The sequence below is a fragment of the Bufo gargarizans genome, chromosome 2 (assembly GCF_014858855.1).
Source record: "Bufo gargarizans isolate SCDJY-AF-19 chromosome 2, ASM1485885v1, whole genome shotgun sequence".
Lineage (NCBI taxonomy): Eukaryota > Metazoa > Chordata > Amphibia > Anura > Bufonidae > Bufo > Bufo gargarizans.
The window spans coordinates 701,558,067-701,622,810 of NC_058081.1; the positions used below are offsets into that span (position 1 = coordinate 701,558,067).

At 48.2% G+C, this 64,744-nt stretch overlaps 1 protein-coding gene across 3 annotated transcripts; it reads left to right on the plus strand.

Annotated features, from left to right (window-relative positions):
- Window positions 1-29,734: 29,734 nt before the first annotated feature.
- Window positions 29,735-59,844, plus strand: ECE1 (endothelin converting enzyme 1). 3 transcript variants are annotated; one of them, XM_044282460.1, is made up of 19 exons: window positions 29,735-29,863; window positions 32,830-32,916; window positions 36,686-36,827; window positions 37,744-37,953; window positions 41,772-41,896; window positions 41,976-42,122; window positions 42,619-42,684; window positions 43,576-43,764; window positions 44,188-44,330; window positions 51,994-52,108; window positions 53,071-53,181; window positions 55,875-55,973; window positions 56,191-56,268; window positions 56,433-56,536; window positions 56,736-56,846; window positions 56,995-57,062; window positions 57,155-57,345; window positions 57,818-57,913; window positions 58,167-59,844. In XM_044282460.1, the coding sequence occupies exons 2-19, from the start codon at window positions 32,830-32,832 to the stop codon at window positions 58,341-58,343; spliced, it is 2,259 nt and encodes a 752-aa protein (XP_044138395.1). In that variant the 5' UTR covers window positions 29,735-29,863; the 3' UTR covers window positions 58,344-59,844. The 3 variants fall into 3 exon arrangements, with proteins under 3 accessions (XP_044138395.1, XP_044138396.1, XP_044138394.1); XM_044282461.1 differs by lacking the exon at window positions 29,735-29,863 and adding an exon at window positions 32,481-32,546; XM_044282459.1 differs by lacking the exon at window positions 29,735-29,863 and having other exon boundaries at window positions 32,788-32,916.
- Window positions 59,845-64,744: the final 4,900 nt, after the last annotated feature.

Below are 64,744 nucleotides of genomic sequence, written 5' to 3' on the forward strand. Positions count from 1 at the left end.
ACAATGATATTCCGAGGAGCTCTATCCAGCGCCACTATTACATTTGGCCTTCGCGCCCAGCACGCTTGAAGAGGGACCTGAGATATTGTGCCCTGATTCCCAACCTCTTGGGCCTTCACAGTCTCAAGAAGATGACGGTGGTGACCGGCAGTCATTCGTTCACGAGGTGGATGATGTTGAGACACAGTTACCAATCACTGAGGTAGTGGTTAGGTCAAGTCAGGAGAATGAGCAGAGTCAGGAAGTGGAAGAGGAGGTGGTTGACAATGAGGTCACTGACCCAACATGGAAAGGTGAAAAGCTGAGCGAGGACAGCAAGACAGAGGGGGAGGGATCCGCAGCACCGCAACAGGCTGGAAGAGGCAGTGGGGTTGCAAAAGAGAGAAGTTGGCCCACACCAAACAGGTCCGCAACTGTTACACCGAGAACCCCCATGCGTAAATCTACCTTGCCAAGGGGTAGGTGTTCTGCAGTATGGCGCTTTTTTGAGGAAAGTGCAGACTACAAAAGAGTGGTAGTTTGCAACCTATGCCGTACCAAAATGAGCCGGGAGTGAGTCGTACCCTGGGATGGCACAGGTGCTACCCACGCCCAGGATTGCGGACCCTACGTCCATCAGGGTCTCCGCCAGCAGTTATATTACTGGCTCCAACCCCCACTTCTCCTCCTCCTCCTCCTCCACTTCCACCTCCAGCAGCAGTCAGCTATCAGTCGCTAGCTGGAAGCAGTGTAGCACTGCTATTGGTAAGCGTCAACAGGCCGTGCTGAAGTTGATCTGCTTAGGGGACAAACGGCACACCACCGCAGAGCTGTGACAGGCTATAAGGGACCAAACCGACCTGTGGCTCTCGGCACTCAACCTACAACCAGGCATGGTTGTGTCTGACAACGGCCGTAACTTGGTGGCGGCTTTGGAACTCGGCAACCTGACACACATCCCATGCCTAGCCCACATGTTAAACTTTGTGGTTTAGCGGTTTATCAAAACCTACCCCAATTTGCCTGAGCTACTGGTGAAGGTGCACCGTGTGTGTGCCCATTTCCGCAAGTCGTCCACAGCTTCAGCCGGTCTGTCAACGCTGCAGCAGCGCTTGCAGCTTCCAGCTCACCGACTGTTGTGCGACGTGATCACGCGCTGGAACTCTACGTTCCACATGTTGGCAGCAGAGGGCAGTTTTGGAATACCAGCTGCAACATGGTCGTTGCTTTTCGAGTCAACTGCCACTATTCACAAGCGAGGAGTGGGCATGGATGTCAGACCTCTGAGATTTAAAAAAAACTTTGAATCCACACAGATGGTTAGTGGCGATAACGCTATTATCAGTGTAACCATCCCACTTCTGTGTCTACTTAAGCGATCAATGCTCACAATTAAGGAAGATGCTCTGAATGTGGCAGACGAGGAAATGGGGGAGGACATTACACAGGGTGATAGCCAGCCCACCCTTAGTTCGTCTTCTCAGTGTGAATTGGACCATGAAGAGGAGGAGGAGCAGAATATGGTTGCCTCTGCTACAGAGGGTAGTACCCATGGAACTTTAATTCCATCTGTTCAGCGTGGATGGGCAGAAGAGGAGGAGGATGAGGAGATGGCGAGTCATCCTGATGTCGACATCGACGTCTTGCCTGTTGGTACTCTGGCACACATGGCTGCCTTTCCAGCGACCCTCGCATTATACGCATTTTAGATAACACGGATTACTGGGTGTTCACCCTTCTCGACCCCCGCTACAAAGAACTTCTCATCTCTCATTCCTCTGGTGGAGAGGACGAGCAAAATGGTGCAATACCAGAAGATCCTTGTTGGAAAATTGCTCCAAAATGTTCCATCTGACAACGCTGGCAGCAGCGTCCGTACTGCCTTAGGCAACCGAGGAAGAGAGACAAGGCGAACACACAGCAATTCCAACAAAGGCAGTGCAACACTCTCCAAGGCAGGGGACACTTTCATGACACCCCGCCAGCAATCTCACCCTGAAGCGTGGCCTAGTGGTACAAGGAGGGAAAATTTTTGGAAGATGGTGAAGGATTACATAGCAGACCGTGTCAGCGTCCTTAATGATCCCTCAGTGCCCTACAACTACTGGGTGTCCAAGCTGGACACGTGGCACGAAACTTGCACTCTACGCTTTGGAGGTGCTGCTGGTGGCATTATAACAGATGAGCGTATCTGCTTGTCCACTGGCAATGCTGACAGGTTGACTCAATGACTGTCATTGTGCCACTATGTGGCCTCCTCATGCTGTTATCTCCACACCATGTCACCTTGCCACTCATTTTTATGAACAAGGCCTGGATTGCCCCTGACTTCTCAACTCCACCAGAGGAGAGCTGAGCTGATGATGAACATAAAGGCAATTTCAATCTATCATTTATAATGTACTCAATCTACTGTAGTGTATTCCCATGCACCTTTTCCACCACAAGAAAAGAGTATGTGGTTTAATCTTGTTTTCTCGTCCTCCTCCTCCAGATTGTCTGTCTATATTTCCTCCACTCTAATTTTTTTTTTTAATGGGGTCAGATCAGCAGCAGGCCCTCGCCCCTAATGTTTTACAGGGTCAGCTCACCAGCAGGCCCGCAACTCAATGTGAATGAGGCCCTTCTTTTATATGATATACAGGTTGTATCGGAGTGCCTCTTCATTGTAATTTTTGGCAGGACTTGTACTTTATATACAAGTAAATATACAGGAAATAATGTTTTCAATAACTTTTTCCTATAAAATCGTTTTTTTTACTTTGGTTTTGTGCGTAAAACCCTAATTAGATTGTGGGCCTGGTGATCAGTTTAAGGCCTTTTCAGCAGCAGCAGCATGGTGATAAAAATGAGTGGCAGGGTGACATGGTGTGGAGATGGCAGCATGAGGAGGCCACATAGTGGCACAATGACTGAGTCTGGATAAAAGACTGAGGCCACAGATTGATTCCATCTGCATCTTTCTAAGCAATCTGTGGAGCTGTATGGCGGTCATCTGCAGATTAATGCAGACCAGGGCCGTAGCTATAGGGGAAGCTGCAGCTTTGGGGCACTGACCCAAAAGGGGCCCATCCAGGAGGAGGAGGACTAGAGGATTTGGTCAGGGCCCCCTTAACAGTATTACACAATGAAATTAGATACAGTGACAGTATAGACAGTGTATAAAACTGATGGAACAGCAGCTGGCCCTGGTCTGAGAGCGATCTTTACTAGCCACAGGAATGGGGGCGGCATGAAAGGAAGAGGTCGCTAAAAAATTACTGTGGGATGCAGCCCCATTCAAAAATTTGCTGTGGTGCCCAGTAAATTCTAACTACGCCACTGATGCAGCCCACAAAAGCAAATTGGGTTTATCGATTCCAAAACTCTGGATAAAAGACTAAGGCCACATATTGCTTAGAAAGATGCAGATGGAAAGATCTGTAGAGCTGTATCACGGTCACCTGCAGATTAATGCAGCCATCAAATTTTAAGTTGGGTTTGTCGGTTCCACCTCGGCTCACCAGCAGGCCCGCACCTAAAATCTTTTACTGGTTCAGCTCGCATGCAGGCCTGCGACTCATGCTGCCTTGCTTTGAAATAGTAGCCGTAGCCGTTTATCAGGCTCCCTCTCCGAAATTGAACTACGATTCCCCGTTATCGGTGATCACCATGGTAGGTGCATAAAAGAACATTGAAAGTTGATAGGGAAGATATCCAAATGGATCGTGGACGTCACTTGGGACAATCAGGCAGAAGTTATCTAGAGTCAACATTCCAATTACTCATTCCAATAACAGGGCATCTTAAGAGTCCTGTATTGTTATTTATCGTCATTACCTCCCCGAGTCGGGAGTGGGTAATTGCCGCGTGCCTCCTGCCTTCTTTCAATTTTTCTGCTTTAATAACTTGACCCACCATCTCCACCCAATCAGATTTAAGCCATTGACCTCCCTTGGATGTGGTATCCCTTTCTCAAGCTCCCTCTCCGGCGTCGTTACCCATGATCACCATGGTAGGCGCAGAAAAGAACATCGAAAGTTGATGGGGCAGACCTCCAAATGGATCGTCGCCGTCACGGGGACGTGCAATCGTCCAGAGGTTATCTACAGTAGAGTCACCAATGCGGCAGCAGGCCCTCGCCCCTAAGGTTTTAGATGGTCAGATCAGCAGGCCTTTGCTCCAAATGTTTTCGAGGGTCACCAGCAGGCCATCAATCATAATTTTTCAAGGGTGTGTATGATGCCGTCCTTTATGTGTAACAAAGGGTGTTTTGGAGTGCCGGTTCCTTGTAATTTTTGGCAGCCCTTCCACTGCCTCTTGCTTGTAATTTTATTGCATCACTTGCACTTTTTATACAATTGAATATACAGGATGAATGTTTCCTAACAATTTTTCCTGTAAAAAAGATTTATTTATTTTTGGGAAGGGGGGGTTTGTGCGTATTTTTGTCAGTCTGTAGAAGTGGCGTACAACTCGGACAACATGGTTCCCAGCAGCGATCTGGGAGTCCAAGATACATCCAGACATCGTCCCCATGGTGTTCCCGATCCATATCGGTGGGTGGTGTTTGTCATTTTCTGACCTTTTCCAATGGACCAGGCACCCTCCCCTCTTCAGAGCAGGGCGTGCCTGGTTGTCTCCCGTTGACTTCCATTATACTCATTATATTGCGTTGATACTAGGCTGTTGGGCCAATGCTGAACAACTTCTTTCCCAACTTTTATATTTCTGTTTGCGTCTTATACTTGGGTTGTCTGCCTGTCCTATTATCTAGTGTTGGTGATTCTATCCTTGGCTATCTTTAAACATCTGGTGTATCTATTTACGCTTAAAGGGGTTCTCCGATTTTGTTATATAGACTACCTATCCTCAGAGCCCCGACTCTGTTTACATTAGTGATTTAACGTATCCAATGTCTGTCCTTTTCAGTAGCATTATCTTATAGTTTATCTATCGATATCCGATAGCATTAGATGTGTTTATTTGTGGATTAATGGCTCTGTTCACATCATTAAGTTCATGTATTTAATATCTGTCTGATTATTTAACAGGAGTGATTCTATCCATACCAGATGATAGCATTTGGTGTGTCCCATTTGTGGATTTGGATTAAAGTGTATCTCAGCTTTGAAAAAAGGGTTTGCATAATGGCTGTGCTTCTTTGTACAATTATAACTGAAGAAATATCTCTTTTGGGCTTCCCTAATGTGTTTTTTTTTTTTTTTTTTTTTTTCAGCTGCATTAGATGCATTTCTCTCAGAAGCAGGGGGCGTATCACTTCTGTGGAATCTGCCAGCTCTACTGCTGTGACGTAATTTCCTACTATGTTTTGTTTTCAGCTCTGGAGCTCCCAGAACAGATAAGGAAGAGGAGATCACACTTAAGCCTCATGCACACAGACGTTTTTTTTTAGGTCCGCAAAAACGGTTTCCTTTGTTCCGTGATCCGTGTCCGTTTTTTCTCTGTGGGTCTTCCTTGATTTTTGGAGGATCCACGGACATGAAAAATGAAAAAAAAAATCTAAGTCAAGTTTGCCTTTGAAATGATAGGAAAAAACGGACACGGATCACGGACACGGATCACGGACGCGGATGACAATCTTGTGTGCAGCCGTGATTTTTCACGGACCCATTGACTTGACTGGGTCTGTGAACCGTTGTCCGTGAAAAAAATAGGACCGGTCATATTTTTTTCACGGACTGGAAACACGGAGGCGGATGACAAACGGTGCATTTTCAGATTTTTTTCATGGACCCATTGAAAGTCAATGGGTCCGTGGAAAAAAACGGAACAATGGCCGCGGATGCACACAACGGTCGTGTGCATGAGGACTTACAGACACACAGGAGGCTGTGTAGATGCAGTTCTTTTATCAGCCTCAGAATCTCAGCTAGCTCTGACACCCCCCCCCCCCCCCATTTTGTCTGCTGTCTGTTTCCTCAGGATGGATGTTGCCAGACAACAGGCAGTGGACAACAATTACGGTGGAATATCCTTGCGATATGACCCCAATGTCTGAGATTGGAAAACCTCTTGAGGCTACTTTCACACTAGCGTTCGGCTAGCGTTCGATCGGATCCGTTCTGAACGGATCCGATCATAATAATGCAGACGGAGGCTCCTTTCAGTACGGATCCGTCTGCATTATTTTAGCAAAAAAAAGCTAAGTGTGAAAATAGCCTGGGACGGATCCGTCCAGACTTTCAATGTAAAGTCAATGGGGGACGGATCCGCTTGAAGATTGAGCCACATTGTGGCATCTTCAAACGGATCCGTCCCCATTGACTTACATTGAAAGTCTGGACGGATCCGCACGGATCCGCACGCCTCCGAACGGCCAGGCGGTAAAGAGTCACTTTCACACAATTTCATTTAATAGAGAATGGTGTAACTAGCAAATTTCGAAATCGCCCCAAAAAAAAAAAAAATCTGCCTGCATCCACCTGATAAGCTGTATAGTCATGGCCACTATTTCCGTCGGCCCCATAGAAGTGGATGGAAGCGGTGGCCTCGCTAGCGCGGTGCGTGCCTCTCTGCTATTTTCGGCTAGTAGTTATGATTGGTGATGGTAGGACCCAGCACTGCCGGCCACCACTTTGTCGGCTTAGTTTTAGAGATAAGTGTGGGTTCTACCTCTGGGACCCGCACCTATCAGACAATGGGGGCATAGCCTATTGATATACCCTCATTGTCTGAGATGGCAATACCCCTTTAACGGCTCTGTTCACGTCACTAAGTGATAGGACGAACATTGATTGCATCCAATTATTCATTATAGGTGATCTTATAGTAGGTCTATTGATATTGGACAGCATTGGGTATACGGTATTTGTTTTGTGGATTCAGCGCATGGGCTCTTCACATTGAGATGTTTCCAATGTCTGTCCTATTATTCCATATTAGGCTACTTTCACACTTGCGTTCAGAACGGATCCGTCTGCATTATATTGTAAAAAAAATTCTAAGTGTGAAAGTAGCCGCAGACGGATCCGTCCAGACTTTAACATTGAGTCAATGGGGGACGGATCCGTTTAAAAATTGAGCCATATAGTGTCAAATTCCAACGGATCCGTCCCCATTGACTTACATTGTAAGTCTGGAGGGATCCGCACGGCCAGGCGGACACCCGAACGCTGCAAGCAGCGTTCAGGTGTCCGCCTGCTGAGCGGAGCGGAGGCTGAACGCTGCCAGACTGATGCATTCTGAGCAGATCCGCATCCACTCAGAATGCATTAGGGCTGGACGGATGCGTTCGGGGCCGCTTGTGAGAGCCTTCAAACGGAACTCAGAAGCGGACACCCGAACGCAAGTGTGAAAGTAGCCTTAGTGATGCTATAGTAGATTTGTTGGTAACTGATATCATTCAGTACGTTTACGAATGACTGCTGTAATTAAAAAAATATATATAAAAATTAAAATCTGACTCCTTACTAACAAAGCTAGAACCAGCCCCGTACCTCCCATGGATCCACAGAACTCCCCATTTATTGCTCTTAGATTTATTTCAGACTGTCAGCTCAGGGGGCGAGTCCTTTCTGTTGCAGCTCTCTCCCTATGACTGCCACAGCTACGAACAGAAGATACGGCGAGTGACAATTAAAGATTTAAACTGAGCGTGTGCGACCACCTCTGTGAGGTTGTAAGAAATAAGGAAAATGACAAACAGCAGGTGGTGCTATACAATACATTTATTGAATAACTCGGTGGATATGCTAATTTTTTTTTTTATTACATGCAATTGCAAAAGTATTCAGATCCAGGTGCTTGTTTGAAAAAACTTTAAAATGTTGAAGTTTCTTCATGTTATCAAGTAGTTTGATGTGATATATCCTGCAATCCGGTCCATGTTTTATTTGCATCTTATTTTGTTCCATGTTTTCTTATAATATTTATTATGCACTTATATAGCGCTGACGTATTCCGCAGCACTTACATTGCTGACATTGGCATCACGCTGTCCCCAACGGGGCTTACAATCTAAGGTCCCTATCAGTAGGTCTTTTTATATTCCCCGGTCCTATACATAGCTGTTAGCAAGACTAGTTTTGATGCTTTTTTGGTCATTGAAGGGGCGCTCCGAAAATGCCTCTGGCCCGACTGCTAACCACTGGTCTATGCTTGAGGATGGAGCTACTAACACCATTACCAACATGTAGGTTTATCTGGAACTCTCTTCTAATCTATACTACAGCCGGCAAACTGTCCACTATGGTCGCACTAGACATCAGTGCTAAGTGAGGATGCTGCGATTACACACGCATATAATGTACATTGCACCAATTAGCAGCTTTTGGGAATTTTTACATAATATTTACCACCACTGATGATACGGAGAACACACACTATACACACAGCAATATATAGGAATTGCCCAACAGCGCCACCTGGAGGATATTTGGTGTTTTATATACATCGGTCCATCAATAGTAGCTATCTTATTGTTTTTTACTAGTAGCTACTGTAGGCAAGGCTCCTGCCAAGTAGACTGCATATAAGGACCAGGGTTGCATGTTTTTAAGATTTAATTTTTTTTAAATCAAATTTCTCGATACATGCAGGGTTATATTTTTACCGTGATCACCAATTAGATCTGATTAGATTACATTTTATTTAAATTATACCCCATACTACCACTAATTGCCTTTCTTAAAGGGGGTTATCTGGGAATTTTATATTTATGACCTATCGTTTGGAAAGGTCATCAATGTCAGATCGGCGGGGGTCTGACACCTGGACCCCTGCCAATCAGCTGTTGGAGGCCAGAGCTCCATGAGTGCCGCTGTCTCTTCCTAGGTAATGTGACAACACTCTATCTGTCACATGGCCTAGTTGCAGTTCAGCCCCATTCAAGTCAATGGGTCTGAGCTGCAATACCAGGCACTGCCACTATACAATTTACAGCACTGTGCTTGGAAAGCCACCAGGAGCCCGCAGTCCTCCCAGAGCTCTGAGCGGCTCCCTGGACCAGATGATCGGCGGGGTGCCAGGACTCAGACCCCCGTCTATCTGATACGGATTACCTATCCTGAGGATAGGTTATCATTATCAATTCCCAGAACCCCTTTAATCATTGGTATTTAATTTTATTCTTACTGTGTTGTATAAAGTAGACCGAGCCCACCTGGTGAGACCATTGTTGTGCACTGAGCTGAGCAGCTCACTATATAGCTATACATACATTAACCCCTTCATTAGACCACCACAGAGCCTGGAATTAATCCCCCGATTATCCTAGATAGCTGTACTGCATTGATATTAAACTGGATCTCTTTTATGGCGCTGCGCTCCATCCATCACTAATATTATTGAGTAGCTATTTGATGCTGCGCTCCATCCCTCCCTGATACTACGATGTCTGTCCTCTATTTGGTGCTCCATCCCTCCCTGATAACTGATATTACAATGTCTGCCTCTATATGTCGCTGCGCTCCATCCCTCCCTGATATTACAATGTCTGCCTCTATATGGCGTTGCGCTGTCCTGCACGAATATAAGTGCCTGTCTCTATATTGCCCTGCTCTCCATCCCTCCTTGATATTACAATGTCTGTCCTTTTATATGGCGCTGCGCTCCATCCGTCCCTGATATTACAATGTCTGTCCTCCTATATGGCGTTGGGCTCCATCCCTGCCTGATATTACAATGTCTGCCTCTATATGGCGTTGCACTCCATCCCTCCCTGATATTGCAATGTCTGTCCTCCTATATGGCGCTGCGCTCCATCCCTCCCTGATATTACAATGTCTGCCTCTATATGGCGTTGCGCTCTGTCCTGCATGAATATTAAAGTGCCTGTTTCTATATTGCCCTACTCTCCATCCCTCCTTGATATGACAAGGTCTTCCTCTATATGGTGCTGCGCTCCATCCCTCCCTGATATTACAATGTCTATCCTCTATATGGCGCTGCGCTCCATCCCTCCCTGATATTACAATGTCTGTCCTCTATATGGCGCTGCGCTCCATCCCTACCTGATATTACGTCTGCCTCTATATGGCGCTGCGCTCTGTCCTGCACTGATCACCCCCTTTATTGCACAGGACTCTGGACGCAGCTCCTAACACTTTGTTAATCATTGACTGCAGTGACATCTGTTTTTATGATGTTTGTCGATCTCGTGCTTTGAGGAACTTCTAAAGCTTCATGGAAACACCCAGGACATCAGGTGCTCGGTGCAGTGTGCCTGATAAGTGGCTGCAACCAGGGGTCGAGTGGAGGGGGAACGCATGGGAACGGCGTTCCTGCACTCTTTTCATGGCAGGAACGCCGTTCCCTTTCAGCCTCAAGCCAGGAGAACACGGCTGAATCAGATTCACAGGGGCAGACGGAGCGCACTGTGCAGGGCAGGTTAAGGGAGGAGGGGCGGCTTCAGTTGAGAGGAAGCTGTCTGTGCGGTGCCGCTGCCTGCGACTCCTCTCATGGCGCCCCGCCCCCTAATGACATCATCTCCTTCACTACGAGATCATTTAGAATGTCTTTTAGAAAAGTTTGTCCTGGGATTCGAACTCACGACCTCTACACATCAGAGGAAGGCATTTACCCTCACAGCCATGAAAGCCATCTAGGTAAATGCTTAAAAAAAAAAAAATAAGACTTCTAATTATACCTAGTGTACTGATATCTAGTGTACAACCATACACATGACAGCTGCCCACTGTGTATGGATGTAGCAGAGCTGGGTGTGTTGGGGCAGCTGTCATGTGTATGGTTGTACACTAGATATCAGTACACTAGGTATAAGTAGAAGTCTTATTTTTTTTTTTTTAAACAGCTACCTTGACAGCTTTTATGGCTGTGAGGGTAAATGCCTTGCCTCTGATGTGTAGAGGTCATGAGTTCGAATCCCAGGACAAACTTTTCTAAAAGTGTTTTTTTTTTTTTATAAGACTTCTACTGATACCTAGTTTACTGATACCAAGTGTACAACCATACACATGACAGCTGCCCACTGTGTATGGATGTAGCAGAGCTGGGTGTGTTGGGGCAGCTGTCATGTGTATGGTTGTACACTAGATATCAGTACACTAGGTATAAGTAGAAGTCTTATTTTTTTTTTTTTAAACAGCTACCTTGACAGCTTTTATGGCTGTGAGGGTAAATGCCTTGCCTCTGATGTGTAGAGGTCATGAGTTCAAATCCCAGGACAAACTTTTCTAAAAGTGTTTTTTTTTATTTTATAAGACTTCTACTGATACCTAGTTTACTGATACCAAGTGTACAACCATACACATGACAGCTGCCCACTGTGTATGGATGTAGCAGAGCTGGGTGTGTTGGGGCAGCTGTCATGTGTATGGTTGTACACTAGGTATCAGTACACTAGGTATAAGTAGAAGTCTTAGTTTTTTTTTTTTAAGCAACTACCTCAACAGCTTTTATGGCTGTGAGGGTAAATGCCTTGCCTGTAATGTGTAGAGGTCATGAGTTCGAATCCCAGGACAAACTAAAAGTGTTTTTTTTTCTTTTTCTGATACTTCTACTGATACCTTGTGTACTGATACCTAGTGTACAACCATACACATGACAGCTGCCCCAACACACCCAGCTCTGCTACATCCATACACAGTGGGCAAAGTTACCTACAGTAGAAGTCTTATATATATATTTTTTTTAAGTAGCAAGCTAGACAGCTTTCATAGCTGTGAGGGCATATGCCTTGCTTCTGCTGTGTAGAGGTCATGAGATCGAATCCCAGGATAAACTTTTCTAAAAGTGCTATTTTTTAAATTTATTTTTTAGTCCGCAGCGACACAAATTACAGCATGCTAGATTTTCTGTGCTTTTTTATTTTTTGGAGGGGGGGGGGGGGGTTGCAGTGGATCTTGGGTGAGTTCCCACACTTTTTTTCCCAGGACTTGACCCCTGGCTGCAACACTGGTCTCCGATGGTGATAATTTAATAAAACTGCAAATAGCAAAAGCCCAACATTTACGGGACAGTCTGGCTTAATCTAGGGCCAGCACGACTCCTCCCGTTACAGCCTAGCTGAGGGGTGGACACAGACGTCTATGTCCATAGACATCAAGAAATAAAGGTGGTCAAATCTCATGTGGCCTGCAAGGGGGGCGGTATGGAAGTCTGTGTCATATTGGTGCCACAGAAGGTATCGCACCTGATAAGCTTAGATACAGAAGTCTGGTATCGCACGTGACCGGATGAGAGAGCTGCTCAGCAGAACGCACGATGGGATTAGATACACTGCTCAGAAGACACATGATGGTCTTGGATACAGTGGCTCAGCAGAGAGAACTGCACAGTTGGCTAAGGCTACTTTCACACCTGCGTTCGGTGCGCGGATCCGTCTTGTATCTGCACAGACGGATCCGCACCGATAATGCAAACGCTTGTATCTGTTCAGAACGGATCCATTTGCATTATTCTTTCAAAAAAAGTCAAAACGGATCCGTCTTCACTTGCATTGAAAGTCAATGGGGGACGGATCCGTTTTCAATTGCACCATATTGTCAGTGAAAACTGATCCGTCCCCATTGACTTACATTGTCAGTCAGGACAGATCTGTTTGGCTCCGCAAGCAGCGTTTTGGTGTCCGCCCCCAGAGCGGAATGTGAGCGGAACAGAGCCAAACTAATGCATTCTGAACGGGTCCTTATCCATTCAGAATGCATTGGGGCCGAACTGATCCGTTTTGGGCCGCTTGTGAGAGCCCTGAAACGGATCTCACAAGCGGACCCAGAAACGCCAGTGTGAAAGTAGCCTTAGATATAGTGGCTCAGTGGAGAGGATGAGATACGGGACTCTGCAGGAAAGTATCACACACTACAGACTTGGATACGCCAGCTCATGATGGTTTATGTTGGCAGCTGTGGCGTTCCGTGTAAACCCCTTGCAGAACATGTTGCAGCACATCCGCTTGGAGGTTATGCCAGGCTCGGCACCCTGTCTATCCTCAACATTACTTATTACCTGGCACAGGGCTGCCCTTACTGTTAATATAGACCTCACTCCTGTCCATATACTGTGTCTTCTGTACCACGTGTGGCCTCGAGCTTTGCTGGAAAAACATGGAATGTGCTACATCCAGATATTGGTTTGGTATCAGTGCTTCCATAAGTAATGCATCCAATCGGTAATGCTTCCTCCTATTGGCATCTATAGATTTAAAGTGCTGAGGGTAAAGCTTCCTCCAATTATACTTCATGTGCAGTGACTCTGTATACATTATCTATCCCGTACTGATCCGGAGTTACAGCCCGTATTTTTATTTTTTTATTATAAAATTATAAAACATAACAATAACACAATGTAACAATATAACAAGAATAACAAACGTAATCGTCATAAAATATCAAACAACCAAAAACTAACGCTGGTCCAGCCACTTACTCCAATATTAATATTCTATTATTTACATACACCAATTATACATGTATACACCCAGCCTACACCAATTATATACAACTATACATACACAATGTCCACCCCATAATATTATATATGTACTACCATCCTACACCAAATATACAGTTGAAACTTGAAAAATTAGAATATTGTGCAAAGTTCATTTATTTCAGTAATGCAACTTAAAAGGTGAAACTAACATATGAGACTCATTACAGGCAAAGCGAGATATTCCAAGCCTTTATTTGTTATAATTTGGAGGATTATGGCTTACAGCGTAAGAAACCCCAAAGTCACAATTTTGAGGTCCCCTTTGCTCAGGGGGTATGGATTAATTAGCTGACTAGAGGGTAACACTTTGAGCCTAGAATATTGAACCTTTTCACAAAATTCTAATTTTAAGCTGCATTAATGCAATTTCTTTTAATTTGCATTACTGAAATAAATGGACTTTTGCACGATAGTCTAATTTGGCCACTTGCTGTTTGCTTGAGTTTGACAAAGGCACTTGCATGTGCCGAAACGCGCGTCACCTCTACCCATGAGTGGCGAAAAAAATATTGACTACATCGTAAGGAGTGCCGGTTCTTTCTTTCATTCAAGTACTTGGGGCGACGCCCGTGGACCGTGCACCCAGAAGTCACGCAGTGCCGCCCGATATCTATAACAAGCACTCTGTGTGCTGTCCGCATCCACTGCTCTGTTCCGTGGCCCCGCAAAAAAATATAACCTGCCCCATTATTGTCCGTTTTGCGGACAAGAATAGGCATTTCTACAATGGGTCGCCTGTTCCATTCGGCAAATTGCGGAAGGCACATGGGTGGCTTCCATGTTTTGCAGATCCGCAATTTGCAGACCGCAAAAAACGGAACGGTCATGTGCATGAGGCCTTTCAAAAACCATATGGTTCTCCTTTCCTTCTGCGCCCTGCCGTGTGCTCGTACAGCAGTTTACGACCATATATGGAGTGTTTCTGTAAACTACAAAATCAGGGCCATAAATATTGAGTTTTGTTTGGCTGTTAACCTTAGTTTTGATACTGGGAATTGGGGAAAAAATTGATTTAAATGTAAAATCTGCCAAAAAAGTGAATTCTGAAATTTAATCAAAATTTTCCTTTAATTCTTGTGGAACACCTAAAGGGTTAAAAAAGTTTGTAAAATCAGTTTTGAATATCTTGTGGGGTGTAGTTTCTAAAATGGGGTCATTTATGGGTGGTTTCTATTATGTAAGCCTCACAAAGTGACTTCAGACCTGAACTGGTCCTTTAAAAATTGGGTTTGGAAATTTTCTTAACTAAAAATGTTATTCTAAACTTCTAATGTTCCAGAAAAAGAAAATATTGTTTACAAAATGATCCAAAGATTAAGTAGACATATGGGAAATGGAAAGTAATAACTATTTTTTTTTTATGGTTCAATCTCTTTTTTTAATTAAATCATTTTTATCATCCAATAAACACGGGTTGAGGTAACATTGGTTTTCTAACAATATAGATGAGGGAATAGCTTAGTTATGAAACAATGTAATGAAGAGAGGACGTCAACTAGGCATATAAGGAAGAATGCGGAGGAAACGAGTCAACCTAGATGAAATCCTACCGTGAGATAAGTATCCTATGAATTATGCAGTATGGAAACAAAGACAAACTAGGAAGGAGTTGAAAAACATGACATGGACTGACATAGAAGGAAAGAGGGAGAGGTAAGGGTATATAAGGTCAGGGGAATATATAGAGACAAATCTGCTATTGTATTGACCAATTAGAAGGCTTATGAGGATGTAACACTAGGGGTCAACCAAATCGAGAATTGTGCGGATTTACGGAATAGAAACCAGGGCTCCCACATTTGTGCAAAAGCAGATCCCATACCTCTATCTTCTGCACCCAGTTCCTCCATGCGGTCTAGGCCGTCCAGAGCCAGTACCCAGGTTATTTTCTGGAGCTTCTCAGTCGACTTCCATCTACGTGGTATAATCTGCCTCCTCTCTAATACAAAGAGCCTAAGTGGGCTTTTCTTGACCTGTTGGAGCCGGCCCGTGAATACAGAAGATAGTAGGGCTATCGTAGGTGAGGGAAGTAAATTAGTCCGGTAAAGGGAGTTGTATAAGGCGAAAACGTCCTGCTACAGGTGTATGACTTCTGGGCATTCCCACCATATGTGTAACATGGAGCTTATACTTGCTGAGGATCGCTAACATGTATCAGGCACTGAGGGGTAATATTGGTGGAGCTTTACCGGGGTCCTGTATCACCTTGTTAGTATCTTATAATTGAGTTCCTGTAATCTGCATGACGATGTTTTGTGGGTACATAAGAAGGACCTCCTCCACTGCTCCTCTGTAAAAGTAACACCTAGTTCTTCTTCCCAAGCAGACATAAACTTAGGAGCATTTGCTGGGGCATTGACTGCTTTGTCCCCGAACTCTCCAGTGATTAGCATGTTATATATGAGTGAAATAGCATGTCAAGGCGCTGAGTCTGCTACACACAATTTCTCAAAGTTTGATAAGTTGGAATGTAGCTGCGGTCCAGGTGCCAGGGATCTAAGGAAGTTGCGTAGTTGAAAGTAATGAAACCAGCGTCCATGAGGGTGTGGGAGGAGATGCAATACATCACTGAGAGGGCACAGGCCTTTATCACTATATATGTCACTATTTTTAAGTAAGTTTTCACTTGTGGACTGAAAAGTGGGAAGGGATTTAAGGCCCAGGGGTAAGGTTGGATGGTCTATTATAATTGTAAGAGGACCCGGTACAGTGACTAGGCTTGGTGGCAAACTTACTCCACATCTTGGCAAGGGTAAGTATTAGTGGCGAGGTCTGGGGCTGAGTTATCTGACTTTGTATACTAGTGGGGAGCCAAAAAATGCCCGAAGCTGGAGGTCGTGCTAAATTGTGTTCTATTTCCACCCACAATTTCATAGAGTGATTATGTACTAGATCTAGTACACAGTTTGCGATCACTGGCCTGTGATATCTGAGGAAATTAGGGAGACCTACTCCCCCGTAGCTCCTGGGGCGCATTAGTAAGCTATAACTCTGCCTCACCACTTGGCCTTTCCAAATAAACTGTGAGGTCAATCTCTTAGGTCACGTAAAAAATGTTTGTGGAATCTCGCAAGGAACCGTCTGGAATAAGTATAGAAGTCTGTCCATCTTGAGGGCGTTTATCTTACCGAACCAGGAGAGTTGGAGAGAGGACCATTTCTGAAGGTTTAACTTCAGATCTCAATAGGGGTTTATAATTCAGGTTAAAAAGATGGGACGGGTTCGAAGGTAAATGAATTCCTAGGTGTTTAATGGATTGTGATGCCCACTTGAATGTAAACAAATTTTTAAGTTGGGTGACTTCCCGGCCTGGTAAGGTGATGTTTAATATCTCAGACTTTTTACCGAAGGAAGACCTAATCTGGGGTAGGACAGGTAAATGAGGAGATAGTCTGCGAATAATGATAGTTTGTGCTCTGTTTCCTATTCGTATCCCTTTAATGGATTGGTTGTTCCGGAGCGCATTTGCTAAAGATTCCATAACCAATATATACAGGAATGGAGACAGGGGACATCCTTGACGTGTCCCATTCTGTATTGAGAAGGGGTCGGAGAGTGTTCCCTTAACTCAGACTCTTGCAGAAGGAGATGAGCGCCAGGATCCTATGTATCATCTTAGAGCCTAACCCTACATGGGCCAGCGTCTTCTCTAGGAAGCGCCAATTAACTCTATCTAATGCTTTTTCTGCATTGATGGTGAGTAAGTATAGGGGGGGTTTTCGATAATCGTACTCTTGCTATTAGTCCTATGAATTTCAAAGTATTGTCACGAGCCTCCCTACCCAGGAAAAAACCCACCTGTTCTCCGTGTATGCATCCAGGGATGTGTGGTTGTAGTCGTAAGGCTATAAGTTTGGCATATATCTTCAGGTCTACATTAAGTAGAAAAATCGGCCTATAGTCGGCGCACAAAGAGGTATTCTTGCCCGGCTTAGGGATGACTGTGATGTGGACTTGTAAGACTTGGTTCGGGAAGGGGCAATCTCTTGAAATGGAGTTAAATGCCCTCAAGATGATGGGAGCTAATTCTTCTCTAAACTGCTTTTAAAAGCGTGGGGTCAGGCCCTAGACTTTTCCAGTTTTTTAAGACTTTAAACGCGCTCAGGAGCTCAGAGGAGAAATCATCTTCTAGGTCCGATGACGAGACATGTGTGTTGGGCCAAACTAGCCTAAATATTGTTGAATGTCTTAAGGGGTGGGATTAGAGTTGGGTTCCCTGCCAGCATCAATGTCCTAGTTTGGCGTAATATGTCTGGAACTAGTTTGGCGTAATATGTAAAACATGTATTAAGGGCATTCTGGGATGCAGTGCTCTTGCTAGCCATCTACCGCACTTATCTCCATATTCAAAGAAACCATGTTTGATTTTGGCTCGGGTGCATAAATGTTTTTGGTCTAGTATCTGCAGTATTTGTTGGCGTATCGAGGAAATATCTGCTTTAAGCTGATCAGTAGGAGATATCTTATTAGAGGTTTCCTTATGGTCAAGGTCTGCAAGGAGGGATGTTAGTTTGTGTGATCGTTCTTTTTTTGAGTCTGGCTCCATGAGACATGAATAAACCCCTAATGACACATTTGAGGGCTTCCCATTATACTGGTGCTGCAGTGGTGTCAGATAGATGAAGCATATTGAAGTCTGAGATAGCTGTTCGTATTTCCGATGCACAGGCTAGGTCTTTAATAGGTTATCATTTAGTTTCCATGTGTAACCGGGGATCTGTGTGGTGTTTGCGGAGATAATAAACCGTATACGGGCGATTGATCAGACCATATAAAAGTGTCCATTGAACACCGGGGATTTGTATCTAGTAGTTTCTGGGAAATTAAAAAGATGATCGAGTCTGCCATAGCTATTATGGGCCTGTGAGTGGAAACTATAGTCCCTAACACCTAGGTGCAGCACACGCCAGAGGTCAATCGGCCTGAGCGCTGAGAGATCAGCTTTGAACCTTTTTAGGGTCACCGAAGAGATAGAGGACTTACCGGTCGAGGAGTCAATGGTTAAAGTCTCTACCTAGAATAACAGGAGAGACATATTTGCGAATCGAGCCAGTCTCTTGATTATTTTACAGCCGAAGGTTGTCCTGTCCCTGGTTGGGAAATGAAACCTTAGCAACTGTAATGGTAGTGTGTTTGACTGAGAGCTTGAGAAATAGAAACCGACCTCTAGGGTCTATGTCTGAAGACAAGACTGAAGGGCAGAAATTTTTATGGAGTGCAATGGACACACCTCCTACCTTTTTAGTCGGGTTGGGGCTACGAAACCAGGTCTGGTAGTATCTACTCCGCAACTGATGAGGCCTTAGAATGTGTTTCTTGGATCATGACTAACATAACTTTTTTTGTTTTTTGTGAAACTGGTATAGTGCCTGGCTACGTTTCTCGGGTTTGTTGAAGCCCCTAGCGTTATAAGTGCAAAATGAGAGCGGCGCCGTGATGATGGGTGATTTATATGGCCAGGTTGGCCTTTTGGTCTGATCTCCTAGCCAAGCCAAGAACAAAACAGGAGGAAAGAACATAAGGTGGGGGAGACGCAAGTGAAAGTATAAAAAAGCTCAGATGAAATATTAGGGCAAGGGGAGCCAAGTAAGTCGGCTCAGGACACAAAACTACTAGTCAAAGACTGCAGTCAAAATCAGCACTAAGTGCTGTAATCCCCATGTGGGGTAGGAGATGTCAAGGGCTGGATAGCAGCCTTTCTAATCTCTGGCAATAATACAATCTGCATAATGTTAAGTATACCAGGACAATAGTACATCGGCCGCCCGAATAGACATTATCTGGATTATAACAGGTAATGGGTTACAGTGGCTAGCCTTAAATACAACAACTTCTAACAGTTATAAGAGAACTTTAGCTCTGAGGAAGTGAAACAAATGCAAATGGAGCCAGTCTAAGTTATCTTTTAGATATGCCATTACGGCATCTTGAGGAGCTCTGGCGCTTGGCTGTGGATGGCTGCTATCTGCCACGGTGCGGGACGGCTTGGATCGTACAGGATCTTGGCCAATCAGGGAGATCTACAGGTGGCAGGTCGAATGTTTCCAGTAGCCTAGGAAGATCTGTTAATGATTTAAACACTGCTGTTTTCCCATCCTTCCTGGCAATCAGTTGGAAAGGGTATCCCCATCTATAAACAATAGTTATCTCTCTGAGATTTAAGTGAAGTGGTTTTAAGGCCTTGAGTAGCATTAAAGTACATCTGGCGAGATCAGGTAATATGAGGATGTCTTTATTTCCAAAGGTAGGCAACTCAGTTTCTTGCTGCTTTAAGGATGGCTTCCTTGTCCTTGTAAAAATGAATCAGACATATAATGTCCCGTGTTCTGGAAGGGTCACCATTCTTCGGCCCAAGTGCTCAATGGGTTTGCCTGTGTCTCTATTTAGCATTTTGGCTAAATATTCTTGTGCCCAGGGCTCCAGATCTGAGGTTGTCTCAGAGAGGCCTCTAATACGCAAGTTATTCCTCCTATTTCTGTTCTTTATATCGTCTATGTGTATGAGGATTTCTTGAATCTGTGTGGCATGATCCTGTAGGACCTGGTGATGTGAGTCCAGAACTGTCAATACCTTTTCCTGCATCTCTTCTACCATCTCCAACCTCTGGCCCACGTGTATAAGCTCTTTGTGCAAGGCTGCTATATCTTGCTAGTGAGAGGTTTCCAGCCGCATAAAAGAAGCGTCCATCTCATTTTTAGTGGGCAGCCCTTTTAAATGAAGTTTCCAATCCCAGTCTTCATTTAAGTCTGTGGGGACTGGTGTGTTGACTGACCTGGGCGTCATGGCGGGAGATTTCCCCCCCTGTGGTGAGAAGCCAGGGGATGTCACCGTGTGCCTGGAGAGCGCAGGGGAAGATGGAGTCACAGAGCTGGGCTTTCATGATTCCAGGTATTGTGGTCTGTCTGGGTGCTGGAGAGCCCAGGTTCCGTGTATGTGAAGGTGCAGGACCGTCTGTCCCGCACTCGTTCACCCTCAATATGGCCTCCGTTCTGGCTTCGGCCCGATCTACTGGCTGACTGGCGGAGCCAAAGAAGCTGGAGATCCCTCTCGTCCCACGGTCCGCTGGTGCAGGGGTTGTAGAGGGTTTCTCTCTGTGCCCCATCATTTGGTAGATGTTGCTGTAGGTGTCCTGTAAGCGGAGTAATGGCTGGAGATGTTCAGGAGCTGAGTAATCATGCTGCTCACAACACCATTGGCAAGCTCTGCCCCCAAGTAATAACAATTTTAGAAGGTATCACTATCTGTTTTAAAAGCGGAGAAATAAAAATTTGGAAAATTGCTAATTTTTCCAAATTTTTGGTAAATTTTGGTATTTTTTTTATAAATAAAAATGAAATATTTTGACTCAAATTTACCACTGTCATGAAGTACAATATGTGACGGGAAAACCACGGATAAGTAAAAACGTGTCTGAACAAGAACCCTTCCCCCTTTTCAGTGACACAGAAGTATCCATCCCCACCACCCGTTTTGATTCCTCATCCTTGTCTCCAGACTCCAGGCCAGTCTTCCCTTCTGAGGACATTTCGCCCTCAGGGGAAGACTCAGCAGCCCCGTGTAGGCCCCGCCGTCGCTACCTCCGGCCCCTCATCCGAAGTAGAGTAGGAGATGTTATCAAGGGCTTGGAAGCTTGGAGAGATCAGAGGGCAGTCGGGTTTACCTTTTTGTACCTGGACCAGAGTGGGAGAAGATCTTGTATCTCTCCTTTTTCTTGGCACCCCGCTTTTGCTTTTCCTCTAGCCACTTCCTATCATCCTCACCCATACTCTCATAATGGGAGGGCTCTGAGGATGTAGCAACCTCCTCAGCCTGGATCCTCCTAACCACCTCATACAGGACATCACTCTTTTAGGGCCACAGCAGCATGATTGGCCTCCAGGACAGGGCCAGGGGATAGCCCAGTTACCTGAGATTCCCCCCAGTTTCCTATCCTTTGGGCACTTATCAAGACTCCGAAGTTGGGCTGGCGTCTTTTTCTTGCTTTCCCTCCTTGGCCCCTCAGTTCCTCCACCTCTACTAGTCCATTCCCCAGCAGAAGCATCCTCATGGCTATCCCCTACTGGGACTCTGACCATATTGGCGAAGGAACGAGGACAACAGCTAAATGAGTGACCTAAGTCACCACACAGGTGACGCCTAATTTCTGCACAGGATGCGGCTAAACGACCGACACCCCCACACAATGTGCACTTCTGTACAGTGCACTTTGCACTGAAGTGTGTGGGTTCATCACACCTGTGACAGAGCTTTGGCTGACCCTGGTAGAAGATCAGGATACGGTCCCTCCCTAGATAGGCTGAAGAAGGGATGTGGGCAGCTTAATTACCTGAACTCCTTGACTTCACCATGAACATCCAGGACCCTGACCAGATACCAAACTCGTCTGTTTTTCTTTGGCACCTCCAGTACCTCACCATATCGCCCAAGTCATGATGTCATAACGAGGGAGATTCGTTACGGGTGATAAGTCACTCTCTTGACTTCGTCCGGGCGAGACACCACCTGGACGGCAAAGTCTCGCCAGCCGGGCTCGTTTGCCAGCTCATAATTCGACCAGAAGAGCTCCAGCCACTCAGGCCAAACGAAATTATAGGGATGAATCAAGGCATAATGTCCACCGCCTTAAAGCCCATCTTCAGCAGGAGCCCCACCACCTTAGCCCTTGAAGGGCATGCATTACTGCCCCTCCGACGACTAACTACATTCCAATGCACACCTGGCCCGCCTGTCGGGAGGTACCATGCAGTTTCCCCTCCCCTTACCTCTCGGATGGCACTGAAGTCATGCCTATCTATCTAGAAGGACAGATTAGCCTTCTTATCCTCGAACAGTGATCGATCTCTTCCCCCTTCCTTAAGGCCTCCAGGAGGTGCTGTTGCAATACGCCATCCCTGGTACAAAGACGAGGAGGGTGACACTGGCATTACTTCTGACAGGATGTGTCACCGCTGGGGGGGGCAACTGGACCAGTTCCTACTCCCACCCCAACATCACCAGAATTCTGCTGACCCACGGTAACACCAACCCTCACATAACAATAACGATTACTATTTTATATTTGTGTATAAAATACACATAGATTCTCAGTGTTGCAATTAAACTCTTTATTTAGTTTCACAGTAGTTTCATCCAATTGCCCAATATCTATCTTCAAGGTATAAACAGAATATCTAGACCGGACATTTCGGTCACATCAGACCTTCATCAGCGGTCACATTTTTATCTGTTCTGGAGGAAAGAATGAGTCTTCAGGGTTCGGATGTGCACAGTTTTTCCTTGAAAGGACCACTGCTCTCCCGGATCAGTGTTTTCCTCTCCTCCAGTGTCTCGATCTTCTCCTCATCCTCCTTCAATCTTTTTATTTCTGCAAGAACTTCTGGCCTCTTTTTTTGGGGGGGGGGGGGGGCCCCCCCCCTCAGCCCTGGCATAGGCACAGTGCAACTCCTTCCAGAGCCTCCCCATGGTCTTACTCGCCTCTTTGTACTCACGGAGGTGGCTGATGACACGGGAGCCATAGGTGGTAATTGACTCTCTAGGCATCTGCAGTCCCCAGCCTTCCTCACTGAGGTCAGCCTTGCCCCCGTGAGCATTCCGCTTTTCTTCAGTGGCCCTGGAAGGTCCAAACAGAAGCTTTAAACCGCACAGCATTGTGGGAGAAGAAACTATAAATAGAGAAGGTTAAATGACCATAATAGCCACACCTGGGGAAAGAAGGTATGGCAAGCGCCAGAAACAACACAGACGTCATTTGATCCAAACGGAAAACATGTGTGATCAAACCACGTGTTGCCAATCTCACCGATGATCTGCCACGGGAACGTCCGTGACACATTGCTTATCCTAAGTTTCATTCTGTATTATACACCAGAGCTGCACTCATTCTTCTGCTGGTGTCTCCGACCTGTATTTACGGGACAGAAATCTGACAATGTCCCTTTGCTTTCTGCTTCAGATATTCAGAAGGACGATCCCCACTGCCATTCAGTTGGGCTAAAACCTGATTTCCTTTGCTGAAATCTACGGCATGAAGAATCTGAGTGGAAATTCTCCAATATGCACATGAACAGGATTAAAGGGAACCTGTCATGTGGATATTTGATTGTATATAATTAGTTAGATTATAATCATTAACTACTAAGTACCTTAGATGTATTCACTTACTGGTATGACAGATGGTTATCTCATAATATATACACAAAGATGCCGCATGCTAATGAGCTGATTTGAGTCCAGCGTGATGTCATTGAGTCCAGCGTATATTTAATTCAGAGCTATAGCCACTCCCCTGCCCACCTGCTACTGATTCATATGGAAAATAACTGTCATTCAGCAGCTGGTGGGCGGGGAGAGTCAAGAGCGCATGAACATTCATGACTCATCATTATCAGCTGGAGCTCTTCAATACAAGATGTTGGCAGATTGACTGGGTCAATTAAAGAAAGTGACCAAGCATTTTGCTAAGAGAATCAGTCACTTATTTATGTTGCCCTTAGTTAGGACACCATAAAACTGGTGACAGGTTCCCTTTAAGAAAACCCTGTTCACTCGCATGGCATGAGGACTGTCATCAGATTTGATGGCTCATGCAGAAATCTGTGCCAAATCGGACACATGAGAGCATGTCCTAAATAGTTGGTATTTAAAATGGGAATGCTGGGACTGGCAGAAAATTTTAGAAACTGGGTTAACTGGCTCAGCAATGGGATACAGAGGGTGGTTATTAAAGGGGATGTCCCATTAAAATGTGTGCCCAGACGGTATGTGACCTGGCAGTGATGAACCTCTTGGGGACACAACACTGCGGAGACCAGTCATCGCTGATACGGCACACGAGACCCCATCCATGGAGGGACTAAAGTGCAGTAAGGACAGCGGTGGATCCATGGAGCCGGTAAGTAGGCTTTCCTTCACATGTCTGGGGATGGAAATAAAAAAATATTAAAAAATCCTGGACAACCCCTTTAAGGTGGTCATTCTCTCTTGACTTCATCTTTTCCGTGCATAGTTTCCTTTGCTCTGTGCCTGCCAGGTTGGCGCCTGCTTCCTGAGGGCAGCCACTGCATTGTTTACCCGCTGCTGTACTTGTGTAGTAATGTTTGGCATGACTTGCAGTTTTAGCTGCTTTCCTTTGGGTTAATCCTCCGTACATTTCCCACTGTTTTGTTAAGGCTGCTTTCACATGTACGTTTTTGCTGATGTTTTTCTGCACTTTTTGCGTATTTTGGTGGCAGTTTTTGCAACATTTCTTGCCAGCGCCAAATATTGCTGATCCTTTACACCAGTTTTTTTTTTTATTTAAATCTCCCCCAATCTGTGCAGAAAATGCAGCAAAAAAAATGCAGGTGCCAAAAAAATTCTTGCGATTATGCTGTTTATATATTTTTTTCCCCCATGTGTGTGGGGAGCTGTATTCTGCCAGGAACATCATCGTTACTGCTGTTACCACCAGAGTGGCAGAACTGGTTCTGCATAATATTGGTTCCCCCTTACTGTTCCCTCACGCAGGACTGGTTTCCCCTTACTGTTCCCTCACGCAGGACTGGTTCCCTCGCGCAGGACTGGTTCCCCCTTACTGTTCCCTCACGCAGAACTGATTTCCCCTTACCGTTCCCTCGCGCAGGACTGGTTCCCCCTTACCGTTCCCTCGCGCAGGACTGGTTCCCCCTTACCGTTCCCTCGCGCAGGACTGGTTCCCCCTTACCGTTCCCTCGCGCAGGACTGGTTCCCCCTTACCGTTCCCTCGCGCAGGACTGGTTCCCCCTTACCGTTCCCTCGCGCAGGACTGGCTCCCCCTTACCGTTCCCTCGCGCAGGACTGGCTCCCCCTTACCGTTCCCTCGCGCAGGACTGGCTCCCCCTTACCGTTCCCTCGCGCAGGACTGGCTCCCCCTTACCGTTCCCTCGCGCAGGACTGGCTCCCCCTTACCGTTCCCTCGCGCAGGACTGGCTCCCCCTTACCGTTCCCTCGCGCAGGACTGGCTCCCCCTTACCGTTCCCTCGCGCAGGACTGGCTCCCCCTTACCGTTCCCTCGCGCAGGACTGGCTCCCCCTTACCGTTCCCTCGCGCAGGACTGGCTCCCCCTTACCGTTCCCTCGCGCAGGACTGGCTCCCCCTTACCGTTCCCTCGCGCAGGACTGGCTCCCCCTTACCGTTCCCTCGCGCAGGACTGGCTCCCCCTTACCGTTCCCTCGCGCAGGACTGGCTCCCCCTTACCGTTCCCTCGCGCAGGACTGGCTCCCCCTTACCGTTCCCTCGCGCAGGACTGGCTCCCCTTACCGTTCCCTCGCGCAGGACTGGCTCCCCCTTACCGTTCCCTCGCGCAGGACTGGCTCCCCCTTACCGTTCCCTCGCGCAGGACTGGCTCCCCCTTACCGTTCCCTCGCGCAGGACTGGCTCCCCCTTACCGTTCCCTCGCGCAGGACTGGCTCCCCCTTACCGTTCCCTCGCGCAGGACTGGTTCCCTGTGAACACCTGCAGATTTTAGTGTGGATTTTCTGCACATAAATTCTGAATGTGTGCATTTACCCTTCCTGTTCTCTTGTGCAGTAATGGTGCCCCACACATATATGAATACTCACTAATCTTGTTCAGGTGATAAATGGAGCAGCCTCTTTCAGCCTCGGCCTGCATGGTTAGCGGGATGCTCCACCACAGTACAGTATTCTATTCTAGCATCCTGAGGACGTGGATAGATGCCAAGGAGTTGGTACAAGTGTGCCATCTTCCCTATAGTTAAAGCAGACATGCCACAACCACAGGACAACAGCTTGAGAACTGGCCCATCACGTAACCCCTTGTCTTCTCCTGGTATAGTCTTGCCCCGGACTGGGGCAAGTAATGTCAGTATGACATGATGAGATCCTAGTCCTCCTCTGGTCTAAATATAACGCTGGAAAGCTTTCCTGTATGCAGGGGAGGATTGGGAACTACACATGGTATTATATTGGGCCTAAATTGACAGAAGAGGAGCTCGCACAAATGGATGGAACCAAAAAAAGTAGTCTGGGTCAGCAGTACAAAATAGATCCCCAGAAGCAGCTCTTTGCTGGTGGCCGGCATGAGTTGAGCCGTCCTTTTCTCCTCCAGTTGGCTCTAAGGTATGGAGGAGGGAGTGAAGTAGGTGAGACGTTAGCCACAGCCCTGCATTCTCTTTCATCGTCTTCTCCATTTGGTCCAGACCACCATGATGAATGACTTCTTTAAACCACATCTTGACTTTGTAGTTCGCCACACAGACGTTCTAGGTTACTCACTTTTCCATCTTTTTCTCAACCTTCTCAGTTTCAACTCCCCATCCTTGGTACTGTGCCCACTGTGTTCCTCAAAACTATACTGCAAATAGTGCTATACAGAAAATCCCTAGTACCCCTAGAAAATACTAGTACCATGCAAAATGACTGTGTTGATCCCTTTAGCATCCCCAGTAGTAATAATTCCCCCTATAGCATCCTCAATAGTAATGTCCTCAGTAGTAGTAATCCCTTCTATAGTGTCCCCAGTAGTAATAATTCCTCCTATAAATTCTCTAGTAGTAATAATGCCCCCATAGTGTCTCTAGTAGTAACAGTGCCCCCTATAGCACCTCCAGTAGTAACAGTGGTCCACTATAGCATCTACTGTTGTAACAATGCCCCTATAGCACCTCCAGTAGTAACAATGCTCCCCTATAGCGCCTCCAGTAGTAACAATGCTCCCCTATAGCGCCTCCAGTAGTAACAGTGCTCCCCTATAGCGCCTCCAGTAGTAACAGTACTCCCCTATAGTGCCTCCAGTAGTAACAGTACTCCCCTATAGCGCCTCCAGTAGTAACAGTGCTGCAATCGATGGTGCGCGCCGCAGGTTTCTTCTGGCCTGAGATGCCTGCGTCCTGGCACAAGCCGTGATGTAAATGGACAGAGATGTGAACTCGGCCGGACTAGATCTATAAAATCCAGGTCGCACTCAGTACGCGTTACAGCCATAGTCTTTTATTTTTTTCAGTTCGGCAAATAAATCCAATATTTTTTTTTTTTTCTCCCATTATTATTTCCCTTCAGCTAATACAGCAAAGGCAAGTCCAGATATGGCAGGTGATGACGTCTCGGTCAGTGAACTTTGACAAGTCGCATCTGCAGGGGGATCAAAGGGAACTAGTAAACCGCCGCGCTGGCCGCTTCCCCAGCAGCAGACTATGGCGCCCTAACGCATATGGAGTGTATCCTGGACTCTATAGACGAGCAGCCGTGATGATCATAACTCCCAACCTCTAAGAAGCCGCACCTCTAACGCTACCCAATGCCCATCTATACACGCCCAGTCCCCTTAGTGCCTCCACGGAGTAGTTATGCCCCCTTTGTGCCCTCTCACAATAGTGCTGCCCCCTCACAATAATGCTACCCCCTTAGTGAACCACATAATAGTGCTGCCCCTTAGTGCCCCCTAATAGTAGTTATGCCCCCTCATAATAGTGCTACCCCCTTAGTGCTTAGTGAACCACATAATAGTGCTGCCCCTTAGTTTCCCCTCATAGTAGTGCTACCCCCTTAGTGAACCACATAATAGTGCTGCCTCTTAGTTCCCCCTTACAATAGTACTGCCCCTTAATGCCCCCTTATAGTAGTTATGCCCCCTCACAATAATGCCACCCCCTTAGTGAACCACATAATAGTGCTGCCCCTTAGTGCGCCCCTAATAGTAGTTATGCCCCATCACAATAGTGCTACCCCCTTAGTGAACCACATAATAGTAATGCCCCCCTAATAGTAGTTATGCACCCTCACAATAGTGCTAGCCCCTTAGTGCACCACATAATAGTAGTGCCCCCCTAATAGTAGTTATGCCCCCTCACAATAGTGCTGCTCCCTTGGTGGCTCCCTTACAACAGTGAAGGCTGCAGTGTAAAATAAAAATAAAACTCGCCCCGTACCCCTGGTGCTCATCTCGCTCACCAGTAACGGGTACAATGAAACCAGTCCATCGCCCCTGTTGACCTGACCACAAGAGGGGTCGCGCAGTCACCACATGGCGCCTCCTGCTGGGCAGAGCACCAGCCCAGTGAATGGTGGGGCTGGGTGATCCCTGTTCACCATGGCATTCAATTGTATCTGGATCCTCAGGACAGAGCTGACGGCGGCACATAAGGTACTTTCACACTAGCGTTAAAGTTTTCCGGTATTGAGTTCCGTCCTAGAGGCTCATAACCAGGGAAAAACGCATCCGTTTTATCCTAATGCATTCTGAATGGAGAGCGATCCGTTCAGGATGTCTTCAGTTCCGTTCCTTTTACGGTATTTAGCCGGAGAGAATACCGCAGCTTGCTGCTGTCTTTTCTCTGGCCAAAATTTCGTTACACCTTATTTCCATTGAAATGTATTAATGCCGGTACCAAGTGTTCAGGAAAATGCCGCATTGATGGATCTGTTTTTCCGATCTACGCATGCGCAGACCTTTTAAAAAATATATATATACCGGATCCGTTTTCTGGATGACACCGGAGAGACAGATCGGTATTTCAATGCATTTGTCAGCCGGCTCTGGATACAAATGATGTCTGTTTGCATGCGGATTTCCGGATCCGGCAACGGAACTGCCTGCCGGATCTTCACAGCGCTAGTGCCTAACTCTGCCGTCCTGGGGCTGTGGCACAGCCACCGAAATCTGGGACCTTCCTCCCGGATCCTGGAAGCTTGGGTGCTATGGTGAAGTTAGCGCTTTGACAGCCTACGCCGTTCATACAGCTTAAGGACTAGAGGGTGAACAACGAGGCAGGGAGCCATGGGGCCCGTTTGGCACCACCGGCGCATTCGTCTGGATCCTCGTCCGGAGGACGGCCGCCGGCTGGAAAGTAACGCTTGGAGTATAAAGTCCTTATGTATGCAGCCAAGTGGAGGACCCATAGTCATCGGCCCACCAGGAGGTACGGTCTATGGCCAGTACTCCCAGCTCACTGCCCACAGGAAGCCTGGGTCTCGGGGACCTCTGGGCAGGACTCTTTCCCAGTTGGATGGTGCCGTGTAGTAAGAAATGTATGGCGGGGACTCCATTGCTGCCCCATAATCTGCCCCTCCTTATATAAAGTCCCTCGGACGTTTTGTTTCCTTTGCTCACCATCCTCCAGACCTCTGCTTTCTGTCAGTGAATGGGAATATTCCTTGTTTACATCTGAAAACCTGTCCAGACTTGGCCCCGCCGCTGCACATCAGTGATCTGGAACTTGCGTTCCCTTTTGGGGCTGTGGTGAAACTACAACTCCCAGCATTCCAGGAACAGACATCCTCCCACCCCCCATAGCTGGATACATCCGAATGTTATGGTTGCTGTCCCCCTGCGCCGGGCAGGAAGCGGTTAAGCCTTGCCTGCTCTCTGATTTGGTGGGTGCGACTGTCAGGGAGCAGGGAGGGGCGGGAAGCAGAGCTAGTACCTGAGCCCTGGGAGGAGGGAGCGGCCGCCGCAACTCCGGAGCCGGGACCCCAAAACCACCGAACCCGGGGGACAGGCCGAGACTGGACACAAGGTAGCGGGGCTTGGAAGTTCCGGGGGGGTTAGTCCATGTAATGTGTAGCACTAGGGTGCAGTCTGCCCTGGACCCCAATACTGTGTATAGTATGGCAGTATTTTACCCCCCCCCCCCAAACCACAGTACAACTGTGCACCCCCACATTATACCCACTGTACAGCCTGCCACCCCCACATTATACCCACTGTACAGCCTGCCACCCCCACGTTATACCCACTGTACAGCCTGCCACCCCCACATTATACCCACTGTACAGCATGCCACCCCCACATTATACCCACTGTACAACATGCCACCCCCACGTTATACCCACTGTACAGCCTGCCACCCCCACATTATACCCACTGTACAGCATGCCACCCCCACATTATACCCACTGTACAGCCTGCCACCCCCACGTTATACCCACTGTACAGCCTGCCACCCCCACGTTATACCCACTGTACAGCATGCCACCCCCCACGTTATACCCACTGTACAGCATGCCACCCCCCACGTTATACCCACTGTACAGCATGCCACCCCCCATGTTATACCCACTGTACTGCCTGGCACCCCCACTTTATACCCACTGTACTGCCTGGCACCCCCACTTTATACCCACTGTACTGCCTGGCTCCCCCACATATACAGTCTGTACGACTGGCGCCCCAGGCTTTCTTGCCGATGCAGGCTGGCGCCCCCGCTATGCGCCCTGCAGTACAGCCTGGCCCTCCTGCATTTCTCGCTGTATGTCTGGCAACCCCCTTTTGCACCCCGTGGTACAGCCTGGCACCCCCACATGACAGCCTTGTCCATGTTGAGTTGGTGTTAATTTCCTTATCGTCTTGGGTTTTTCTACAAGTTCTGTGATGGCTCCAGCCTGTGTTGTGCTAGGACATGTGGTTCAGCCAGTGATCTGGGTCTCAGACCTCCTCGTCGGCCTCCTGTGTGACTCCAGAAGTTTCGCTGAAGTCCCTTCAGGGTCAGGTGTTCAGTGAAGGGATTAACCCTGTGATGCCCTCTGCTGGGCACCTGTTGCCACTTCTGCCCTGCAGACTGTTATTTCTGGTTTTCCAGGAGCAGAGATGTTTTCTGGGAAGTTCCTGACACCTGTTGTGCCGTGAGATCAGTGTGGGGGGATGGGGCGAGTGCCCGTAGGAGGTGGGTGCCAGCTGACCTTGAGTGGCCCCTTCCCTCCTGGATAAACCATTCACTGGAGGGTCAGGGATGTTGGCGCCAGACATGCATGTATGAGCCATGGACTAGCACTTTGGTGATGGCATGATTTGGTATTTACATCTCCCTCCCAAAATGTGTGCCACGGGCATGAATTCTGGGCCGTGTCCTGCCCTGTTAGTAATGTCCGGTGCCCGGGCATTCCTGACTCTGTACTGGGGGAAGTTGTCAGTACGGAAGATGTTACTCATCTTACTGGAAGTGCGACCGTGGTCTGTAGCACCGCTGCCCTGTACTCTTCAGTGGTACCCCCAGTGTGTTCTCGTCAGTGAGCAGCTGCCAGGCTGTGTACATAGCGGTGGTGCCAGCAGGAAGCCAGGAACTGGCAGGAGAAAAAATGACTTAATAAGAAAAGTAACGAGCGGCTAATTCCATTATGATGGATCAGAGCTCCTCAGGAGTAAAGCCAATAACCTGCTGGTTTTCCTCCCTGGGCGCCGCTGATCCTTGGGCAACTGCTGGGCAGGTTACTGTGCTCTTGGTCCCGGCTCTCTGTGTGCTGGGGGAATTTCATCTAGGTCTTTACATATACTGGACGGTCTTCAGTATTGTACCCTTGAGAAACCTTCTAGAAATACAACTCCCATAATCCACCCATTCATCTTTGTGTTACATGAGGGTTATCCTACACTGATCCTGAGTTACATCATGTAATATACTCCAGAGCTGCACCCACTATTCTGCTGGTGGAGTCACTGTGTACATACATTACATTACTTATCCTGTACTGATCCTGAGTTACATCCTGTATTATACTCCAGAGCTGCACTCACTATTCTGCTGGTGGAGTCACTGTGTACATACATTACATTACTTATCCTGTACTGATCCTGAGTTACATCCTGTATTATACTCCAGAGCTGCACTCACTATTCTGCTGGTGGAGTCACTGTGTACATACATTACATTACTTATCCTGTACTGATCCTGAGTTACATCCTGTATTATACTCCAGAGCTGCACTCACTATTCTGCTGGTGGAGTCACTGTGCACATACATTACATTACTTATCCTGTACTGATCCTGAGTTACATCCTGTATTATACTCCAGAGCTGCACTCACTATTCTGCTGGTGGAGTCACTGTGTACATACATTACATTACAGGATGTAACTCAGGATCAGTACAGGATAAATAATGTTTGTAGATGTTGTCTCTGCTTGTTAAGAATCTGTGTTTGGATGATTGGGTCAGTAGTCCATGATGGATGGGGGTGTTTGTGTCTGGACCTTGTTTTGTCCTGTAATTGAGTGTAATTAGAGGTCCTCCTCCTCTGCCCTGGTACACAGGGGGTTAATTCCGCCTCCCCTCCCTCATTGTGTGAGTGGCTGCTGAGTCAATAATGGCAGGAAGGAGGGAGGCGCAGAGTCCAAGATAAAAAAAAATATATACAAAATAACCCCTAGGCCTGGGGCAGAGATAGCGACAGCGGTGACCGGATGATACGGTCGGAGAACAGAAGTATGTGCCCCCTGGTGATGTGCCCCTTCGGGGGTGCAGATAAGCCTTACATAAGGAGCTTTGTTGTGGGTGGTCCTGTGGGCTGTAGTTGCTGCTCCTCTTGTGTTTTGACTTCAGATTTGATCTTGGGAGACGGTGGAGATGCAAGGCTGGGACGGCAGGAGGGTGGTCAGGGGTGGTGGGTGCTGGGCTTAGGACACCCCAGTGCCCCCTCATGTGACTGGCAGCTGTCATCCTGCTCATGGAAGTTCTAAGAGACTCTGTTGTACATTTCACTTTTCAGATGTCGTCCTACAAGAGAGCGACGCTGGATGAGGAGGAGCTGGTGGATTCCATCCATGAGGGCGAGGTGTACCCCAGCGGAGTCCAGGTAGGAGGAGGTCCTGCATGTCCCGCAGATGGGGGTCTCTATACATGTAGAATACTTAACTGGAGGAGCGGTCATATTTCTACCAAAGTTATAATGGGAGACTATCATTCACTATATAACCCCTGCTTGGAACTGTCTGTGTGTATGTATGTACGTGTGTGTGTGTGTGTGTGTATAGAGATAGATATAGATATATATTTTGACAAATGTAAGGTTATGCACATTGGAAGGAATAATGCAAGTCACCCGTACATACTAAATGGTAAAACACTTGGTAACACTGACATGGAAAAGGACCTAGGAATTTTCATAAACAGCAAACTAAGCAGTACAAACCAGTGTCAGGCAGCTGCTGCCAAGGCCAATAAGATAATGGGTTGCATCAAAAGAGGCATAGATGCCTGTGATGAGAATATAGTCCTGCCACGTTACCAATCACTAGTCAGACCACACATGGAGGACTGTGCACAGTTCTGGGCTCCTGTGAACAAGGCAGACATAGCAAAGCCGGAGAGGGTCCAGAGGAGGGCAACTAAAGTAATAACTAGAATGGAGGGACTACAGTACCCTGAAAGATTATCAACATTAGGTTTATTTAGTTTAGAATAAAGACGACTTGGGATACTTTCACACTAGCGACAAAGTTTTCCAGTATGGAGTTCTGTCATAGGGGCTCAATACTGGAAAAAAAACACTTCCGTTCATTCATTGTCAATGGGGACAAAACTGAACAGAAGGGAAAGCTCCAAAATGCATTCTGTTCAGTTTAGTTGTGTTCCCATACCGGAGAGCAAACCGCAGCATGCTGTAGTTTGCTTTTTGTCCTGGGATACGGAGCAAGACGGATCCGGCATTACCCCCACTGCAAGTCAATGGGGACTGATCAGTTTTCTCTGACACAATAGAAAACGGATCCGTCTTGGCAATGTTAAAGATAATACAACCGGCTCCGGCGCATGCAGATGGTTGTATTATCAGTAACGGAAGCGTTTTTGCTGAGCCCTGCCGGATCCAGCAAAAACTAGTGTGAAAGTAGCCTAAAAGGCGATCTAATAACTATGTATGAATACATCAGGGGTCAGTACAGAGATCACTCCCATCATCTATTTATACCCAGGACTGTGACGAGGTGACATCCTCTGCGTCTAGAGCAGGGATCGGCAACCTCCAACACTCCAGCTGTTCTGAAACTACAACTCCTCGAATCCTCCTATAGGCATTACCAGAACAGTAAGTGTGCATGCTGGGAGTTGTAGTTTCACAGCAACTGGAGTGCCGAAGGTTGCGGATCCCTGGTCTAGAGGAAGGAAACGCAGAAGAGGATTCTTTATGGTAAGAGCAGTGAGACTATGGAGCTCTCTGCCTGAGGAGGTGGTGATGGGGAGTTCACCAAAAGAGTCCAAGAGGGGCCTGGATGTATTTCTGGAGTGTAATAATATTACAGGTTATAATTATTAGATTTATTCTAGACTTCTATAGTTATTCTGATTGGAGTGGGGAATTCCCCCCCCCCTAAATTGAGGAAAATTGGCTTCTACCTTGTGTTTTTTTTTTTTTTTTTGTGCCTTCCTCTAGATTAACTTTGCAGATAACAGGCTGATCTGGATGGACAGATGTCGTTTTTTTTTTTTTCTTTTCAGCCTTACAACCGGTTACTATGTTACTGCACATGTTTCCTCCTTCTCAATCTCGCAGGCTCCAGCCCCTTGCTGTGCTATCTGCTCTCCATATGCAGATGGAGCAGACCTCAGTGCAGCGGCGGCGGCAGACTCTCTTCCTCCCAGATGGCGGTAGATGCAGAGCAGACCTTGGAGCAGCACCAAGCTGTTTTCCCCCAAAAAAAAACAAAACTGTGTCAGATAGTAATTGATGCTGAGCAGACCTCGGTGCACTGCAAGCTTTAGTTTTTCCAGAAGCGGCCATCGGATGTTGATAGCTGCAGATTGGGAGGAACATGGACTGTAAGCTCCATAGACAAGGGACGGGGGTGGGGAATCCAGGAGCTTGTGGAAACGCACAGCATGGAGCTGGGTGTGTGAAGATGTTTTACATTCCAGATGTGTCACCCAACAAAAAAAAAACACACACAATGGAAACCTGAGCTCTGCCAGGTAGACCAGGTTTAACCCCTCCGGCAATCTCTCAGTCTGGAGCTTATTACTGTGTGAGAGTCAGAAGAGGTTATAGAAAGTAGTGATCATGGGGGGCCGGGAGGTTTGTACACTTCCTGCAGGACTGTGGTCTTCTGTGATAGTTTTGGAAATTGCTGATAACTGCGAGCAATAGATCATGCAGCACATGGGAACCTGCAGGGTTGGATAAGAGATTTTGGCTCCGTACCACGTCGTGGTTTCCTCTGCTGTCTGGACCCTAATCTGTTAGGAGAGGGGGGGGGGGGACCATCCCTTTCTATATATTTTGCTTGTGTGCAGAGCTCTGGTGGACAATCCCAAAAAGCACCAGGACAGAGGGTCAGTGGGAGAGAAGTGTGCCCCCCCCAGGTCCTGGCTGGTAGGGTTTAATTTCCCCCTGTGGCCGCAGGGTCATGGGATTCCTTGGATGTTTTCATTTCTCTGAGCGGCTTTCGTCTGGATCCTCTCCAGATCGTCCTAATCTATTATCCAAACAAGGTGAAGGTTTCCCACATCTCATCTTACACGTGTTGGCGTGGGTGGACTGACGCTGTGTGCCATGTGCGGGTGGTGGTGGGGGGGGGTTGGTGTCATGGTGATCTTCTAGGGGGAAAAGAGGAGTATGGTGACCCCCCCCCAGAAATCTTTTATAAAATGGGGTACCGCACATAGTAGATGACGTCCTCCAGGTAGGTCGTAAATATCAGATTGTGGGAGTCCGACACCTGACATCCCCACGATCAGTTGTTTTGATCAGGTGCCAGCAACGAAACGGTGGACGGAACAGCAGACGCCGCCGTGCTCCGGGGTTCTGCTGAAAACAGCTGATCATTGGGGGTGCCGAGAGTCAGACCCTTCCCGATACCAATGACCTATCCCAAGTATAGCTGATCAGTATGTAAGTTCCGGAAAACCCCCTTTAAGAAAAGATTGGACAGGGGAGGTTCTAGTGAGGGGAAGACGACGAGTTACAGTAATCCAGATGGGAAGGAGTCGGGGTTCTGGAGATGTTCGTGAGGTGCAGGAAAGATCAGAGTTAGGGTCCATTCACACGTCCGTTTTTTTTCTTTCCTGATCTGTTCCGTTTTTTTGCGGAACAGATCTGGACCAGATCTGGACCCATTCATTTTCAATGGGTCCTGAAAAAAAAAATCGGACAGCACAATGTGTGCTGTCCGTTTCCGTTGCTCTGTTCCGCATGTCCGAAAAAATATAAAACCTGTCCTATTCTTTTCCGCAAAAAATCGGATCCTGGTACAATACAAAGTCAATGGATCCGCAAAAAACGGATGACATATGGAAACATTTTCAGGAACAACTGATCCGCAAAAAACAGACCGAAATTCGGGATATAGAAAAATACTGACGTGTGAATGTAGCCTAAAAGGACTTTTCCCTGGGACTGATGTGCGTTTTGACACTCTGGTCTGGTAGTGCAGGGGTTAATGGCTGCTATGCCTGGAATGTGCTGTGTCCGGTGACGTTGGCCCCTCAGCTTCCGAACCGTTGTGGCCGGCTGCTACATTCCTGACTCGTCCTTCTCATGACGTAAACACGAGGCCTCGTCCGGGGGACGCCATTCTCTGCCCCGCACGTCTCCTCTACGTATTTTACCTGCAGGAAATTCTCGCCCACAGGTGAATCTGCGAAGGGGGCGTCACCGCAGCAGCTGCTGGACTGACAGGACGCACGTAGAGAAGAGGCTTCTGGTGCTGGTGGTTGTCCTCGCCATCGGGCTGGTGGCCTGTCTGCTGTCCTTGGCGATCCAGTATCGGAAGAGTAAGTGAGAAGCGTTACTGTATCGCCAAATCCCAGATTTTCTAGACAGCCCCCTGTGAATAAGCTGCCATTGTATAATGGTTTCATTTTCTGCTTGCTGTCAGTGACTGGAGACATTCTTGTTTGCATCCAGAGGCTGAAATCCAAGTCTAAGTACTTTTTACAACTGAGGGTCTTGTTACAAGAAAGCGACTAGTGCGAGATCTATCGGTATATGTCATCCTGAGGGTTCATTGCAATGCGTAGTGCCAGCACAGGTTTTCGGCCTCTGGTTATTAATTAGAACGGGCATGCTCAACCTGTGGCTCTCCAGCTGTTGCAAAACTACAACTCCCATCATTCCCGGACAGCCTACAGCTATCAGCCTACAGAAGGGCATGGTGGGAGTTGCAGTTTTACAACAGCTGGAGGGCCGCAGGTGGAGCGTCCCTGAATTAGAACATTGCCATTCACTGATGCCAATCACAGATCTTGTTGAGGGATTGAAACAGTCCAAAAAATTGCGTAATGGGATACTATAATAAAATAGAATGGCGCAGCTTTATTTGGAGGACAGGAGGGTGGCGATGTTGCTGTTTTGAATAGAGCAGAGGTCGGCCCTCCTCCCCTCTTCCTAGCACAGAGGGGCCACAGCTCCTCGCCCCAGCTTGGCTTATACATCTATAGAGGAGGAGTGGTGCTGGGGCATAAGCGTAGTTAAAGGACAACTCTCATCATTTCAGCCACCCAAAGGTGGGTCATCGGGATTCCTGAGAGACGTGGCCCTGTGGCTGGCATGGTTGCTTCCCCTCATCTCATCTGCCGAAAGTTTATGTTCTAGCATCAGGCTTTGGAGAGGGGGGCATTTGACAGTAAAGGGGTGACTGTGGTGCCCACCTTCTTGACCTAAACATTGGCTCTCCTGTGTCTGCCGCAGATAATCGCACCTGCCTGTCGGAGTCTTGCATCTCTGTGACCAGCGCCATCCTGCGCTCCCTGGACCGTTCTGTGGACCCCTGCGAGGATTTCTACAGCTATGCCTGCGGGGGATGGATCAAGACCAACCCGGTCCCCGACGGACACTCTCGCTGGGGCACCTTCAACGAGCTGTGGGAGCACAATCAGGCCATTATGAAGCATCTCCTAGGTGAGTAGAGGCCTGCGTGTCACCCCTTATCTCCTAGGAGCACCCCTTCCACCCCGCTCCTTGTCGGCGGCTCTTACATGGGATGTCAGTTTTTGGAGGGCAGCTCCGGTGACGTCCACCATGATCTCTCCCGCCTGCCAGATGCATGGGAACTGGGACACCGTCCAACATCCAATTAATTCTGGGGCTCGCAGGTTGTGCAGCGGGACCTTGTAATGCTTCAGATTATGTAACTCCACATGAAAAGCCAGAGTCTTATTAACCCCGAGCCGCTGCCGCCCTGTGAACTCATCACAAAGCGTTTAATCTGGGAGAAGGGAATTGTTGCGTGACACAGTGTACTGCACAGCTGCAGACCAGACCTGTGCGTAACAATGTGTCACGAGCAAAGCAAATACAGCAATGTCATGGATATTGTATCATGACCTACTGCATTACACTCCAGGGCTGACATTTCCAACCATCCCCTGCTTGTTCAGTGTCTGCACAGATTACATTCTGGGAAAGTGTTATCTGAAGTGGGAAACACTAAGGCCCCTTTCACACTGGCGAGTATTCCTCGCGGATGCGATGCGTGAGTTGAACGCATTGCACTCGCACTGAATACCGACCCATTTATTTCTATGGGGCTGTTCACATGAGCGGTGATTTTCACGCATCACTTATGCTTTGCGTGAAAATCGCAGCATGCTCTATTTTGTGCGTTTTTCACGTAACGCAGGCCCCATAGAAGTGAATGAGGTTGAATAAGGGAAAATAATACAATCTACGGAACACCGATCCCAAGCCCGAACTTCTGTGAAGAAGTTCGGGTTTGGGTACCAAACATGCGCGATTTTTCTCACTCGAGTGCAAAACGCATTACAATGTTTTGCACTCACGCTGAAAAATCGCGGGTGTTCCCGCAACGCACAGCACGTTTTCCCGCAACGCCCGTCTGAAAGAGGCCTAAGGCTGCAGTCATTTTTAGAACCAATTGAAGTCTATTCACATGGCCGTTTCACAGCAAGCGAATAGTCCATAAATAAATTGGACATATCCTATTTTTGGCTATTTTCCTGGCCAGACGGACACCATTGAAATCAATGGGACGGTTTTCAAAGGCCATTAGAAAGGGCTGCACCCGTCTAACGGCCGTTAAACAGGTACAATAGGGGTTAAAATAAAAAATAAAAAAACTGCCTCATCCACTTGCAGAGGCAGTCACTGCTCTGGTGCTGAAGGACCTGCGCTCCCAGCGTGATGACGTCGCCATACTCTCCCTGCATGACCGGATCAATCTTCCTCCCGAATGTGACGTAGATGGGGCAACTGTGTGGTGGCTCCTCATTCATTGCTCTAATTTGCTCTGCCAGATTTATTTCATGTTGGCAACTTAAGGGCCGTGTCCTTTCTCGGAGGGGGGGTGTCCTTTCTGCTGTAGCGGTCTCCCTGTAACTGCCACAGCTTCTGAGAAAAGATACGGCTGGTGGGAGTTGAAGATTTAAAATTGAGCGTGTGCTGCCACCTAAATGAGGTGGACAAAAATGAAGGAAATGAACAAACAGCAGGTGGCGCTATACAGATGCAGTTTATTGAATAGCTCAGAGGCTATGCAAATTTTTTTTTTTTACATGCAATTACAAAAGTATTCAGATCCAAGTGCTTGTTTGAAAAATGTAGACAATATTTCATGGAACAACCGCTTTTAAGTAAAATTGAATGATACTTTCACACTTGCATTTTTCTTTTCCGGCATAGAGTTCCGTCCTCGGGGCTCAATACCGGAAAATAACTGATCAGTTTTATTCCCATGCATTCTGAATGGAGAGTAATCCGTTCAGGATGCATCAGGATGTCTTTAGTTCAGTCTTTTTGACTGATCAGGCAAAAGATAAAACCGCAGCATGCTACGGTTATATCTCCGGCCAAAAAAACTGAAGACTTGCCTGCCTGCCGGATTCCTCTGCCGCAAGTGTGAAAGTAGCCTTAGGCCTCTCTCGCACGGTTGTAGTGCTCTCTTGGCCGCATACGGCAGTTCCGCAATACACGGATCACCAGCAGAGTGCATTCCGCATCATGGATGCGGACCCATTCACTTGAATGGGTCCGCAAATCCGGAGATGCGCTGTGGAACGGAAGCACGGAACGGAAGCACTACTGAGTGCTTCCGTGGTTTTTCTGTTCCATGCTTCCTTTGCGCACAAATATAGAACTTGTTCTATCTTTTTGCGGAACGGACGGATAGCAGACTCCATTCAAATGAATGGGTCCGCGATCTGCATGCGGCTGCCCCATGGTTGGTGCCCGTGCATTGCGGACCGCAGCACTGGCCCGGCCAGCACAGGGTCCCTGTGAAAGAGGCTTTGTCCTGGAACCTCAGATGTTAAACCTTCACCTTGTATAAACCAGAGAAGTTCTTATCTCCAGAATACAGATCTGGCTGTGACCTTCAGAGGAAGCCATGGTCCCCTCCCCCACCCTGGCACTGCTGTTCAGTGTCAATACTGCAGATAAGAGGTTTGGCGTTTGCACAGACGCTGCTGACGCCCCACACCCAGGGGCCTAGGCTGCCCCCTGTCCATTGCCCTTCGCCGCAATACCGTGTCTTTGCAATTCGAAAGTCTGCAAAAGCTGTAACAAGTGCTGTAAAGGCCCCAAAGCATATAACTAAAGAACTGGTGATTGTGAGGATTTCCCGTACAGATCCCTGGGGGTCACCCTCTTGAAAATAGCCCCTGATAAATGCCATCCATGTTGTGATATCTGTACTTCAAGGGGAAGTACACGTCAGGGGCTAATATGTTGCAACGTGGTCCGACGCTGTGCTTAGACATGAGATCCTCTCCGCTCATCTGGTTTTGTTTTTTTGATGGGTCAGGAATGTAGGATTCGGGCTCACGTGGTGTTGACGTTGGGGAGAATTAAGGCTTTTTAAACTATTATTGCAGCCGTTGGTTGTGCTGGAAGCCAGATGGATTTGCTGAGGCCACAGTTTATAATGTCCCCTAGGACTTGAATGTAGGTTCTTGTGGTTCTAGTCTCGTGGAGGAGGATGACAATAGTGCCGCCTTATGGGGGAGGGTGGCGGTTGTACAGTATGCTGGTGTGAGCACTAGTTAATACACGGGCTGAGAATCTTTAAGATAACCGCTAACGAGCGTTCGTAGGAACACTCGTTGGCGATTATCTGGCAGTGCGACTGTACCGCCAGTTACTCATTGAACAAGTGATCGGGTCCTCCGATCGTTTTTGCACGCACAAAAATCGCTTGCTGGAAGCAGATCGTGCTGTGTGAACACGCTCTGCTGCGGGCAAACGAGTCAGTATGGGGAAGAGCGATGGCATTAGCGATCACTGCTCCCCATACCGTGGAGGAGATCGCTGCATTTAAATGCTCTGGTCTCCTCCACCAGCAAACAGAGGATTGTCCAGAAGGAACGCTTCCTTCTGGATAATCTGCTGCTCTGCCGTCCCGTGTAAAGGGACCTTTAGTAAGGGTGCATTTACACTGCTTCTGGTATATACATTAAAAAAACAAACAAAAAAAGTGGTATATTTAACAGGGGAGCCTATGGGTGACAGATGACCCTGTATAATTATATGGTAGCCTATACTGGAGGCATCCATTGGAGATATACAGTGAGTGAATGCACCCCGACCTTGGTATGTTGCTGCCTTTTGACCAGAGGAGAAATATTGAGGAGGACGAAAAATTAAGAAAAGAACAAACAGCAGGTGGCGCTGTACAGATACATTTTATTGAATGAGCTCACTGGCTATACAATATTTTTTTTATTACATGGAATCGCAGAAGTATAACTTGCATCTCTCTGTAGAGAACACGACCATGAACTTCAGCAGCGTTGCCGAGCACAAGGCGCAGAGATATTACCAGGCCTGTCTGAACGAGTCCAAGATTGAGGCGCTGGGAGCCAAGCCCCTGCAGGACCTGATAGAGAAGGTAGGACTGTGCGCGAGGGCAGAGGCCGGCCGCTGTGTAAGGCCCCGCGCGGTGATCTCACCACTTCCTCTCTTTGCAGCTTGGTGGCTGGAACGTCACTGGGCCCTGGGATAAGGATAACTTCCAGGAGACGCTGGGGGCAGTCACCGCTTATTACCGCATCTCTCCGTTCTTCTCCGTGTTTGTCAGCGCAGACTCCAAAAACTCCAACAGCAACGTCATCCAGGTGAGGAGCAAAGCCGCAGCCAGGGGGCGACCACCATGCCTACCGCTAATGTTCAGAAGCTGTGTGAATCCTCAGCTGGTCTTTTTCCCGAGTTGCATCTTGTCTTCTACTCCTGTCGCATCTAGAGCTGCAAGCACAGTCTTGTGTGATATCTTATATTTTGCCGCTTGGAATCCCCCTTCACTGTGCCGGAAACACATTCCAATGTGCACTGTGATATTGCATCTAATGATCATCAATAGTGTTGCAATACGACACATGACGTTGCAAAAATCCGCGCCTGATGGATTTTGTCACATGCAATCCTTACGCCATTGACGTTAATGTAAATTGCACGTGACACGTGACTCGCCTATGACTGCAGCTTTCTGACTCCGTAGCCCCAGCCTGAAATGTTTAGGATTGGTGCTGGTTTATGTAGTGCGGGAAGGGGGGCACTTACTGTAATGAGCCCCATGTCTCCACCCATTGTTTATGGCGCTGTCTTCTCTCCCAGATAGACCAGTCCGGCTTGGGGCTGCCATCGAGGGAATATTACCTGAATAAAACTGCTAATGAGAAGGTAAGTGCTGGCCGTAGACCCTACAGGGAATTTTCCTGGTGGGCCACCTGAACCCTCCTCATAGCCGCTGGATGGGTACATAATACTGGGGGAACTATGGGGTCATTATTAGAGGAAATCCACCCAGTAGCGACGGCTTGGTACTGTGGCTCACATCTCGCCTTCTAAGAGTTCATTCACACGTCCGTAGTGTATAGCGGATCCGCAATACACCCCGCCGGCCCTCCCCTATAGAACTGCTTGTTCTTGTCCGCGATTGTTTGCGGCGCCACGGACCGGAAGTTCGGGGCCACGGCATGGAAATGCGGATGTGGACAGCACACTGTGTGCTGTCCGCATCTTTTCTGTCCTCATAGAGAATGAATGGGTCTGTGCCCATTCCGCAAAATTGCGAAACGGATGTGGACCCATTTGCGGACGTGTGAATGGATACTAAGCCCCCTGCTCCATATCTTAAAGTGAACTGGAGGAGTAGGACACAGTGTGGTAGCTATTGATGGCCACCACAGAGGGACAAGCTTCAGGGGGAGGTATTTTGTGCTGCATTGTGGTATTGCTGACCCTGCCAACTTGTATTGGCCCCATCTACTTGTGTTGCCCTGCCTTCAGTCAGTTTAGACCAGGCATCCTCAAACTGCGGCCCTCCAGCTGTTGTCAAACTACAACTCCCACAATGCCCTGCTGTAGGCCGATACCTGTAGGCTGTTCGGGCATGCTGGGAGTTGTAGTTTTGCCACAGCTGGAGGGCCACAGTTTGAGGATGCCTGGTTTAGACCCTCCTACAACATTGGGGCCACTTTAAGTCCCCAATCCACCCCTGCTGGCGGTCTTGCCTCTGCCCTTCCTATGTGCATATTGGGGATTCATCTTTAACTGTTCTCCACCATTCAGGTCCTTACCGGCTACCTCAACTTCATGGTGCAGCTAGGAGTTCTGCTGGGGGGAGAGGAGAACATCACGCGGGCCCAGATGGAGGAGATCCTGGACTTCGAAACCGCTCTGGCCAATATTACCATCCCGCAGGAGAAGAGACGAGATGAGGAGCTCATCTACCACAAGATCACGGCTGGCGAGTTGAAGGTATGTGCCACATCTGTCCTGGTGAGGATATCTGGTTTGCAATGATAGCTTTTTTTAGATTAGGAGTTGTCTATATATCTGCAGCATCTTCACTCTGTGGCATCAGGAGGTGAAAATGGGAGGAGGAGAGAGTCTTGGTTCTCTTACCGCTGCCACGTGGGAGTTCATGGCACAGCCTTGTGTTGCAGTGATGTTGCCCAGTGCTGATGGCTGTACTGAGCGGTCATGCTGCTTGCATTGTAAACATCAGACAGAACAAATTGTTCTATTACTTTAGCTCAGCCTGGGACATTTTTTGAGCTCTGGATATCCAGGTCTCCCCTGCCTGTGAATTATGTGGCGTCTGCTGTACTATGTCATCTATGTATATATTTTTCTGCGGTACTTGGTATTTCATGGCACCCTCCCCTGTGTCCTCCACAGAATCTGATGCCAGTGGTAGACTGGATCTCCTTCCTTCGAACTGTTTTCCATCCTGTCGAAATCAACGAGACCGAACCTGTGGTGGTTTATGCGAAAGAATATCTGATGGACGTGTCCCAACTCATCAACCGCACTGAAAAAAGGTAAAGGGGCTGATCAGCGCACCGGGCCGCGCTGATGGCCGGTGACGACAAACATGGGCTGCAATGCATTTCAGCTTTTCTAGTTTTCTGAGAAAGCGAATTTGCCCGTTAGGCCCCATTCACACGACCATATTTATGGTCCGCATCTGATGCCGACATGTCCTGTCGGCATTGGTATGTCTGTTCCTCAGCCCTGAAAAAGGATAGAACATGTCCTATTCTCTCATTAAATGTTTTATTAAAGTTTCTCGCTGGTATCATTGGGGGACACAGGACCGTGGGTATAGCTTGCTGCTGCCACTAGGAGGCGACACTAGGCTGAAAAGTGATAACTCCTCCCCTGCAGGCTATACCCCCTCCAGCCTGGAGAGAGCATATCAGTTTTTAGCTTAGTGTCGTAGGAGGCAGACCTCCCTGCTTAGCAGGGTGGCTCTTTTACAATTTTGTTTTTATTTTATTTTATTTTTTTGAGGTTAAGGGGCACAGATTCGCATGCGTCTCTGTCTCCCTGGGAGGCTGGCCGGTGTTGCCTGCTCCACCGCCCTGCCTCCCCCCAAGAAGACAAAGCGGACCAGGGCAGCCTCGCTCCCCTGCTTCCCGCCAGCAAGAGGGCCACCTACTCTCCAGCCCTTCTCTACCTGGACCCCTGATGCCTGGTGCCAGCGGTCGTGGGGTGGCCCTGCTGGTACAAGACTAAGGGTGAAGACCACAGATGAAGACAGGTGAGTTTTACTGCTCCTCCCTGTCCCCCTCACATGGCCACCTTCTGGAGGGGGTAACGAATCCTCCACCCGTCGCCCAGCTCACCTCGGTAGAAAGGGTTAATCCCATTCCGCGGCGGCGCCATCTTATTTTCACTTTCCCGATCTAAAACAGGCGCCTTCTGCGCCCTATTCCGGTCCCTGCTCTCCGACCGACCGGGTGGCTTCCCGGCCGGCCAAGCGACGCATCTTCTCGGCGGCTCCTTCTGGAGCCCGCTAAGCCGTCCCAGGAGAGCAGGCAGAACGGTTCCCCATACTCGGCCGGACGCCGCAAAAATCTAGGCCCCGGCTTTATTCGGGCCTACCTTTTTATTTCTTTCTTTTCCCTCCGGCCACGCTAATTTACTCCTCCGATGGGCTTACGCGGTCAGTGGACACAGGCGACCGCATTCCGGTCATCGCTCCAGGTACGCTCTGTGCTGACTAGCGGTGAGTCCGGTCGGCCGGCGTGATAATTTAGTCCCCGGCTTTGCGGCCTTCTAGGCCGGACCTTCCTCCCTCATTTCAGGCCCCTGTTTACTCTAGGTTTCTGTCTGCAGGCACAATGTGCCTTAATATTGCAGTATACAGCCCTTCCTGACCTCCTCTCCATATCAGGCTAGGTCCTCACCAAAAAAAAAAAAAAAAAAAAAAAAAAAAAAAATAATATATATATATATATATATAAATAAATTATGCGCATACAGATCCTGCCTTCCTCAGCACACAAAATCCAATAGATTGCCGTTCTAAGCGGGACCTGGATTCTAGTAGTCATACCGTATCGCCATTGGTGCTACCTGTCTTCAGATGTCAGTGATATCACCTCAAGCAATGGTGGTTGTTCGTTCATTGCTCATTCCGGGGGTTGACTGAGAGCCCTCCCAAGACGGGTAGAGCGGGTGTCTGTTGCGACGTCCCCCGCTAGTAGGGGTTTAGTCCCCGGTACGGATCACAAGTTTCCTTTCCGGTCTCCCCTCGTGGTGGATAACTGATCTCCTTATCCTCCTGTCTAGCTGACCAGTAGTCATGGGTGGTACGGCTCTGGAAGCCCATCTCTATTTTTTTCACGGACCCAGGGTTCCTCGGGTATGGTGGAGGCGTTGGACGTCGTAGTCGAACTTCACCCGACAAGAGTTTTTCTCTCATCTTTGTTCCACTCTTCTGCCCTTCCAGGCAGCGTTGCCGCTTTGTTGAAATATGGTCACTGACGGGGTTTCCCATCACTGGCGGTGCTCTCATTGGCTTTACTATCCCTTTCCCGTGGGGCATTGATCCTTTGACCTGCAGTGGGGCACGCCTGGCTCAGGCGTTTGTTTCTTAGTGATTCTCAGGCAGCTTCTCTCACTAGAATTCTCACCACCAGCCTCTATGGCTATAAGGGCGTTGGTCTACCGATATTCCGCTCCCTAGGGGGTGTTCTCTGGGCCAGAGGTGAATCCTACGGGCTTGGCCTTTTTAGTTCTGCTTCCACAGCTGCGGCCAGGAGACAGCTGTTGGTGGCGTTATTTTTAATTTTTATTTTTTTCTCTGAATTGATTTGCCTTCTTGTGCGTACTGTTTTCTTTGAGTATGGCATAGGGCAGTGTTCCGTCCAGGATCCTCTTTTTTCGCAGAAGGTGGTCGCCTTTCCACGCCTCGCAGACATGTGTTTCTTTTCTTTCTCCCTCGTAGTACATGGACCGAGCTCTCCATCAGCCATGTGATTTGGCCTCTGAACTTGCTTGTCCTTGTCTAGCACTTATAGCCCTACGGACTTCTACCAATTCTTATCTTGGGGTCCTTGTCAAGGCTGCGGCCTCCAAGGGATGTTTTTCAGATTGATCCGTTCAACAGTTGCTCGGGCATGCGCCTTCGGGTGAGCAACGCCCAGCTGAGTCTTGGCCCACCCGACCTGCGGTCGGCGCTTCTCGGGTCCATCTCCTTCAGGCAGTAGCTTCCAGTGTGGAAGGCGGTATCTTGGTCTTCCGGGCACACGTTCATCAAGTCTTACCGGGTGCCTTCCTAGGCGCCGGCGGGTACTGTTCCGGGCAGCACATTCTTGCAGGCGGCAGTGAGTTACGCATCCTCGAGGGTGTTTCTTCTCCATGGGCATGTGATTTGTTCCCTCCCCGTGGACTGCTTTAGGACGTCCCACGGTCCTGTGTCCCCCAATGATACCAGCGAGAAAACGAGATTTTTGTGAAACTCACCTGTAAAATCTCTTTCTCGCGTGGTTCATTGGGGGACACAGCTCCCACCCAGTGATTTCTGTTTGCTGTGATTGTTGGCGGTTGTGGAGCCGGTATGGCCCCAGTTCTGGTTGGCTCCGGCTGGCGTTGGTCATTTGTTGGTGGTTTACCGTATGGTTATTTTTTCCTACTCCTATTGCTTGGGCACAAACTGATATGCTCTCTCCAGGCTGGAGGGGGTATAGCCTGCAGGGGAGGAGTTATCACTTTTCAGCCTAGTGTCGCCTCCTAGTGGCAGCAGCAAGCTATACCCACGGTCCTGTGTCCCCCAATGAACCACGCGAGAAAGAGATTTTACAGGTGAGTTTCACAAAAATCTCGTTTTTCATTAGAACAGATGTAATTCAAGCTCTGTGTTACATACATAAAGTCGAGTATCAGGAGGGCATAACCGATGCATTAAGCATAAAACCTAGTGGTCCACACAACCTCGTGGAGCCAAACATTAAATAGAATAAGAACAAAAGAAAAAGTTAGAAGAAAAGAGAGAGAAAAAAAAAAGAGCATGGAAAGAGGAAAAACATTGGACAATAGGAGGGGGGGGGGGGGGGGAGGAGAAAGGATTGAGGGAGGGGAAGAGTAGGGGAGGACTTGCAGCCGATGGATTTGGAGTTTACAATTGTGTGTTTCGGAAGGTTTCCGAGGAACAAAACGTGTCCCACGGGCCCCAGGTCTTCAGGTGTCACACTTATAAGGTCTTCCATTCTCTGGTATTGAGCCATCTGCTCAACCCATTCCTCCAGAGTGGGAGGAGAGGTGGATTGACAATGTCGTGGAATTACCGCCTGAGTCATGTCAGAAGGGAGTTCATGTAGGCAGGGATATTCAGGTCAAGCACAAATAAAAATAGAGCTTCAGGGGCATTCTGGATAGGAAAGCCTGTTACCTCCCCGATTATCCTGTGTACAAGGTTCCGGAAGGGGCGCAATATGGAGCAATGGCACCAAATATGAATCATCGTGCCCTCCTCTGTCTGACACCTCCAGCATCGATCCAACATTGTGGGGAACCATTTATGGAGCAATGTAGGTACTCTGTACCACCTGGATAGGACTTTATAGCTCGTTTCTTGAGCCTTAGTGGAGATCAGTGCTTTGTGTGATAGAAGGAAACATCTATTCCATTGGTAAGAGGGGAGTTGGATACCCAAGTCCTGTGCCCAGGCCCGGCAGAACGGAGGAGGGCACGAAGAGCGTCGGCTCACCAGTAGTTTGTATATAGTGGATATGTTCCTGAAGACTGCTGAGGGGGAGATGCACATTTTCAGGTCAACATTCAGGAGGGAGATAGGCCGGTACCTGGCGCAGAGGCAAGTCTTTACCTGATTTTGGGATGACCGCGATATGAGCCTCAGTGGTCTGTGTCGGGAAGGGAAGACCTGGGGACACCACATTGAACACCTGGTCAGGATTTTAGGACCGCTTGAAGTTCTACCTTGGTAAATGGTGTTTCCAAGCTGGCTGATTCTAGTGCTGTTAATTTGGGAAGCTGGGGAGGGGGTTCAGGCGTTTGATCCGACCGTGTTGGAGAAGCTCAGGGCAGATTGTAGAGTTCTGAGTAGTAGGAATGAAAGGAGGACGCAATGTCCGTGGTTGTGTGGACCATATGATTCTTGGGTTTTTTAACAGCGGGCGTATTCGAGGCAGCCAGCATACGCCCACTCTTGTTTCTATACTCGTAGAATTTGCTGCGACATAGTTGGATCAAACCTTTAGAAGATGCTTCTAACAAACGTTTAGCGTCTAGCCGTGCGTTTTTGAAGGTCATGCAGGATCGGCAAAGAGAGTGCTCGTTTGTGGGCAAGTTCCAAGGAGGCAACCCTCTGCAGGGCCAGTTTAAGGGAGTGTGCTTTCTCCTTCTTGAGACGGGAGCCATGTTTAATGAAAATTCCAGGCAGGATGCATTTTAGGGCCTCCCACTTCATTGGGAGAGGAGTGGTTGTAAGATCAGGAGCGCACACCGGGTCAAGAAGGGGGATTCATTTAACCGCCATGTCCACTCAGCTTTATAAGAAAGGGTAGGTTCAGGGAACAAAATATTGGGGCATGGTCCGACCACAGAATATTGCCGATTTGTGTGGATTCCAGCCACGTTATGGCCGACTGTTAGAGGAGAATGCAGTCTATGCGGCTATAGGAGGAGTGAGGGGCAGAATAAAAAGAGTAGTCTCTATCAGCTGGATGTTGGCGGCGCCAGGGATCGCATAGTTGCAATTGAAGTAATGCCCTTTTGACTTTTTTAATTGTGGAATAGGGGAGAGATGCGCGTCCAGATAAGTTACTGAGCGTTGGATCTAGGGTAAGGTGAAATTCTAAAACTGCGCCTACTAAAAGGAGGCAAAAGAAACAAGAAATGGTGCAAGGCACAAAGAGGGGCAAAGCCATCATGGCTGTGAGCTAACGGTCCTCTTTTGGATCAGTAGGTAGTCCCTCAAGTGATGGAGGCGGAGGGGGATCCCCATCCAGTGCCCACGGGTGGTCGCCTCCTTCATCCTCGAGGTGTTGTGCGACCGGTCTGGAGGTCTCGATGTTTCTGGCATGGGCAAGCCGGGCCTAACTCTGCGCTGTGGGAGGATAGTAGGCCAGGGACCTAATTCGATTTGCAGGAGGTCCAATTAATGGAGGAAGTGAGGAAGGTCCCCAGGAGTACGGATGATAGCAGTATGTCCTTTGGGACTGGCAAATAGAGCAAAGGGGTAGCCCCATCGTTAGGGGATACCGCTGTCTTTAAGGAGGTCCAGCAACGGGCGCAACACGGCGCTCTGTGACAAGGTGTGGCGCGAAAGGTCCTGCAGCAGTGTGATAGGGACTCCCTCGTGTATCAAGGGGGAGATTTGTCTGGCTTTAGACAGGATCTGGTCTTTGATGCCATAAAAGTGGATTCTGCATATGATGTCTCTTGGTTTAGCACCATCAGGATGAAGAGTTCTGAGAGCTCTATCGATTTCTATATGAGAGTTTGGCGGGCGGCCCTGGATTCCATAGAATATTCGCACAATCGTGGGTAGTAGGTCCGTTGACTAAACTGCCTCAGGGAGGCCTCTGATCCTTATGATGTTTCGGCAACTACGGTTTTCTACATCGTCCAAATGTTGTTGCAGGGGATAAAATTGCACGTCATGAGTTTGAACCTTGTCTTGTAGGGCCTTGACTGTTGCCGACAGGTGGGCCTGATCTTGAGTGACAGATTCGAGTCTGGTGTCAAGCATAGCCAACTCTGAGCGCACTTGGGAGAATTCCCGTTTGCATTCTTGTAATATGTCGGCAGCAAAGTTAGACAAGTCTGCCTTAGACGGTAAAAAGCATATAAGGGTATGAAAATCGGCCATCGTAGGCAGTCTAGAGTCCTCATCAAATAAAGGTGCAGAAGATAATGGCCTTGCTGAGAGAAATGCGGAGGATCCCTGAAGAGACCCCGCGGCAGGGCCAGTCTGGGCCTCAAGGTCCAGTGGGGCTGCTCTGGAGGGCAGTGGATGAGGGTCGCCCCACGGGTAGCCTGTTGATCAGCGAGGGGACACTGCCCAGGATGGGCTTGGGGATTGAGAAGGAGGATGAAGGGGTTCCTGAGCAGCAGGAGGGGACGGCACATGAGGTTCAGGCCCGGTGGGGGACCGGGGGACCTCTGGTAGTGGTCCGGGTACTGCTCCAGAGGAAGGGGGTCCGGGCTCGGCGATTGTCATCTGCACAGGGGCTCCTGGTGAATGGCTGGAGCTTTCAGCTCTGTGGGGGCCCTTAATAAATGGCTTCTGGGCCTAAAAGGACTAGCTGAAGGCCTCAGGACATGGTCCCCTGAAGGGCTGGGAGCTGGCGATGCTGCTTCAGCTGGCATGTTGGGAGAGGACAGTGTTCTGACCTGTGGTGTGGCTAGGGGCAGGGGCGCCGGAGGAGGTGATGAAGGCTCTGGTCTCCACTGGCTGACATGCCCGTCCTGCACTTCTGGGGCGCTCCCGGTGTGTGCGTCTAAAGGGCTCCACTGCGGGCTGGTGTGCCACTCCAGTGGCTCTGTGCTTGGAGGAACAGAGGGCACGGATGCAGATCAGCGTCTGCCGGGTGGCGGACAGAAGATCCTGCGCGCTTCAGGTAGCGCTGCTGTGGGCTGGGTGCTCTGGCTGACGGCGCCATCTTGGGAGCTGGGGCCAGGTGAGGCAGTCTGGCACGCAAAGCAGCGGGGAAGGTCGCCTTGAGATGATGCGAGGGGAGCCTGTGGTCTGGCTCTACCCTTCCTAGTGACCCTGCCCATCATTGGCGGCAGTAATAAGGAGAAGTTCACCCAGGGTGCGGCATCCTCACTCTTCCATGGCAGGCCACAGCGCCCCCCCCCCCCCAAACATGTCCTATTCTTATCTGTTTTGTGAACAAGGATAGGCATTGTTACAATGGATGCGCAAAAAATATAAACGGACGTCATCTGTATTTTATCAAGATCTGCGTTTGGCGGAACGCAAAATACATACGGTCGTGTGAATGCACCCTTAATGTGACGGCCGGCAAGGCCCATGTGTCATTTAGAAAATCTGGGCGACAACCCATAAGAGCCATATTGTTTTTTACTCAGCTTTCCTAGAAACAGGAGTAACTGCGTAGAATAAGAGGCCTCACGTTTCCTGCGAAGGGTGATATATTTCGGAGACTCTTATTATTCTACTCTTTTTTTTGGCGAATTGTGAATTTAGTGAATTTGTATTTTTTGCAGGATCTTGAATAATTATATGATGTGGAATCTGGTGCGGAAGACGAGCTCATTTCTGGATCAGCACTTCCAGGACGCCGAGGAGAAGTTCATCGAAGTTATGTATGGGACAAAGAAGGTGAGAACAAGAACATGACTGGGGGCAGAGGGGTGAGGAGGCCGTAACGCGTGTATGATGGCCTGCAGTGATGACTGCCTAAAATCCGACCTGGAAAATATGCAAAGAGCAAAGCAATTGTACATATGATATAAAGTATATGTTCCCCCTTCCTACTGTATCTTATACTGCAGTCCCTTCTGCTGCTTTCTTATTAACGGGTTGCAAAAATAAAACCTCTTAATTGACATCGGACCGCACTCTGCTGTTAAGCCTCGCTGACCGGTCTGTAGTGATTGCAACGTAACGAGAATTCAGTAGAATTGTGAATGCAGCTTTGGCTGTGACTGCAGATATAACTTTTTGTAGTGTAGTGCCATGTTATCTGTGCAGGAAATGGTGGCGGCAGCGTGGTCCGCCCTGATGTAACGCAGGGACAGGGAGTGGATGTCAGCAGGAAGTGGCCGCTTCTTCAACCCTGGTGCTTGTGGAAGGGTCACTTCTGCAGCTTCTGCTCCATATCAGCAAATTTTGGGGGTGGATGTTTCCTGACTATAACAGTCAGAGGCTGATCGGAGGCTCCTCCCAAGTGATGATGTCATAGTGAACGCCTGACAGCTGTTCCCCCCCCCCCCCCCCCAGGTGAAATGTGACCCTGTGGATGAGAGCAGCACGTGTCATGATTTTACTCCTCCTTGGCGAGGAGCTTGGAGTCATGACCTCGCTTCAAACGTGCTAGCCGTGCCCCTTTGTCTTATAATTTGTCCCGTTCCCTCCCATATAACGTGCCGTTCAGGATATTGTGAGAACCTGCAGCTTTCACATGGTACCTGCCTGCCCTCATCGGTGACACCTGCTGACTGCTCCCGATACAGCAGGCGTCCATGTCTAGCCCTTCCGGCAGCACGGTCTTTGCATTTCATGGTCTTTTACTGCTGTGAATAATGTATCACCTCACTGAGCTTGTTTCTTTCATACCTCAGACCTGCACCCCGCGCTGGAAGTTATGTATTGCCGACACCGATAACAACCTCGGCTTCGCTCTTGGAGCCATGTTTGTCAAGTCCACGTTTGCCAACAGCAGTAAAACCAGGGTATGTGAGAGCATGGGTCTACGGAGCACATAATCACAAGGCTATGACCATACTGACCACTGGATGATGAGAGTATTGCTCAATCCTTAATGTTCGTTCGCTTAAGCATTTCCTGTGACCAATTGTTCGGGTGTCCACGAATGTATTTATATATCTGTATGTAAGTGTGTATTTATGTATGTATCTATATGTATGTATCTATATGGAAGTGTATTATTGTAAGTGTGTATTTATGTATGTATCTATATGTATGTATCTGTTTGTGTTTATGTATCTATATGGAAGTGTATTATTGTAAGTGTGTTTATGTATGTATATGTAAGTGTGTATTTACGTGTCTATGCATGTGTGCATTTGGCGGTATATGTTTATTTACTCTGGTCAGCCATATCATTAAAACCTAATATTGTGTAGGTTCCACTTGGTCCACCAAAATAGCTCTGATCCATCAAGGCATGGGCTCCACAAGACCTGAAAGTGTCCGGCTTCTAGACGTTGGCAGCAGATTCTTTACGTCCTGTCGGCTGTGAGGTGTGGCCTCCGTAGTTCGGAGTTGTTTTTTTTCGGCACGTTCCACCGGAGGAAAAGTCATCACCTTGATCTTCATTCCTAGACAGTTTTTGCCGTTTGGCCAGAGCATTACCCTGCTGAAAGAGGCCACGGTCATTAGGGAGCACCTCTGCAATGAGGGGGCGAGGGTACTATTTTGTACGATGTTTAAGTAGGGGGTATGGGTCAGATCCACGTGATGCTAGGACCCAAAGTTCCCAGCAGAACCTTATCCAGATCATCACACTGCCTCCGCCGTCTTGTCTTCTTCCCATAGTGTCATCTCTTCTTCATGTAAGTGAAGCTCAGGAACGCAGTCATCCACATGATGGAAATATGATTCATCAGACCAGGCCGCCTTCCATTGCTCCATGGTCTGCAGTACTCTGCCCAGTCTGTGGCTACACAGTAAGCTGCAGTATCCCTCGTGTGCTGACCTCTTTCTACCGTAACCTGCCATGACTTTTTTAGCAATTTGCCCTACAGTAGTTCACCTGTGCAATAGGACCAGCTGGGCTAGCAGTCACTCCCCTCACATCAATGACCACTGGGCACCCATGACCCTGTCACTGGTTCACCAGTTCTCCTTCCTTGGACCACTTTTGGCTGGTGCTGACCACTCCAAACCATGAACACCCCACCAGATTGGCCATTTGGAAAATATTCTGACCCAGTTGCCTTGACATCACAGTTTGGTCCTAGGCACAGACGCCCAGATCCTTAACTTGCTTTCTTCTTCCAACACCAACTCCAAGAACTGACTGATTACTTGCTGCCCAATGTATCCCACCCATGCCATGCACCATTGCAACCAGAAAATCAATGTTCTTCACTTGTCATAGATTTTTTTCCAGCGCTGTACATGTGGAGGGGTTTTAAATATGGTACCTGCTGGCGAGCGCAGCAGGCACCATATCCGGCCGGGTCACTGCTTATGTCTGCGACCGGCAATAATGCCAATCGCATACTTTTAAACCTTTAAGCATGACCACGGCATCTAAATGCCTACAAACTGGAAGCGAGTACTTTCTGGTTAAGACCAGCTCCACCATGCGGCGGTCAAGGGAGCCGTTTCTTCTTTCTGACATGCGGTCTCTCTGAAGAGACCAGCATATCAGAGCTGCAGTTCCTATTGAACTACAGTGTAAGCAAAAATCAGAATGTTGCATATTGTGGCCTCCTAGGGGAGGCAAAAAAAATAATCTAAAGTAAAAAAAATAACATGTAAAAATTAAAATTAGCCCCCTGACTTAAAAGTAAAGAAACAAACATAAGATGGACATCGCTGCGTCTGCAACTGCCTGAACTATTAAAATATAAAATATTGATTTCATACGGCGAAAAAAATCTAAATGTCCGATTTAGCCTTTTTTTTTCATCACTTAACTTGTCCGGAAAAAGTCACACACTCCAAAATGGCACATAGCTCCTTAGACATCACTATAAAAAAAGTTATGGGGTCAGAATATGGTGATGATGAAAAGAAAAAACTATATTTTTTTTTTTCCTATTAAAACACAAGAAAAACTATATTGGTGTGCTGTCTTTGTAATCGTACTGACCCAGAGAACAAAAGGCACAGGTCAGTTATACTGTATAGGGAACACAGTGACAAACCCCGTTTTTTTTATTTTTTTTTGTTTTTTTCCCCCCGCTTCTCACCTTTCTAATGGTGGCATTAGAAAGTACAATTTGTTCTGCAAATTCAGCTATGTGAAAGTAAAAATAAGTTATGGCTCCGGGAAGAGAAGTGAAACCGCAAAAACAAAAAAAACTTCCGAGACTGGGGTTAATGTTATGGTTAATCAGTGTATGTGTCTGTGGCTCTGTGTATTCAGTCATTTTCTAGTTTTAAAGAGGTTGCGCCATGACAAGTTCCTGATCAGAGGGGATCTGACCGCAAGGGGGCCCCTGCAGATCACAAGAATAGGGGCCCGTACTCCCTGTTTGAATGTAGGAGTGCCATAGTACATAGAGCTGCATGTGTGACCAAAGCGTCTTAATGGGACAACCCCTTTAATCATTTATCCGGCATTTTACTGCAGCCGTAAAGTGATCTCTGCAGTCATTATAAAGCTATTATCATACGATGAGTCGCCCCCTGCAGATAGTATAACAGTAATGACGTGTTCGTCGTCCTACAGGCTGTGCAGATGATAAAGGGCATAAAGAACGCCTTCGAGGAGAGTCTGAAGACGTTGAGCTGGATGGATGAAGACACCCGCAAAGCGGCCAAAGAGAAGGTGAGGAGACGTTATCAGCCGTTTCAGGCTGCGGCGAGCAGGACAGGCTATAGAGAGCATAAAACCGTGCAGGGGGAGGGGCTTAGTTACTGACTTCGCCTCTTTAAGGGGAGTTACATAGAGCCTAAATGGAAGAACCAAGAACTGAAGGACTGTGAATGTGCCGCCCTCCATCGTATGTGCGCCCTTCATAACCTCTGCTATATTCTGTTCCTAGGCTGAAGCGATCTACGACATGATCGGATACCCCAACTTCATCATGGACCCCAAGGAGCTGGACAAGGTCTTTAATGATGTGAGTATTCATGGCTCATTGCTCTGTGCTAATAGGGGAGGTGGGGTACAGTGCACTCTTGATGGATGCCTGCAGTGTCTTTGATGTTGGGGGGTAGGACTTGTCCCTTGCTTCCTTGTCTTGGGTCAGAAGTTAACCCCATCACCGCCGGCTTGTTTTTCCAGTATGAAGTTATTTCGGACCTCTACTTTGAGAACGTCATGATGTTTTACAATTTCTCCGCGAGGGTGACCTCAGATCAACTGCGCAAGCCGCCCAACAAAGAGCAGTGAGTAACTGGAACGGGCAAGGAACGAAATGCAGCTGGGGTGGGGGTTTATCTGCTGACTTTGCTGCCACACCGCAACCCCCAGGTATCTGCAGGATGATGTCTTGGTTGCTCAGTGAGGTTGCCTCTTTGGCTCCCTCATGTGGAGGGCTGCAGCATTACGCACCATGAGCTCTCTGACCTCCCCTCTGTATTCTAGGTGGAGTATGACGCCCCCTACAGTCAATGCCTATTATTCTCCTACCAAAAACGAGATAGTCTTCCCAGCAGGGATCCTCCAGGCTCCATTCTACACCAGCTCCTCACCCACGTAAGACGCTACCATATATTCTGAAGTTGCGTGAGGGTGAACAGTTCCATTCACCCTCCAGCGACCTTCACTAGATGACGGCTTTTATTATGGACTCGTGTACATAAACGTCAGGATAAAAAAAAATAAAAAATTTTTTGTTCTGCAGTGCGTTGAATTTTGGTGGGATTGGCGTTGTGATGGGCCATGAACTGACCCACGCATTTGATGACCAAGGTACGTTTTTTTTTTTTGTTTTGTTTTTGCCGGTTGCCGATTCCTTGCAGCCTCCAGTTCCCTTTTTAAACTCCCGGTGTCTTTCTGCTCAGGCAGAGAATATGATAAGGATGGGAACTTGCGTCCCTGGTGGAAGAACTCATCAGTGGAGGCCTTCAAGAAGCAGACGGAGTGCATCACTGAGCAGTACAGCAGCTACAAGGTGAACGGAGAAGCCATAAACGGAAAACATACCCTGGGGGAGAACATCGCAGACAACGGAGGACTCAAAGCCGCCTATAGGGTAAGACCGCTGAGGTCACCCCGCTAACTTTCCCATAAATACTGTTCCTTTAATTTCAGATCATCTCGGCGCTCTGGGAAATTGGCAGTCGGACTCCTGGTCAGCTCATCCTTAAATAGGCTTCATCTCCTAAGGGTAAGATCACACGGTCAGGTTTCCTGGAGCAGTTTTGGAAGCAAAAATCAGAAGTGGATCATAGAAGATGACAGATATGACCGCTCCTCATTTTTTGGATCCACTCCTGGCTTTGGCTTATAAAAACCGCCTGCAGGAACCTGACCGTGTGGCCGTATCCTAAATATGTCGGCTGCCATATTGATTCCCACAGTCGAACAGCGCCCCTGTTGGACATTGTTGTCATAAGATCTGCACGGACAGGGAAAATCTGAAACATCAGAAAGGTGTAGAATCTGCACGGACCTTGCCTATCCTTCTTGCCCCATGACGCTCGTCCTCTGTCTCTATCTTGCAGGCGTATCAGAACTGGGTGAAGGAGAACGGAGAGGAGCAGGTGCTGCCGTCCTTGGGTCTCACCAATGATCAGCTCTTCTTTGTCGGTTTTGCTCAGGTAAGAGGCTCGTTGCGGGGACATCTTCCAGTGTCCTCTGCAATGTGTCCCTGGGGTTCTTAGCTTCATAATTGTGCAGGACAAGATGGCCGCCTGCTGAATCTAGTACTGACTCTGTAGGTTATTATTGGAAACAGTCAGCAAGCTTGTTGACAGACACTGCGCAGCCATCTGCAGGCCCGGAATGCCAGGAGAGTTCAGCTCTGAAGCCTTTACTATTTGAATTTAACCCTTGCTGGTCATCTTGTTCCAGGTCTGGTGCTCGGTGCGGACTCCAGAGAGCTCACATGAAGGGATCATCACGGACCCGCACAGTCCGTCCCGCTACCGCGTCATTGGCTCTGTATCCAATTCCAGAGAGTTCTCCAGACATTTCCAGTGTCCGCAGGGGTCTTCAATGAACCCCCCAAAGAAATGTGAAGTGTGGTGATCTACTGAAGATTGGGGGAGGGGGTCATGATAAAACCACTGACAGGAGATTGGGGAAGGGGGGGGGGTCCTTCCCAATATTGGGGGATTGTTTACAAATAGTGGCTGACCTGAAATCTGCCTTAAAGCTGTAGCGACGTTTTCTATGCTCAGATAATTCTGTGCACTAATCCATAGACGACTATGCACCTTTCATTACACGTCTGTTCTCCAGTATGAGCTGCACTGGCGACGATCGGTGACATCGCTGAAGTCGCCAAACCTCAGCTTCCTGCTTTTAAGGACCTTGTTGCAGTCTATAGGGGCGGGCGCTTGGACAATGGCCTCCCTGTAATGCGAGCTCCTAAAATGCACGACTGCTGAGGGGCGGAATTGTGACGTCACAACTTATCTCAGTGTAGCTTAGGTCTTTGGGATTTCCACTAGAAGTGACTGTCATGTAGGAGGTGAAACGGTCGGCGCTGTAGATCGGTGCTCGTCTACAGAGGCTGATGATATCTCTGGTATCTACATATCTGGTGGCAATCTGAAGAAGAAAGGCTTTTTATAATACACAAATTACCCTCCAGGTGCAACAAGGGTGGTGACGTTGCACCCAGAGGCTCCACCCCCTCTCTGCTATACCACACCCCAGGGCTGTGACGGACAGGCCAGGGAATGAAAACATATTCCCACCTGGCCCCGAGGTCTCACAGGAGCACGTTTGGCACATACGCAGTAAAGGGATGGAGACTGCCCATCTGCCTGGCAGCCTCCATCCCTTTACTGCGCATGTGCCGAATGTGCTCCCACGAGACTTCAGGGGCAGGCGTGAATGTTTTCACTGTCTGCCACAGCCATGGGGGTGCAGCATAGCAGAAGAGAGTGGAGCCTGTGGGTGCAACGCCACTGGCCTCATTGCACCTGGGGGTAATCTGCATATTATTTCTACAGATTGCGGTAACATATGGAGACCCCAGAGATATCATCAGCCTCTGCAGACAAGTGCCGATCTACGGCGACCGACCGTGGTAAGCAACGACAGATGCTCTTTAAAGTGACAGGACGGTGGGAGTTGTGCTGCTGCCATATTTTGGAGAACGATGTCTTAGCCATAATTGCATCCCTCTCACTGTACATATTCGTTCCATGTGTATATATGTGTGTGACTTTTGTACATATTTATACTGACTGGGGCCCAGGCTTCGTCCATCTTTAGTGTCTTGTCACTTTAAATGTGAGAAGCTGCCGGGTGGGACTGCGCCCCCTGGTGGTCCACGATCACTGCGTGCCTGACAGTTGGAGTTCGAATCACAGACGACATAGAAGTGAATCGTTCAGATGTCGCGTTCTGAGCTGCGTCTTCAGGTCCGTGATCTTTCCCGCAGCTCGGACTCCACCTGTCATTTGGCCTTTTTTTTTGTTTTGGTTTTTTACAGCCGTTTATTCTATTTTGTATAGAAATCTGGAATATTCTTGTACTTCACCAGGTGCCTAATAAACAACATCCTGCTTTGTATCTCCGCCCGTGTAGTTTGCACCCTGACCCCCTTCAACGCCGCAGGGATGACCAAATGAATCTGTTCCAAGAATATATACGGAGACCGTAAAGTCCAGCGACTTCTGGGTAGATTTCTGATGAGTGGGGGGCGTCATCAGTAGGAACGCCCCTTTCGGGAAACTAAAGCAGTGAGCCGATTTGGATGCTATAATAGAAAACTGATCCGTCCTCCATTGACTTTCAATGGTGTTCAAGACGGATCCGTCTTGGCTATGTTAAAGATAATACAAACAGATCTGTTCTGAACGGATCCGTCTGTGCAGATGCATGACGGATCCGCACACAAAAAAAAGCGTGACAGTAGCCTTACCTGCACTGATACATTGTAACAGTGCGCAGTCCACACGCCCCTTATCTCAGTGTTCACTTTTGTGACAAACCCTCTGCAGCTTAGTTTTCCGCTTCTGGGTGTCAATCAGAACGACAGCAAGCAGAGATCTTGAAACTGAAGCTCCTGAATACTGATTAAGGCCCCCTGTGCAAAACCATAGCTGTTTTTGTGGTCTGAAAATCACGGATACCGGCTGAGAGCCTGCTGCCATTTTCTTTTCTTCAGATGCAGAAATGTCGTATCCTTGTCTGCAAGGAACGGATTTACGGTGTGCTGTTCGCATCTTTTGCGGACCCGCTGAGATGAGTGGGTCCGCATTTGATCCGCAAAAAAAAGGCGGATCAGATGCGGACCAAAACCATGGCTGATGCACACGGCCATGAAGCGGAAACGAGGAGACTTGGTGTTCAGGGTGACCCTTCCTTAGACTATGTAGAGGTTTATCAGTAGTGAGGGCCTCCATGGTACCCAGCATGCAGTGCTGCTCAGTTGCGTAGGCCGAGGCCCGGACATCTGCTTCTGATTCTCCATTGGAATGTGAGTGCGGAAAGGAAGCGAGTCATTGATCACAGATGGGAGGTGGAAGCGGGATCCAAAATCACCCCCGGGGACTGGTCATAACTCTGCAACCTCTGAAAATAAATCACTGTTTTATAATAAGGAGATTACACATCAATATAACTCACTGGTGCTAAAAGGGTCATCCCATATTTAATGTAAAAAATAAAGTAATCTAGTACATGACAACCTCCGTCTAATAGAGCTAGACCCAGCCCTGGACCTCACATGGATCCAGAGATCTCCCCATTCATTGCTCCAATTGTTCTGTTAGACTTATTTCGAGCTGTCAGCATAGGGGGCGTGTCCCTTCTCAGGGGGCATGTCCCTTCTCAAGGGGCGTGCCATGTGCTGCAGCTGGTGGCGGTCGAAGGATGCAATTGAGCATGTGCTTCCGTCTCAGTGAGAATTAGAAAAAGAGCAAACAGCAGGTGGCGCTATACAGATAGCTCTCATTCAATAGCTCAAAATGTATTCTAGCTACTATTACAAAAGTATTCACATCCAGGTGCTGGTTTGAAAATTGTAGAATCTTATTTGCGGGGCAGCCCCTTTTAAACAGGTATATCATGTCTTATACTCCAGTCACAGCCAAAGCTGCAGTCACTATTCTCCAGTCTGAAGGAGTACATCTCTCACTCTGTATATCGGCACAACTCTGCTGCGGTCCCCTTGTGCTGACAGCAGACTCCTGTGTACACATACCGATCACGCCCCCAACATGGCCACTGATGGGGAGGCAGCATGTGACTGGACCAGCCTCCAGACAGTCAAGGTGGCCCATACTTATTAGTCCAGGGATCAGCAACCTCCGGCACTCCGGCTGTTGTGAAACTACAATTCCCAGCATGCTGCATTCATTTCTATGTGAGAGGAGAGCAAATACGCATGCTGGGAGTTGTAGTTTCACAACAGCCATCGTGCCGGAGGTTGCCTATCCTGCATTATTCTAAAGTTGATCTGAATGGACTATTTCAACCAAAGCGAACATTTGACGCCATAAATTTAACAGTGATCGTCCAATGACAGAGACCTTTCCGTGCAAAGAAGTCGCCCATGTTTAAAGGGGTTCTGCAGTTTGTTTAAAGTGATGATGATCTATCCTCTGGATAGATCATCATCTGACCAGCGGGGGTCCGACACCCAGGACCTCTGCCGATCAGCTGCTTGAGAAGGCAGCAGCGCCGCGGCCTTCTCGCTGTTTACCGCAGGCCCAGTGATGTCATGACTAGTATCACTGGCCTGGGCGGGGCTAAGCTCTATTCACTTGAATGGAGCTTAGCCCCGCCCAGGCCATTGATACTAGTCGTGATGTCACTGGGCCTGCGGTAAACAGCGAGAAGGCCACGGTGCTGCTGCCTTCTCAAACAGCTGATCGGCAGGGGTCCTGGGTGTCAGATCATCAGCATCTGATCGGTGGGGGTCCATCAAGAGGATAGATCATCATCAGTTTAAACAAACTGCAGAACCTCTTTAATGTATTTGGATTAAATATGAAAGAATGATCGTTTGTGAACGAAAAAGGTTTCTTTGAAAAAAAAAAAAAAGTTCCCAGAAAGATCTTCCGTCCATCCCCTCTGTTTCTTGAACATGTATGGCCGGTTCAACTTGATTGGTGCACTTGTCTAGCCACGTTCCAACATCAGCGGGATTGTTATCCTGGATAATGACTTATCCTCAGGATAGGTCATCATTATCACATCAGCGGGGGTCCAAGTCCCCGCATCCCCGCCGATCAGCTGTTTCAGGGAGCTGCTGTGGTGAGGCTTCTGGCAGCTTTCCCAGGACAGCGCCGTACATTGTGTAGTGGCAGTGCTTGGTATTGCACATTAGCCCTATTCACTTTAATGTGACTGATGTCACTTATCTAGGAAGAGGCTGCAGGGGTCAAGACCTCTTCTAACAGCCGATCGGCGGGGGACCTGGGACCTGCAGATCTGATACTGATGACCAATCCTGAGGATAAGTCATAAATATCTCTTCCCAGATATTCCCTTTAAAGGCATTCGGCAAATGGCATTTATCATGTAGAGAACATTAATACAAGGCGCTTACTGATGTATTGTGATTGTTCATACTGGCGCCTTTGCTGGCTGGATTCATTTTTCAATCATATTATACATTGCTCCTATCTAGGAGTTATTACCCCAAGCGCCCCCCCCCCCCCCCCCCCACACACACACATCCGCAGTGCAGATATAAGGGGGCTGGGACGAGCACTGCTGCGCATGCGTGCCTATGAGAACTCACAATTCCAGCCGCCAGAGAGGCCTGTGCCTTTTCCTATAGTGTGTAAGTGTGACCACCGTTGATGGATTGCAGAGTGGTCGTAACCCCTGGAAATGAGCCGTGTATAATGTGATGGAAAAATTGATCCAGCCAGCAAAGGAAGCAATATAGACAATCCCAATACATTAGTAAGTGCCTGGTATTCACTTTCTCTACATGATTAATGCCACTTACTGAAGTGACACAACACCTTAGGGTACATGCACACGTTCAGGATTCATGTGCAGAGAATCCACACTGAAATCCGCAGGTAAATCCGTGCGGTCAATCCGCATCAATTGGTGCAGATTTGCGTGAGGATTTTACTAAGGGCTCTTTCACACCTGCGTTCTTTTCTTCCGGCATAGAGTTCCGTCGGCGGGGCTCTATGTCGGAAGAATCCTGATCAGTTTTATCCTAATGCATTCTGAATGGAGAGAAATCCGTTCAGGATGTCTTCAGTTCCGGAACGGAACGTTTTTTTGGCCGGAGAAAATACTGCAGCATGCTGCGCTTTTTGCTCCGGCCAAAAATCCTGAAGACTTGCCGCAAGGCCGGATCCGGAATTAATGCCCATTGAAAGGCATTAATCCAGATCCGGCCTTAAGCTAAACGTCGTTTCGGCGCATTGCCGGATCCGACGTTTAGCTTTTTCTGAATGGTTACCATGGCTGCCGGGACGCTAAAGTGTAGTGGGGAGCGGCATACTTACCGTCCGTGCGGCTCCCGGGGCGCTCCAGAGTGACGTCAGGGCGCCCCACGCTCATGGATGACGTGATCGCATGGCACGTCATCCATGCGCATGGGGCGCTCTGACGTCATTCTGGAGCGCCCCGGGAGCCGCGCGGACTGTAAGTATACTGCTCCCCCGCTCCCCACTACTACTATGGCAACCAGGACTTTAATAGCGTCCTGGCTGCCATAGTAACACTGAAAGCATTTTGAAGACGGATCCGTCTTCAAATGCTTTCAGTTCTCTTGCCTTTTTCCGGATCCGGCGTGTACCTCCAGCAAGTGGAGTACACGCCGGATCCGGACAACGCAAGTGTGAATGAAGAAAATCCGGTCAGGAAAAATAAAATAGACATGCTGTGGACTGTAAAATCTGCACCGCAGGTCAAAATTCTCGTGTGCATGGAGAATTTCAAATTCTCATAGAATACAATGTACGTGACCTACGGTGCGGATTGTCCGCTCGCAATCCTGATCATGTGAATTTAGCCTTAAAGGGAACCTGTCACCGGGATTTGGGGTATAGAGCTGAGGACATAGGTTGCTAGATGGCCGCTAGCACATCCGCAATACCCAGTCCCCATAGCTCTGTGTGCTTTTATTGTGTCAAAAAACGATTTGATACATATGCAATTTAACCTGAGATGAGTCCTGTCCCCGACTCATCTCACATACAGGACTCATCTCAGGTTAATTTGCATATGTATCAAATCGTTTTTTTGACACAATAAAAGCACACAGAGCTATGGGGACTGGGTATTGCGGATGTGCTAGCAGCCCATGTCCCCAGCTCTATACACAAAATCCCGGTGACAGGTTCCTTTTAAAGTCCTTATTCCCACGTCTGTACTGACATCAGTGACAAAATGGTCAGTGTTTCATCCGTGAAGATGTCCGTGGTTTGCCCGTTTTTCCTCTCTGTGTCATAGGCACCGCTTCTTGGTCTCATTGCTTTCCTGCAGTTATCGGCTTA

Excerpts from the sequence above, each read along its gene's own strand:
- ECE1 (XM_044282459.1), top strand. The coding sequence starts at position 32,788 with ATGGAAGTTCTAAGAGACTCTGTTGTACATTTCACTTTTCAGATGTCG. Across the intron at positions 44,331-51,993 it reads ATCAACCGCACTGAAAAAAG|GATCTTGAATAATTATATGA; the intron begins GTAAAGGGGCTG and ends TATTTTTTGCAG. Across the intron at positions 56,537-56,735 it reads AAGCCGCCCAACAAAGAGCA|GTGGAGTATGACGCCCCCTA; the intron begins GTGAGTAACTGG and ends TCTGTATTCTAG.